We start from the raw sequence: 70,517 nt of genomic DNA on the forward strand, positions 1-70,517 counted from the left end.
CCCATACGACACGTTGCAGAAACAAATGTCTGAATTCCAAAATCTGACCGGACCTCTCACTCTCCCTCTTCCTTTCCTTACAATATTGGCTTGCTTGTCCACGTGTCTTTCATTTCTTTATATATATATATATATATGGAGAAAACTATACACTCACTTGCCAGCTAAACCAAAATCATGGAAACTCATTGTCACGGGATGCGGTAAAAGTTGATTTTTCACTTGCTCTATGTTGTCTGCTTCTTCACAGCTCCAGCTCGTTTTACAGATTATATCTATCTAATAAGATAGATATCACTTTTAGTAATTTCAGAATCGTGAGGGTAATATCTGAAATTTGAACTGGAAGAGTTGACTCAGTCAAATTTTAGGGGTCCAAAATTTGAAACAGATGGTACATTACCCCAATTACCAATACATGCAAATGATCAAAAGTTGCCAATTCACCACGCGGTGCCAAGCGTGCGGATAACCCTCTGATTTCGTCGTCTCTCATCAGACGAAGATTTGATCATGCGGCAATGGGGCCCACGGTTTCATCCCCTTTGATCTTTCTGGTTTTTTTAATTGTTTGCGCTCGGACTGTAAACAGTCCTGCTAATTCCACGAATTAGCTGAAATAAAAGACGACACTCAAGAGTTTTTTATTTGACAGTCTGATTGGATAAGGGTATCTTAAAAATTATAGTATTCAATTGTTTGACGAATAATAGAAGTTAGTGTTGTAACAATTAATTTAATTTAATCAATTATTTAAATAAAAAAATTATTATTTTTTTAAAATTATTATTTAAAATTTATATTTAATACACACAATTAAATTTTATTTTATAATTATAATTTTTTTCATCACAATTATAATTTATATGTTACACCACTTTTATATCATCATAATGAATAAGAACATAATAAAAAGTTCAATTATAGTCTCACATATGATACGGGTTACAATTTAGGTCATCACACTTCAATATTTATCATGTTAATTAATTTGATCACGTCTCTTATTAATACGTATTGGATGGCTCCAAAGTTTAACTGAATGATTAATTAATAATTTTTGATAATTTTTAAGTGAATTAATCCCACCATTTAATTAAATAGTGGCCAATGGGAATGAAATTTTAGAAGGTGCTCTCCGAATTGCCAGTTTGGACCCCTCGCTACAAAGGTACTTTCGTTTGGGAGGTTTTATTTTCCGTATTTGCCGCAAATGTAATAAAAATATTTTCTATTCTTTCCAAGAACTTAACAACTTAAAATTACCCTGGGAAGTGAAACTCAATGAGTCGGTGAGCGGGTGAGTTAACAGAAAGAGAGAAGAAAAAAAATCGGTTACATATGGAAGCAACAACGCGTTGGAGAGCTAAACCACGGTTTTCTCGGGCCAGGTGGGTTTGACTGAAAATAGCCGAAAACCAAAGCCTTGAAAAAACCGAACACCTCTCATTGTAACGGCTGCTCTCAAGTCTTAACACACTTAACAACTACACTTGTACTATTGATGCTCGCTCACAATCTCACATAGTCACATTCACATCATAAAAACTAAAACCAAAGCAAACCAACAAAGACCAAAAGCTTGAAGCTTTTGGCCTTTGTGTTGACCTTGGTTGGTGGCTTTTGATGGCTGATAATGGAGGATTTGATGGCGAACAAGGGAGTACTACAAGTTTCTCCCAGTTGTTGTTCTCTGATGATGTTGTTTTGGGTCTTGATTTTAACAACTACGCTTGTTCTTCTGTTTTTTCTGCTAATGAAAAGCCTCCCAAAATGCTTTGCTTTGGTGACTATAATAAGCAAAATGATGGTGATATTGTTGTGTATGGTGAAACAACGGCTACTGCTGCTGCTACTCCAAAATCTGGCATAACTTGTAGTGATTCTTCTTCAGCTTCTTCTGGTAACAACAGCAGTGCAAATACTCCCTCCAAATCTACCGTAAGTGTTTGGTATTTTCGTAAAGTTTTCATCTTTGGGGTTTCTTAATAAAATTTTAAAAAAAGGGGAAGAAAAAGAAAAGAAAAACAGTTCATCCCTTCATCTTCTTGTAGAAAAAGAGAAATGGGTCAGGCCAAGAATCTGTTCCGCACTCAAATTTAGCTACCACAACAGCTGCAGTGGTAAGCCAGAGAACCAGCAAAAAGACAAAAGCTGCTGATAATCCATCATCTACAGCCCATGCAAAGGCCAAGAAAGAGAAGCTAGGTGACCGAATCACGGCATTGCAGCAACTTGTGTCACCCTTTGGCAAGGTGCAAAAATTTGTTAATTAGAAGGCAATTAATTAAGTTAAAAAGTTTTTTATTTAGTTAATTAACTATTGATAAAATTTGAGTGGTGTTTGTTGGTTATGGGGAATTGAAATGAAAATAATCATATGCAGACAGATACAGCATCAGTGCTGCATGAAGCGATGGGATATATCAGGTTCCTGCACGATCAGGTTCAGGTTCTGTGCTCGCCGTACCTGCAACACCACCAACATGTACGCACTACTGCTCATGCAACCAAAATTTGGAAACATTTTTCCTTTATTTTTGCTTCCACTGCTTCCATTTTCATGCAATTAATTATAAATTTCACCTGATGCATAGTAAAATGTGGACCATTTGTTATGGGTCCCACTTATCATTTCCCAGTGAGTTTTTCACTTCACTCACTTACAGTGATGGTGACTTGATTTGGTCAAATTGTCAACTGTTCATATTGTTAATTTTATTGCCCTTTTTTTTCTTTTTAATTTTACTGAAATTTTGATTAACAGGAGGGCGGAGAAAACGGAGGAGAAGAATCAAGAAAGGATTTGAAGAGCAAGGGACTGTGTCTGGTCCCCGTGGCGTGCACCGTACACGTGGCGAACAGCAACGGTGCTGATTTCTGGGCACCTGCCATGGGTAGCAACGTTTCATCACCAGCAAGAGCACCAGCGGTAACAATTACAAAGCAGCAGCAGTTGAAGTGAATCTGTTTCTTTTTCCATAGTGTCAAAAGTTAATGTACATGGTTTTTGCCTCGTTTCTGCCTTATTAAGCTAAACAGATTTGACAACTCATGTTATTTTGAAAAAACCAAAAAAAAAGGGAGCTTTTATGGTGCAGTGTGAAAAAGTCAGAGAAGGGAGGCTGGGGAAAGTTCACACCTGCTTTTTCAAGTAAAAAGTTACTGTAATCTAAGCTGGTTTTTTTTGGTGTAGACTGTAGAGTGTTACTATTAATGAGAAGAAGCAGAAGAAAATGACCTTTTTTTGGCATATGCATGCGTGTGAATACAAGTGGGGATTCTGGTCTTGTCGTCTCTTGAATGGATTAAGCGTGGCATCGCTCACCGCTTACACTTGAAAATGTCATAAATTTGGCAATTACCCATGTAATTTTTTAGAAGAGGCCTTGCTGCTTGTTTCTTTTCTTGAAAAGATTTTTTTTTTTTTTAATTTAAAAGAAAAGAAGTTCAAATTTCGTTCTAGACTCTCTTAGCGCTGGCTTTTCAGTGGCTAAAATTGTAAACTTGATTTTAGGGGAAAGATTAAATGGTATATGTATGTGTGTGAATACAAGTTGGGTTATAGTCTTATAGATCATCCCAATTCATAACTCAAATACAAATTCATTTCGTCTTGCAACCTCGCTGTCTTAGATGAAAATCGGTAAAAAAGAAAAACAAATTCCCTCAAATGGGGATGGGCTGAATCTTGCATAATGTTTTAGGCTCAGCGCAAAGATGTACTGGGGATAATGTATGGGCCTAACCAGAACTACCGTTTAGGAAAAGAATAGATCGTCTAGTGCTTCTCCCCCCTCCTCCCTCTCTCTTATTAAGGTAATTTTTAAAAAATGTATATATTATTAAGATAATTCTATTTATTAAGGAAATTATGTTAGGTTTTCAATGATAAAATTCATTAGAAATTTTATTTAATAATGCTACATTTCCTACCATCATTCTACCGGCTATCCTCTCAACTTAAGTGACATTCATACTTTGAATGGTAAAATGAACTAATAAATACTTTTATTAGTTGAAATTTATCACTAACGAGTGAATACCACTTAGTAATTGGATGAAAAAAGTTAGAATGATAGTTAAGAAACTTTGTAATTTTATTTTACCAACGGCAAATTATAGTATAATTATCAAGGAAGACACTAATGTTTATAAACAAATAAAATGTTAAGTTCAATTATATAATGTAAATGATAAATAAGAATTGAATTGCACTTAGAACTACCATCGGGTGGTCACATCACTAGTAATTAAAAGTCTCAAGAGAATTGTAGATGAATTCATAGAAATAGAAATAAACGATAGTGATAAATGATAATGACCAGTAAAACCTTTCGAGGGTGCACAAAAGGGCAAGGTTTCCCCCCCCCCCCCCCCCCCCTTTTTTTTCTTTTTTTAAATGTTAATGTGAATAACATACACAAATTTGCCATGACATACTTTAATACTGTTTGAAATTTTGCTCTAATGAAGTTGATATATATTCTCATGTTAATAGAAATGAACCCTCACATATATACATATAGAGATCTTAACCCTCAATCTCAATAATGAGAATAAGAGATGGCTGCTGAAAATTAGCTCCACTTTAATAATTAAACATTAGAACTATATTGATGGTTGTACCAAAAGTCTGACATTAGAACTATTTCAACGAAGTAGTCTCCTCTTTTTCAATTGTGAAAAAATAAACTCTTGTTAAAGTAATTGGTATTTTTAATTTTAGCATCTTTTAAACGTTTCTTAATTTGATAAAAGAAAATGAGGATTTAATAAGGGTAAATACTTATTCAATCTTTATATTTTCAATTAAGTCCTCATTTAATCTTTATATTAAAAAAATACCTTAAAACATCCCTACAATTAAAATATATTACACTTCTACCATTAACGATATTCTTGAGGATATTAATGAAAAAAATGATAATTTATCAGATTAACCTTAAAAGTAACATCAATAATTATACAAATATTTTTATTATTATTTTATTCTTAAGATTAATGTGGTAAATTATTTTTTGGTAAAATAATTATTAGTAAGATTGTTGCAAGGACAATAAACAGTGCTTTAATTTGGCAAATATAGATTTATTTATAAATAATTGTTAGCAAGATCATTGTATGGTACAAAAAATATTAATTATTTAATATTGGTATTTATTAGTTAACTAGGAAATAAAACCGTGTGAAGAATTTATTAGTTAACACCATGGAAATAAAAGTGCTATAGATGCACCTTGTCTAAGCCAAAACCTTAGAAATTTGAGACTAATATATCACCGCGAGGCCATCTGGAGAAGGAGCAAAAGATGTATCATAGTAGCCTCTCAATATGTTTCCTTCTTCGGCAATGAATATGAGAGAGGTGAGCATTGCAGGCCCGCATTTATGGGTGATGATATTAATAGCGCGGCAACAGTTAGGGCTAATATCAGCCTGACTATTAAGGAAGAATATAACAATCTCATTTGAGCATGATTTCAGCTCCATTAATGCGTTCCAGCACTCCGTTAGGCCTTCACTATCTTTAAGTCTTGTTGCAAGATCGTAGCTTGGTTTTCATATTATTGTTGAGGTGATCATTCCTACTGGTTGCATTTGCAATATTTGCCATGATTAGGCAAGTGTGGGCCAAAATAAAAAACACATGTTTTAAAGCCATTGTTATTTTTTGTTATTTTATGTTGTGTTTATGTTTACGTGGGATATTATATTTTTTGTTGCTATTTATAAATTAAGGTGAGGCAGAGGAGAAGAGTGATTAAAAATGTTTATAAATTATTGCTTAATTTATGATCAAGAATGTTTCAATTAGAGAAGATAATGGGTTTTTTGATGAATTGCTACATATTGATTGTGTAATAACAGTCAAATTAATTATGAGAAGATGAAAAATCAAATCAGAAAGAAAATTTCTCTATTTATTAGATAATAAAGAATATACAGAGTTGAGAAATGATGATGCCACATCATCTCTTGTAGTCTCAGCTTTATATATATATAGATAGATTAGTTAATTCATTTTTTATAGATAAATTAATTAATATAAAGAAATTTTTTGTAAAGATATTATTATAAAAAATATTTCGAGGTATTTTTTAAATTATAGAGACTAAGGGGATATTTATTTTTTTTATTTAATGATTTAATTGACTTAATTTTAATCAGTTAAGTTATTAAGTCTGTTTTTTTCAAGTTAATAAGAATTTTCAGTCATTAAATCATTAAGTTATTAAGCTATTTTTTTAGCTTTTTTTTAGTCTAAAAAGTCTAAATGATATCAATAAAATATATTCTCCAAAATATCCCTATCTAGTTAATTAATTTTCATCATTACCTAAATAAAATTTAATAATTAGCATTATTACCCATCTCTATATAACTTATGATAATATATAGTGGTAGACTATTATTATTTTTAACCTTTTATTTTCTTCAAATTAAAATTATTTATCTTCATAATTTTTATAAATTTTTTTATATGAAAAGATCATTAAACTATGATAAAATTGATTAACATATATAATATAGAGTATTGGAGAGTTGTATTCAATTGAATGTGATTTATATTATGATAATTTATTGTCTTATTTATATTCATCTATAATTTATTATTTGTTTAACATCTATAATTTATAAGGGCATAAATATAAAAATATTAGTTTTAAGATTTGTTTTAAGTTAAAAAAATAACTTAATATTTATTTTTAACGATTAAGATAAAAAAATAAATATATCATTCAGATTCAGACATTCAGTTCTACTGAGAATTCAGAATAATTTAAGTTTATTTAGATTTCAAACAAAAAAAAACGTCACCTAAATAAATATTTAAATCAAGCTAGAGAGATCAAATGAATGTTTATCCATTTAATAATTTAAGAATTATAAATAATTTGTAATAATTAAAACTATTAAGGTCCGATCCTATTATTAAAATTGTCTACGGACCAACCCGAAACGACACCGACTCGTTAGCTCAATTACTAACGAAGTACCGAAAAACGAAAAGAAAAGAATTTGTGTTATATCGTCAGCTTACTTGCTTCATATTTCGCCGCCATCACCTGCACTAGCACGAACAGAATGGTGGAGCAGAAGAGAAAAGCTGCTGAGTCAGCAGACTCAACGAAACACAAAATGAAACACAGCAAGAAACCGAAAATGCAAAGCAAAAAGCTCGACGGCGGCGGCGAGAAGAAGAAGAGGAAAGGACCGCGCTTGCCTAATTCGCTGCGAAAAGAAATCGACCGCTTAAACACAAATTCTTTGAACGGAAGCGACGAAGATATTGGTTCTGACGAGGCGCGTGATTTTTATGAGTACGAGGAACCGTTGCCTCAGGAAGAGTCGAGGAAGAACCGCCGGTTTGATCCGGTCGAAAATTACGAGTACGAGCTTCCGGAGAAGTTTGAGGTTTGTGATAATGCGATTCATTTGCATGAATTATTTTTAATTTTAGCTATGTTTTTTGGGTGCTTCTTGTTGTATTATTGTGGTTGATGAACTTTGATTTGGCCAGTTTTTGTTGAACTTTTGAATTAGATAACAAATTTCTTTGTGGAAAAACTTAGTTTTGAAGTTAGAGTTTGATGGAAGCTTGTTGAAATATTACTCTAATTGGTTATTTAGGTGAACGGTATGATTTAAGGAGTATGTGATCTGAACATTATCAGGTCTAAATAACGGCATTTGTTTAAAATTTTGAGCCATGAACTATATGAACACTGAATTCGAGTGCATTGACATGAAATTCTTTACACCAAGGGTTGGAAATTTTTTATCATTTATTGACTCATGGTGCCCGGCATTGCTAGTCTAAATACAGACGTCTGGGAAGATAAGGACTTGTATATGAATATTTACTATCTACATTAATCGGACAAGTAATGTTTGACCTTGAACTCTGCAGCTAGGAAAATATGGATTTGGTTAGGTTCTGTGAATGAAAGTGTGAGCTGATAATGGATGTTATTGGTTGAAGTTGGAACTACAAGTTTCTTAAGGAGGGTTGGTCATGCTAAAAGCTTGTGTAGGCTATAGGTGTTAAGGAAAAAAAGAAAAAAATCACATAGAAAAAATTTCAGCAGAAAGTCCACACTTTCTCGACCAGTTTGCTGTAATAAATCAATAATAGTGGTGACTCAAAACTATACATTCCTCCTGCTTTATCAGTTTTACATTTTGGAGGTAGCTGTCTTACATTTCTCAGTGGGCCACACTTTCACCTCATGGTTTTTTTCCTCTATTGCAGATTAACGCTTGGCTATTTTGGTTCATGTTTCCAAAATTAGGAATCTGATTTTGTTTGCATTTGTAGGATGAGAATGTGCTGTCAGATGATGAGGATGACGATAATGATATTGAAAATAATTGTGGGAGAAGGGGAATTTCAAAGCAGGTTGGTGATGAGTTTCAAGATGGTGACAACAATGAAAGGCACTTGAGGATGTTGCAAGGGGTTACTGGAATGCCAAGCGAATTTTTTGAAGGTATCACTAGTAGAACTGTCTTCAGTAGATAAGTTTAGTGTTCAAATCTTTGAAATTCAAATAGTTAAGAATTCAGTTGCGTGGATTTTGATTCAGTAATTTAATCAATAAATTATCAAGCTTCTTTGTGATATAAAAGTGGACAATATCCATAAAAAAGAACCCTCTGGATTCCTCAGGTTTGTGTAGTCGTGGTAACCACTTCAAAACCTATAGATGTGCAACATAGCAATTCTTTGGGCAATCTCTCTCCATGTTTTGTTTTCAATTTTAGATGGAAATTGTATATATGTGTAGGCAATGTTTGTACTCCTGAATCAGACAGAACCAAATTTTGGGGAAGTCACTGTAAATACATCATTTAGTCAGAAATATTGCTGACATAGTTATTCCAGAGGAAATCTGCCCATCTAGGCCGTGATTTTTTTGAGCTGATTAGAAGCTATTTAGCCACTTCTTGTTGTAGTATGACTCACCTCAAATTTATATCCATTTCAGGCAAGAAGAAAAAGAAGAATGTAGTTATATCCGAGGCATACCCAGAGTCTGAATTTAATCCTACTCAGGATGTTTTGGATGGCAATGGTCAGATTTCCATTGATGATCTTTTGGAACCTCTTCAAGGAAAATCTGGATACAGTAAACTTAGAAAGAGGATGCATCAGATGCGTAAAAAGTCGACATCTGTCCTAGCTCCGCTTCCAAAACCAGAACAAGAAAAATTGGAGCGGAAGGTAGTGTATGAACAATCAAAGAAAGATATTACCAAGTGGGAGCCTTTAGTCAAGATGAACAGGGAGGCACCTTCTATTTATTTCGATGAAGATACAAACTTGGGATTTTCAACCGTAGGGGCCATTGCTGCTGGATTTGAACCTAGAACTGAGTTTGAGAAGAAAATGGCGTCATTAGTCAATGACGACAAGGTTAAGGAAGCTCATAAGCAAGATGGTTCAAAGCTTCTTGAATTAAACAAGGTGAGGAGATTCTATGCATTGTTTGTTCATTGAATTCGGGTTTGATTCACAACTCAATTTAAAGGTAATAGCTAATATTTTATGTCATTAACCAACTATTATCCTACAAAAGGTTAGCTATGTCAGAGAGTATTTTTCTCATGATAAAGTTAATATTCAGAAAGTCACTGTACGATGATATGATCAAAACCAACTTCTCTTAAGCAGTAGAAAATTTGATGTCAGCTAGGTTCCTATGCAGTTGTGCTTTTTTATTTTATTTTACATGTGCATATTCTGGAGTTGCTATGTGACACAGTAGACATCAGCTTGATCTTTCAAATTCTTATGCTGTGGCTCTTTTTAGATGAATTTATAGGTTTGTGGTGTATTCTATTGGGAAAAAAATATATGTGCTGTTGCATTAAATCTTTAGGCTTAATTTCTTTAGTTATACTGGTTTGTTGAGTGTCTCTTGTTCTTATCTATGCTCGGCAGATTTCTGTTGAAGATTATTTGGAAGAGCGGAATCATGTAGCTAAAATGCGCAGCCTTCTTTTTCGTCATGAGATGAAGAGAAAACGCATCAAGAAGATCAAATCAAAAACATATCATCGTCTGCTGAAGAAAGATAGGCTGAAAGCAGCATCTGTGGAAATGTTGATGGATCCTGAAGCAGCAAAAGAAGACGCGAGGAAGCAAGAATTTAAACGAGCAGAGGTGATTGGAAGTCTCCATTGATTATTACAAGCATCCCCTGTCCTAAGAAGTATTGTCTTTCAGATTTTAAAAGTAATTTTTTTTTTGGTTCTTTTATCTATATTGATGCAGGAACGCATGACTCTAAAGCACAAAAACAGTTCAAGGTGGGCAAAGCGCATTTTAAAGCGTGGTCTGGATGCCCAAGATGAAGGTACTCGAGCAGCTATAACTGAACAACTCCAACAACATGCACTTTTGACTAGAAAAATGAAATCTATGAAGGATAGCAGCAGCAGTGATGATAGTAGTGATGAGGATGATGTTGACGAAAACTCTGTGGGTTCTGACCAGGACAGGGCATCCAAGTTGTATGCAACAGCAAAAGAGAAGACACTTAAAGTGTTAGCAGAAGATGATGAAGTGCCTGAATCTGGAGTGCTTTCTTTACCTTTTATGGTGAATCACTGTTATATTTTACTTATGACTGCAGATTCATGAACCTATTAATTTTCTTTATTTGTTTAATTTTAATTTTTCTTCATAATTTTTAATGTAGGTACGCGGGATGAAAAAAAGAAAAGAAGAAGCAATTCAAGAAGCTAATGCTGCTCTTCAAGAGTATGAGTCATCATTGAAAAAGTTGGAGGGTACAGGTGAGGAAGAAAATTTAAAAGAAGGCGCTGCAAGTGGTAGGAGGGTCTTTGGTCCAGTTAAAAGGGAGGTTTTGGTACCAAGTAAAAAGATTGAAACAGATAATTACTATGGTAACAGTGATAGTGAAGGTGACCTGGAAGCTGAAGCAAATATGGATGCTGGAAATGGTACTAATAATGATGTGCAGAAGAATGTTAAAACTGATTCATTCACTCTTCATGTAGATCATGAGAGTCATCCGGATTCTGTGTTTAAGGTAATGGATTTCTTGTTTCCAGCTTTCAGTGGAGTTTTTACCTCAAATGTGTTTTTTTTTTTTTAACACAAGTAATGTGTTTTGAAATTCACAGAGCTTTGAAGATGTTGTTAGGGACCCAGGTCCGAAGACATCATATGATGTTGCTATTTTTGCATCAGGCACATGGAAAAAGGTTTAATTTCCCTTCTTACTATAGCTTCTTCTATATTGGTGATCGGGCGTTCAACGCTAATTGTTACTAGGTATATAATGAGCAGATGAAAAGCGGAAATGATGTGGATGCCAACAATGAGAAGTCTATGAAGGTTGTTGAACCTGCATTGAATGATCAAGGTTTAGAGGTAGTTCCCTTCTGGTCTTTTCTTTTGCTCTACAGTTACGTGATTATTCGTGGCTTACAATTTCTTGCCTGTTAATGGTCTAGGAAACTGCAAGGGAAGTGGATGAGGAAAGTGAGACTGATAGTGAAGGACAGATGGTAGATGGGATTTTATCGTCTGCTCCTAAAGCATCATACAAACTTCCTTCCCAAGAAGAGCTTATACGCCTTGCTTTTGCCGGGGATGATGTGGAGGAAGATTTTGAGGAGGATAAGGAAAAGGTTCTGAACGAGGAGAATCCTGTACCTGAAAAACCTAATTTAATCCCTGGTTGGGGACAATGGACAGATGTGCAGCGAAAGAAAGGTGTACCTTCATGGATGCTGGATGAGCATGAAAATGCCAAGAAGATGAGGGAAGAAGCTCTTAAGAAGAGAAAGGATGCACATCTCAAACATGTCATTATTTCTGAGAAGTTGGATAAAAAGGTTTGTCCTCTTTATATGATAATTTATAACATACAAGAAACTACTCTTGTTACCCCTCCATTTGGTGTTTAGACTTCTTCTTGCAGTTAGTCATGTAAGGTAATATGATAAACAGAAGCATGGTTGACAACTGTTGGAAGAAAAAAATTTGAAGTTAAATTATGTTGCTAGACTATTTATGTTGTGGTGGCCATTACCGTGTTGTGCCCATGTCGTGCCCAAGTACGGCATGCCCCATTGGCGGAAAAACTTGGCCTGGCACGGCTGATTGATGGGCTGTGCTTTTTAATTGATGTTTATAAATAGATAAAACTTTTAAAAAAAAATTAAAGAATGATTACAAAAAAAAATGATAAATATAAAAATAACATAGTTGAAGTTCGAGTAAAAATCTGTATGTTAGATTTACTTTTGCTAGCCTTAGGAATTGTGTTGTGCACTTAAGTCACATTTGCCACATGCTTAATTATCGTCTGCTTTACTACACTTTCTTTTGGTTAACATGTCTTTGTATTTTGTTAACTTGGCAGGCTGAAAAGCTGCATACAAAAACTCTGCCTTACCCTTTCACGTCTAAGGAGGTTTTTGAGCAGAGCATTCGTGTCCCTGTTGGACCCGAATTCAATCCAGCAACAGCTGTCGGAGCTCTTACTCGGCCAGATGTGAGTGCCTTATAAAAACCACCGCATCAAGTTTTTAATTCTCTTTTGTCTTAAGAAAAGGAACATATGAACCGACTTGTGGTTCCTTGTCCCTGCAACCTTACTTTGGAAGAGGGGAATATAGTTTTATTACCGTTTAAGATGTTAATACTAGCATATATTGCTCATTTTTCATTTCTGACGTTCAATATGATCTTTGCAGGTGAAGAAGAAATCTGGTATCATTATAAAACCGATCAAATTTGAGGAAGTGAACCCTCATGAAAAAACTGAGGACCACAAAGGAAGTGGAAAGAAACACAAGAACAGTAGGAATAAAGGCAACAGTGGCAAGAGAACAGGAACAAGGCCAGTGGTGGTAAAATCATGAAGAAGAGGAAGAAGGCGGTGACCAAAACCTAACAATGCTGTTGTATGCTGAAATTTTGTTTCCTGTTTTTGAAAAAAGAGGGAACCAAAAGAAGAATGCATGTAATCGTCGCAGTCAGAAGTGAGCCTATAAAGGCATGTTTGAGCCACGTGCAGATTCTGGCAACAGGCAATATGTGGGAGGTTTCACTCCAGTTTTGTTCGGATATAAATATATTTTTTGTAATCTTTTATTCTTCTTGTTCCTTGAAGTTCCTGTCATTAGTCAAATGCAGTGCATAGAACCTGGTAGTCGATTAATTGGTTGTTTTTGAACCATTATATTGTATGGGAAAAGCATAACAATAATCCATTTATGGAATGAACGAGTGATTGAAAAGTAAGATGCTTTTATAGAGAATAATTGCAGTAAAACAATTATGCAGTTCAAATGGAAACTGGTTAAAAAGTTGGGGCTGAAAAAATGGTCAAATGCAAAAAGTACAAGGACAAGGCTAATTCTGGCTACTCGAAAGTGTAGAGGGCACCGTACAAGCTGCACAAACTGGCAAAATTAGATCAACAAAAACTTAATTTCTGCCGGGTTATAATTATACAACACATTCCTTCTGGGTTATACAAGGCTGGATACATCTTTCAAACCAGGTAATAGGTCAAAATGAACCTATCTCTGTTCTTAGATAAAATTATGCAAGCGAAAATTGAAAATACAAAAGAGAAAATAGATTATTATACTATTCCATTCTCCCCAACGCGAAATGCCTGTGATAGGCGAACATTAGTCCCAGGTCCAGCCATAAACCCTGATAAAAGGACTCAATTCTTTAGAAATATTGACATATGGTCACCTTAACAGAACAAGTGGTAATAGATAAAAAGAGCAATGACATAGATAATTGGCTTGCTCAATGCTACTGATATTTTTAAGTATTTACCAACTATAATAATGCATTGTCCTCTTAAACAGATTGCATAGCAGAGGCAATTTTTACAATATAGATATATAGTATTATGTCAAAACAGGGGATTTAAGAAAAAGGGCAATAACTCAAAAATAAAAGAAGGATAAGTGAAGATCAAGTTGTCTTGCCTGCTCTTCCTCTTCTTCTTCAATGATTTCTTTACCCTTTTCAGTCATCTTCACTCCACTAGTTCCAGCGCCAAGAGCCTGTTCGTAAGAACTGGTCCCAAAACCAAGTGCCTGTTTGTAAGAACTGGTCCCAAAACCAGGCGCCCATTCGTAAGAACTAGTCCTAACACCAAGTGTCGGTCTAGAAGTAGTTGCACCAGAATAAGTAGACATTGTCGGAACCCCATTAACTTTCTTATATATAATAAGACACTCCATGAAGGCATCCATGTAAAAAGACCATGGTTCCCCACGAACATTCATATTCCTGCTTCTTCGACCACCCTTAGGATTAATTGCAGACAACTTGCCCTTCTCAACTGTCCCTACTAGAACTTCTCCATTTCTCCTAAGCCCTAATATCTTCCCCAAACCTAAATGAGAATGAACATCATACAGCTTTGTCCAAGACTCTGCCACACCATGCTCATTCATCACCCAAATGCAACATCTATAAAAAAATTGCACATAAGTATTTGCATTTGTATGATAATGTATCAAAGCAAGTGATTCATTGATCAGTCCAACAGAAATCTTCTGCCTTTCTCCGACTCCTAATTCATTTGCTTCTCTCATTACATTATCCGGCAGCTTAAATTCCTTAAATACTTCATCATTCAAGTCAAACACAGCAATAATCAATTGTGAAACTAATCTTTCATCACTTCCTTCATAATATCCAATCCAATGCAATGCCCCATTCACACAGACATGCGCTGAATCCTGTTTGATAACATAAGACGGCGCAGACTCAGTAATGTTCTCCCACTCTCCTGTACCTAGAGTGAAAACATCAACAACTTCGACAACCCTTTTTGAACCTTCACAAGTATTCTCCAACCGATACACAATTCTCACAACCTTATAGTCATTACTCTTGGGATCAAACCCAAATCCGAAACAAGACAGGAAAGCTTCCTCACCATTAAACTTTATAGAAGGGCCATAGCCGCGTCTGGCATACGGCTGAAGAATTCTACCCACTGGGGGCTCAATTGGAAATGGTTTAAAAGAGTATCCAACAGAAGGGTTCCAAAAAAGTATTGACTCTGGAGATCTTCCAGCTTTGGAAATCTCAAGCAAACACACTAACCCACAACAGAAACCAATAATCATGTAATTGGAAAGTCCATGATCAAATGGCAATTCCAATTCTTCAAACTTCTGACCAAATGACTTATCATCACTGTGTAAAGTGAAAATTTCCTTGCGTTGTTTTGAATCATAGTGACTTAGAAGTAAGCGCTTGTTATTTTTGTTGTTATTGAAGGACAGCTTATTGTAATTGGAAAGGAAATTAGAGTCGCTGATTATAGAGCACCAGACTTTGCATACACACCTGCAATCTAAAACGGTTTTTGCCGGTAGCTTGAAGAAGATGTTAGCAAGAACTTCGTCCGGTAAGTAATCTGACATTTCCGTAACTATTTTCTTCTTCTGCTTCCTCTGCTTTTTCCTTTGTTTCGTATGTAAAAGACTGAGACTCCTGAAAATGCTTATGTATGCTGAACGACGTGCTTACGTATGCTGACCTTTCAAAGCTTTTACTAGATTTTACTAAATGGGTTATGAGATTACATAAATACCCCTGAAGCAGCTAAAAGAATTAACACAAATACACAATTGTTCAAAATATGGGTTATTTCCCATTATTTCTAAATTTTCTACCTTTTTCTAATGTCTTTTAGGTTATTTTTCACACTCTAGGCATTCTACACCTTTTCTAAATTGATTAACTGTAGGCATTCCACACTTTTTTCTAAATTGACTACATCTTGTATATATGGGTCAATTTCATAATCATTTAATATTTCCAGCTATTACTTTCTATCTATTCTTCTTTAATTTTGGATTTTTTTTTCTTGTAATTATTGAATCTCTAAATGATTTGATTATGTCTATTTATGTATATGTTTTGGCTTGATTTTAGTTTAGCCCAAAATACTATGATAACTTCTCAGTAGGGGGTGATTTTCTAATAAAAATGGAGACTGAACTAAAAGTAGTTTTTTTAAGACAATGACGATTGAGACGAACCTAAAATCGCCAAAAATAACTATTAGAGACTTTGCCAGTGGTGGCCGGTGATGGCACTCCGACGGTCAAGTCAGTAAAAAGTAAAAGAAGATGATGTGTTTCACAGAAACCTTAGAATAAGAGAAAGTTAAGTGAGTTTGTGAATGAATTCACTTGTCTTCTTAGTGAAACCAACCTAATCTTTTAAAATGGAGTACCTCTAAGGGCATCTTTATTTCCTTTTGGACACATGACGACCACTATTAATGATTTCCCTCTTCATGTAGGGTTCTTGAGTAATTTGGCCCCTTTTGTGGAGGCCTTTTAGCATGCTTAGGTTGGAGAGTTGTCCTTTGGGGATAATATGTGTTGGCAATGTACTTTAATTATAATTGACCCATTTTGAATGAGCCAATGGACTAAGGAGCACATGATTTCACTGAAAATGGTGCATGCAGTTTTCTTTGTGGTCCCCTTTCTTTAATTATGATTTTGGCAACTTATAGAGAGGTATTTTAGAGACAACTCAGGTGGGGACCCTACTAAAATGATGTGATTTGGTGCTATTGTCATGACTATCATTGTTCTATGGTCCTGTATAGACACATGACAACTTATATATATTTTGTAGGAGGTATTTTTCTATCACTGTTAGACAATTTGAATGGTTGATGCTAGTTCTTTGAGATCTTCTCATTTTGTCCTCTCTTCTCAATTTCTCATTCATCCTTTATCACAATCCTGAATCACATTTCCTATGTGCCATGTCCTTGATACCTGGCCTTTACTCCACCGAACTCATCCACTCAATACTCACTCAAATCAATTCCAGATTTCCACTACCCAAGTCCCATCATCAATTCATCATCATCTCCTCAAAACCAATAAACCGGCTCCTTTGGGCTTTGATGCTTGAGTAGTTTATCGAAAATGCAATTAAGTATTTAAGTTAATTGGATCCTTCACCTGCAGCATGGGTCACCTGAATTTACCCATATCAAAACGCAAAGCTCAACAATGGAAACTTCTAGACATCATCTCCGCCATAGTCTTCGGCTTACTCCTTGTCTTCTTTCTCCTAGTCTTCACTCCACTCGGCGATTCACTCGCCGCCTCTGGTCGCCAAGCCCTTCTCAACAGAGACGCAGCAACTGCAGTCGATCTACCATGGCGGAACCAGAGCAGAGACGAAGTAGTAGTACCACTACCGGCCGAGACAGAGCCAAGAGGCGGCAGCAACAACAGTTGATTTTGGTTACTGCAACGGAGAGAGAGCCGTGAATTTTTTAGATTCGGATAATGAGATGCGGCTTGGGGTTTGTTTTGTAATTTATTTTAAAATTTGTATTGGGATTCTTTGAGAACGTGTTAAACACGTTCTCACTTTTATTTTTACGTATTTACCCTTCATAATATCGTTATACGTATTTTTATATTAACGTCAGGGGAGGTCCCTGTAATTACATGAATACTTTCCATCCGACTGTTAATACACTAAACCTCAGGGGAGGTCCCTAAAAATTACCCGTGAAGAAATTGTTTGGTCTTCCGGACTCCAATATACAGGGGTAATTACGTCTTCTTGGTCGTAAAATTCGGACGGTCAGTTTGTGAGTGCTGACCGCTACTGTACTTAGGATATTTTTGTAATTTTCAAACTGTAAGGGATTTTTTTTTTAAAAAAAAAAAATAGAGTCACTTGTTTGTTTGTAAACCGATCATAATTTGCCCAAGTCTTCGTCAGTCAACTCTGTTGTCAGGTTCTGCTTTACAGGTAAGCGTCCTTATCCTTTTTTCGGGTCAAAATTAAGTATAATATACGAGTATTATTCCGCAATGATAAAACAGAAGTAGGACGGCAAACGGTGGGTAAAACGGCGCCGTTTTTTGTCCTTATTATGTTACCGTTTTATTTTGAAATCATTTTTAAAGGTTAGCATTTGCTAACTTTTCAGAAAAAAAAGGAAAGGATACTGTATATAATTGTATATTCCAACTATTTTCGTAGTTAAGGTTAAATATTTACATAGAATGGTTCCAGGAAAAAAAAATTTGAAATTGTGGGTATCAATTGATTTAGTTGATAATTTTTTTTCTTTTATAGGGAATAAAAAAGGATTGGGCTTTGAAATGGTTCATATAAGTACAAAGGAGACTAGGTTGTTATAATATCACTTACAATAAAATAAAAAAAATTATATCACTGTCAACAACGTAATAAGTCATTTTTTAAATAAGAAACATTGGTAAATATTATCTATTGTATGCAATTAGTTTCATTGTTAAATGCGAGAGAACTAACGAGGAAGTGTGAACGATTTCTTTTATAATCTTGGAAGTAATCGATGGAAAAATAGGGCATGAGTGAGATCCATTTGGTGTAAGTGAAAGGATTCGCATGCTCACTTGGATAAATGAGAAATTATTACTCAAAATATACCATAGAGTTGGAAAAAAATTGAAGAAAAATTTACTTATTCCACATGAGAAAAAAAGTTAAGCGTAAAAGGTTTATGTATAAATATTCATATGCATATAGGTAGTCAAGAGACTCTCTCCTGCTTGTGTCCATATTGGGGGATGCAAATCTTAGCCTGATTAATTTTGACTTGTGTGCATTCACATCATGCGTACATGAATGTTGGCCTAAATTGTGTCAAGCCCACCTTAGCTGTGTTTGTACAATTTTTGTTAATTTTTTGGCACTTATACTGCTTTGATTTAAAGTAAAGAAATATTTTTTTTTGGCTCTTATACTACTTTGAATTAAAAGCAAAGAAATTTCTAATAGTTTTTTTGGCTCTTATACTGCTTTGGATTAAAATCAAAGAATTGTAACAGACAAGAGTTAATTCTAATTTTAAATTTCAATATGACCTTAGAATTAATTATAACAATTACAAGCTTTTAATTATAGCATTTAAGACAGCCATTACAGCTCCTTAATGCAGTTTATTAGGACCAAAACGTCCGCTTTCTTCAAAGCCAGTTTGAGCGATTTTAAAGAGTAAAAACTTGTTTAATCCCTATATTATGAGTTTAGTGTTCGTTTAATCCTTATATTTTTTAAAAATATCTCAAAACGTCCTTACTATTAAATATTGATACTTATGCCATTATTTTTTATTCTTTTTAACATGCTTTTACAATATTACACTCTTACGGTAATGTTTCTTTTTTGGATATTAATAAAAAAATTGGATTATCAAATTAAACCCAAAAATAAAATAAAAGCAAAAAAGATATATATTAATTTTTGTGGAACCTCATGTGTGTGCAAAAAAATTAATGTTGTAAAAAATTAAATTATCAATTTTTTTTAGAAAAATTAATATTTTAACTTCTCAGCAGAGTGTTCCACAAAAATTAATATATATATATATATATATATATTAATATTAATTTTTGGTCTTAAATTGGTAATTTAATTTTTCTTTTTAATAATGTCTAAAAAAAGAACTTTATTGTAATAGGGTAATATTATAAAAATAAGTTAAAATGAACAAAAGGTAATTGTAAGGATGTCAATAATTTAATGGTAGGGATACTTTGAGGTATTTTAAAAAATGTAGGGACTAAACAGACACTAATCTAAAAATATAAGGATTAAACCAGCTTTTACCCGATTTTAAATTATGAATGGAGGTAAAAGAAAAAAGAAAAACACGAACTCTACTGTATTTTTTTTATTTTATTTTATTGAATTAGAGTTCACATTTTTTTAATCTTTCAATCATGTTTGAACAACTTTTAAAATACAGATATTTTCACGCAAGCACGAGTCACGCTACAATACTATATATCTATCTACAAATGGCCAGAGAGAGTCAATAGTCCAAGTCTAGCACAAATGTATCCTAATGAAGCATAGAAAAGGACAACAAGATCAAACAAAATTATTACACTAAGTTTTTTAAGTTGTATGCATAACTCATTAACTCTACACACAAATTAATTTAATAATGTTCTATCATTGTCACATGTCCTACATTTTCAAAATAATACAAGAACATAGAAAAATGTAGGACATAGCACGTCATCAGTTGGAAAATATCAAACGAGTACAGTACTTCACAACGATAGTATTAATTGAATATACACATAAATACCATTGATCAGAGCCAAATCTGACTACTTGAAGAGTAAACAAGGCCTCATCCAATTAGTTCAACACAAATCTATAAACAAAATATACGGATAAAAGAACAGGGAAAATAGATTATTCTAGTACTTTGCATAAATCATCACCGGTTTGTGCTTGTCATTTGCCGATCATTGATTCTAGCCACCACCCTGGGATCAAAAAAGAATCAATCCTTAAAAGATATAGACATATATTCAGGTCAATAAAACAATCAGTCGAAAACAAAAAGAGCAATGATGAAAATAATTGTATCACTCATAACTGATGTCATTTCTAACATATATGGAACCTATAACGATTCGTTCATCCTCTTAAACAAACCACATAGCGGACGCAATTATTCACTACATATATATACACTCGTTGTTTTGTCAAAACAGGGGATTTGAGAAGAATGGCAATAACTTGACAACTAAATGAAGCATAAGTGAGATCAAGTTGTCTTACCTTTCTGTACAATAAGAAATGAACCACCTTGCCTTGTCTTCTTCTTCTTTCCCCTTTCCAGTTACCCTCTGCTTGTCCCAACGCAAAGTGCCTGTGTGGAAGTAGTTGCGGCAGAATTTGTAGACATTGTTGGAACCCCATTAACTTTCTTGTATATAACTAGACACTCCATGAAAGTTTCTGTGTAAAAAGACGAATGAGCACCATGAATGTTCAGATTCTTGGTTGGACGATGGCCAATAAAGTTCAGATTCTCGGCTGGGCGACTGCCAAGATTCACGGAACACAACTCCCAGTTTTGCGCTGCCACTACAAGGATATCCCCATTTCTCCTAATCCCTAATATCTTCCCCACACCTGCAACGAAATGAATATTAAAAAGCCTTGCCCAAGACTCCATTGCACCGTACTCATTCATCACCCATACAGTACATCCATAGAAAATACTCATATCATTCCTCGAATTTGAATGATAATGCAGTAAAGCAAGTGAGTTCCTGACCACTCCAATCGAAATCTTCTGCCTGTCATCATGTCCAACTCCAATAGCTTCTTTCATCATCTCACTCGGCAATTTAATCTCCTTAAACACCTCATCATGCAAGTCAAACACCGCAATAATCAATCGCGAAACTAATCTCTCCACATGACTTGCATCATAATATCCAATCCAATGAATTGCTCCATTCACATAGGCAGTCGCAGAACTTTCTTTGATGACATAAGGCGGCGCAGAAGCAGTAATGTTGTGCCACTCCCCTGTGCTCAGAGCAAAAACATCAACAATTTCGATAACCCTTTTAGAATCTAAACAATCATACACAATTCTCACAACCTTATAGTCAAAACTCCTAGGATCAAACCCAAATGCAAAGCAAGAGACAATAGGTTTCCCCTCCGAAGACCTAACATAAGGACCGTTAGCAGAGTAAGGTCGATAAATTTTACTCACTGGGGGCTCAATTGGGAATGTTTTGAAAGAGTACCCAACAGAAGGGTTCCAAATAAGTATTGATTCCGGCAAATTTTCAGCCTTGGAACTCTCAAGAAAACACACTAACCCACAACTAAAACCAATAAGCAAATAATTGGAAAGCCCGTGATCAAATGGGAATTCAAATTCTTCAAAATGCTCAGCAAATGACTCATCATCATCGTGTAATGTCATAATTTCTTCTCTTTTACGAGTATCATCATAGCGACTTAGAATTAAGCGGGTGTTATATTTGTTATTGAAGGAGAGGCGGTTGTAATCACAAAGGAAACTAGAGTTGCTGATCACAGAGCGCCAAAATTTGCATACGCACCTGCAATCTAACACCGTTTTGGCGGGCAGTCTGAAGAAGATGTCGGCAAGAACATCCGCTGGTAAGCAATCTGACATTTTCTTTTCTTAATTCCCTTCTTCTGCTTCTGCTGCTTCTTGATTTTATTGAACACTGTGACTTTTAGTTGAAACTGAGCTACGCAAGGTGCAAAGACTTGCAATAGGTGACTTTGTCAAGCGTCGCAAGATTATGCCAAGTTTTCTTATGAGGTTACTTAAATATTCTGTACAGTCATCTACTGCTTAAATATCCTGTACAGTTATCCACTTCTTAATTTTTTTTTTCTTTTGGGTTTTTGTGACGTTTAAATCAATTTAGATGCAAATCCTAATAAACTATCAAAACACTGCTGACATATGGAAATGAAAGTAGGTGTACTCGACATGTTTTCAAAGGAGACACTCACCGGATGTGTACATAATATATTTAAATTCTATTAGAGATATTGTTATTTTAAGTTCTTCTCTATTACTAGAGTTGATTTGATTTTGTATTGATATATCTCAATAATAGCTATTAATCTGTGTACGATAATGATTTGTGTGTAACTGAAAATGAATTTAATTTTAAGGTCATGTCGACTTTAAGATATTGAGAAAATTTTGAAATTATACAAAAATGATTTAACATAATCGGAACATATTTTTTCTATTTTTTTTTTTAATTTATTGTGAGAGAACCAAAAAGCATAAATTATGGGTAGGGTAATTTTTGGATACCTCCCCTGAGGTTTACTCTTGCTACACTTAGAGAGAATGTATGCATATATTGACACATAGCACCCCTGATAGTGTATTAGTGTTAAAGTGCCGTTTGCCCTGTTGATGAAAGTACAATAATGCCCTCACTGCACAGTACAATAACTGATAATACTTGCAGCAATGCAGAGTTGCAGACTTGACAATGCTTCTTGGCTTGCATTGCAGAGTTGCAGAGCATTTGTTGTTTTTTGGCACCAAATGCATATGAGTAGTGGAATCGTTGCAATCATTGCCGATGAGAAGAAGTAGAGATGACCCCCTCAGATTTTTTTTAATTGAAAGTAGATTGGGTTTCTTTGTTCAATGATTATATAAAAAACTGAATAGTTACTTTACAAATGAAGTGAAGAGCAGTGTTTGCTTTTAAAAACCAAGATGACCTTGTCAGTTTGTTTTCTGAAATTAACATGACGCTTCCTCTTCAGATAATTGAAGCGTGGGAGAAAAAAGGCAAATGCCTACATAGATATAGATTTAACAAACATGGTGTTTCCTTGTTATTCTGACTTCAGTGCTTTTGCAACTGCAACTTGAGACAGAAAGATTTGGTGGGTATGTTGGATCTCTCTTCTATTTTCTTGTCAGTTAATGATGGTTTATGTTTTCTTTTGAAGAGTGAGGTGTTTTTATTTCATGCATGACGAGACTTGTTCAAAAGCACTTTTTTTTGTTAAAAAAGATGTGATTTTTTTTTTCAGCAAAAAAGACTCAAGATATGAATTTTTTTCAGTCTTTAATAACTATTGCAGCACTTTAACTATGAGAGAGGAATAGGGTTGTTGAGTTTGTGAGAAATTACAACTCTTCAACGCTTGAGTTGGAGTTCAAAAAACTTCATAAGGGTTTTGCTCACTAGCATAAATGCTCTTTTTTTTTTTTTTTGTCTGTATAGAATTTCTTGGGAACTGCTTTTTTTCTTTGTTGCTTGCCTTTGTTCTTCTCTATATAAACTGTAACCCAGCATGGGAGAGGGAAAAAAATATTTTGTCTGTGTGTGTGTGTGTGTTTTTTTTTTTTTTTTAATTTCTAATTATGTATGTGTTTGGAAACAAAAGATTTCTTTTCTATTCCTGCAGCAACTGATTCTAAGTTCAATATCTATTTGTAATTATTTTTCCAGATTTAGGAAACAAGTTCATACTGGCTGTCTTCTTGCAATGATTGCAGCTTTGTCTTTGTATATATCCTTTTATAGATAAGAAGAAAATGGAAATAAATAGAGAGAAAATATGACCGGCTTTACTATGCCGATGAGAAGAAGTGGAGATGACTCCCTCAGATTCAACTGTGTTCCATGTTTTGTGTAGCAGTTGGTTACTGTGCATACTGGTTAGTTTAATCAGTCAACAACTTCTTAACGATTTAAAAAATTCAAAATTTGTAATTACGTTGCCCTACCCCTAATTTACGACATCTCACTATAAATTCGGATTAATCACATAAATTTTTGTCTTTTTGGAAATAATTATGCAATTTCAAGATTTTGAGGGATAAATAATTTATTTTTTTTTTTTTCAAATCTAGATCTAGCTTCTAAGCTCTAAGCCTGTCACTTCCAATTATACGTGGAGAAACCAAATAGCTCAAGTCAACCTAGTTGTCTGTTCTGCTCTTGGTAACCAATCAGTAATGATTCTGTCTGGCGCGTCACGTGGTTAAAGACGTAACGAATGAAATTACGGTCTACGGACAGCTTTTTTCTCTCCCCATTCATACTCTCCTGCTTGCAACTTGCAGCAATTGTCAATAATTGACGTCGCGCATGTTTTCTTTCTTTCTTTATTTTAAACTATCCACGGTCAACTTATTTATTTTATTTAAAAAAATATATACAATTTTTTTTTTCAACACGTCACCTTAAATTTATTTTTATTGTATTCATCTACTTTCATTTGATCTTCGTTAATAAATTTAACAGAAGATTAATAAAATGATATTTTATCCTTTAAAATTATAATTTAACTCAAAATAAATAAAAATTAGAGATAAATTGACTGAATTTAAAAATTTTCAAGCAATCGAGTTAAACGCAAAGGCATATGCTAGAAATTAGAAAAAAAATAGTGTTTGTTGCTTGTTAAATTTAAAAAATTTGTATTAATTTTTTTGGAGAAAAATAGTGTTTGTTACTTACTAGATTTAGAAAATTTGTATTTATTTTTTCTCTTTCAATTGAGTTAAACAACATCAATTTTTTTTCTTTTTCTTTTTAATTTTCAAATCACGTTAAATGACATTGTTTTACTCTTTCTTTAAAAAAAATAATATAACATAATTTTAGGTATTAGAATGAAATATTCATTTTATCTCTCTGACGTCAGTAACTTTCTAACAACAGTTAGACGGAAGTGGGTAAGTGCAATAAAAAATAAATTTCAGGTGGCACACAAAAAAAAAATATTTATGTATTTTTAAAAAGATAAAATAAATATGTGGACGGTGAATAATTTCTCTCATTTTTTTAATCGTAGATCACAACAAAATTTTATTTTCTTTGATAACATAAGGCGGCGCAGACTCCGTAATGCTCACCCAATCTCCTTTACTTAAGAGCAAGAACATCGACAGCCCATTTAGAAAAAGTACTCTCCAATCGATACACAATTCTCACAATCTTACAGTCATTAGTATTGGCCAATCGGGGACATACCCAAATCCGAAAATGGAAACAATAACTTCCCCTTGAGAAAATTGAATAGATAATAATTGATCAACTAATATATATTCTGAGGTAATTTAAAAACAAAAAGAATATATGTATATCTATGTTCACAAAAAATTAATGTATATTCTTTTTTGTTTATATTTTATTTTTTGAGGTTATATTGATGATTTAATTTTTTATTAATGTAGAAAGAAGAAATATTATTGCAAGAGGAAAACGTTGAAAAAGTAAGTAAAAAGAATAAAAAATAACGACAAGGGTGTTAATAATTTAACGGCATAAATTTTTTGAGATATTTTAAAAACTAAAGAGACTAAACAAATATTAACATAAAAAATATAAAAATTAAATAAATTTTTACCTGTAATTAATTTATTAAATGAATCACTAGATTAATTTTTAGTTTGATGAAGATCATAATATAGAAACTAAAAAAATTAAATAGACAAAATGATAAAATCAATAAAAGTAAGCGGGCCAATGTCGAGGATCATAATGAATAAATCATCAAAATTAAATGGGTTATAGTGGGGCATAAATTTGTAAAATTTCAGTTAATTCCTTGGAGCAAATAGAAATGCATTTTCAAGATGCGAGGGAATGACGAGGAGGTGAGATTGGAATTGGGAGATCATGAGCGTCACGTGTGCATAGACAGAAGCGAGTGGGTGGCATTCTTGATTGCTAAACCATAAAAAATTCATATAGTAGAAATAGGCAATTAGGAGTGCTTTACTTCTTAAACTTGTCATCACCAGAAACTTATTCACATATACTGCAAAGCCCAAATGGATTTCATTGTAAAATATTCTTCTATAGATCATTGCTGCCATGGTATAGTCATACAAACAGAGAGAGGGGGTAAAAAAAAAAAAAAGACAACTAAAACTTGCTTATGATGATATAGAAGTATAAAACTGATATTAAGATGTCCATCACTCGCTCTCAAAAAAGGGAAAAAAGAAGAAAAACAAAAAAACATGTCCTTCACTTTCATTTTGCTTGGATCAATAAACAGAACAAAAGCTACACCTTCACTTCCAGTCACTTCTTTATAAGTTTCTTTGTAAACTTTTTCAGTCCAAAGGTTATCTGTTCAAATATGGCTTGATTGCCACAACAGATTTCAGAGTAGCCCTCTTCTTCTCTTATAATCACCAACTGTCAAGGTCAAAGCATGCCTCCTCCCATCATTCTCCGGGACTTGGCATCCAACGGTTGCTTCTATCCTCTGCTTCCTTGCCATGAATCCTGCCAGCACCCCCTGAGGTCCACCAAACTTCTTAAGTGCATTCAAGGAAATATCAAGCTCAAAATCATGCAACATATTTGATTCTGTTCCTAGATCAAGAGGAGCATTTGTGTCAACCAACTTCCCTGCACCAGCTGCAGCTTCCAAGGCCGCCTCTGTGGCTGCCATGCCAACCTCTCCTGTAGCACCCTCCTCCCCATTTGCACCTCCTGGTACACCATTCTTATCACCATTTGCCTCAGCAGTCACCTCTTCACCAGGCTTAGAGATATAGTAATTCCTTGACCTAGTCCACCTCCTTGAAAATGGATCATATCCAGCCTCCCCTGCTTTCAAGCTTGTATTTACTCGTTTCAGTTCTGAGGCATTTTTGAAGTTCTCAACTCTGTTCTTTCTGTTCATCTCAGCAAGTCTAATAGCTTTGGCATCTTTTACCTTTGAATCCCGGGATGCCTCGAGTTCCTGCAGTCTTTTCTTGATCCTCTCCATATCTACATCATCATGCCTACTTTGTGCAACTTCCAACTCCCTCCTCAGCCGGTCCTTCTCAGCAGCGACATTTAATGGCCTTGATGAGGCAGATTTTTTTTCTTGCAACATCTGCTTTACAGTGGCTGCCGAATAGACAAAAGTGTTGATTTTTTGTATCGACTCCTTTTTCTCCAACACATCCTGTTTGCTTGGCATCCGGCCACCATTTCGCTCCACCTCTCTAAGCCATTGCTTAAACTCCTCCTCAAGTGGTGGGGAGTCTGAAACCATAGCCATCTGCCACCTGGCAGCTGAGCTTTCATTGCCCCAAGTGACATTCAGATACTTACATGTTGTCCTGTTCTCTAGTTTGTATGACCGGTCTGGCTCTGTGGCATCAACATTTCGGACCATGCAAAGCCTGTAGATAGGGCCATTCTTTGACCTCCCAATTCCAACCCTCACAAAGCAACCCACAATCAACTCTTCAAAGAATGGCTCCATGAACCATTTAGCAAGTTTTGACCTCCTGATGGTAATTTCCTTTATGTCATCATAAGTTGGTCTGCCTGAGCCAGGTGCCCCGTCATCGTCACTGTCAGCCATCCCACCATCCCCAGTTGACCCTTCATCGTCACTATGAGACCTACTTTCACTCTCACTCTGACTGGAGCTACTCAGACCTGCAGGAGTAAATGCTTTTCGCTTGACTGGTGAAAGAACCCTGCTGCCAGAACCACCTCTAGATGCATCCCTCAATCTACGGTGAGCCTCCGGGTCCTGCTGTTTCAACCGTTTTGCTCTTAGCTCATTCAATGCATCATCCTTGGCAGCTGCCCTGTCAGCAGATCTAGCTGCAAGACGTGCACTACGAGATGATGGAAGAGGTGGAGTCTCTTTTGTAGATCGGGTGGACCTCTCCTCCCGCCTTGATCTAAACTTGTCCCTTAAGTTCTTATCAACTTTCTTATCATCTCGTTCGAATATCATCATCTCTCTTTCAAGTTCAGTCATCTGTCCATGGTTGTCATCATCAGACTCATTGCTGCTATCACCTTCATGTTCTGAAGCACCACCATCATAATCACCTTCTTCCTGGCTACCCTGGTCATCGTCTCTTTCAGCAGGATCCAGCCTCTTCTTCAAAGGAACTTGAGATCCAGAGGGTTTCCTGCTACCATACCCACGATTATCATCAGAATCATCATCCCTTGAGTCACTTCCAGAGTAGGAACCCTCACGTCGCCTTTTAGAGGAAGATGCAGAGTGCCGGTTTCTTCCAGCGGAATTGGTTCTTCCGGCTGCCTCCAGGAGTAGATTTTCTAAGTCTGCCATAGTCCACTTGTGCAGCCTTTGCGCTGTGGTAATATGTACTCTATCCTGAATAAAAATAACAATTAATCAACAGCTTCAATGGCCAATCCCAAATCAAAGATGAATATGCACTTGAGATCATCAAATGAAACAAAAAAACACAAAGGAGGGGAAAAAAATTAAGCTTTGTGAAAAAAATTAAGCTTTCACCAACATTATATATCTTAAAATTCAATCTATTCGTATTTTAGAAAATGAAAATCTAGGTGCATAGACGCCATGCCACTCCCTATACTTCTCAACCTACATATTCATTGTAGAATCCCAACGTACAGTACATAAAAGAGATATGATGCAAGATAAGCAAGCTAATAAATCAGCCAGGATCCCCAGAGAAAAGCAGCTACAGAGATGAGAAAGGGGAGAGGAGAAGGGAAGACGCACAAGCCAAACGAAGTATATTCCCATCAAAAACCAAAGTTGGAGGTATATATCCCAATATGGCAATCATCAAAGCCATCATTAATGCCCAAGTGGCGGTTCCCAAGTCCAATAACAACTTCCTAGAATGTCCGATTATCGGACACACATTTGTTGACACTGCCTCCTTAAGGCAGTCATCTACTACTGACAAAACACCACATTAATTCAACCAAGAGATTAAACACAAAACGACATGATGAATCCACGTGTTTACATCTCATACAATTCCTAAGTTCTAAAACGATAATATCCAACCAATTAAAGCCGAAAACAAACTTTATAATCGCATAAAACTGTACACATTAAAAGAGATGCCACATGCGTACTAGAATTAGGTCTAATGTGGGAAATAAATAAAAAATCACCATTTATTCCTCTATGATTCCAGTATCCAGACCTCTGGGGTTACAAATATGAATTAAAGATTAAATCTTCAGCTGGATAAATCAATGTTCAACTTATCAGTTTCTTATATTATCATTCACTATCATGAATAACATAAAAATTTCATTGAGATTAAAACCTAATTAAAACCTTAATAAAAATTAGATTTTTTTTACCAAAAATTAAAAATCGAATTAACAGCGAACTAAGCGGGAACAAAATTTCTAGTAATTTAGGTTATGATAACTGATAAAAATGTATGAACATTTGCAAGACTTGAAACAATCATTAAAAAAAAAACGATGGAAAATAATTAAAAATTGTTGGGTAACTAAGATGAAAGAAGAAAAATTCACCTTGAAACCCTAGATCAATTGAATAGACAATCCATCGATCTCAAATCGTGAAGCTTAACAAGGATGGAGCCTCAGAGAGCAAGGTGCTAAATGGTGGTTCAGTGGCTGGGGGACGCCGTGAGCAAAGAGAGAGCGAGAGCAGCAACGGGATTTTTCTATTTTTTTAATTGAGAATGCATGCAACCGGAATTATTTGAAATTTGGATTGGATTTAGCTTTAGTTAAAATTTTCCTTTCATATATATATATATTGTTTTGAAAATCAATATAAAAAAATTCTTAAGATAGCGACACGGGTGGTGTTCGGGGCCCAAGAACAACCCCAGATCTGGGCTTTGATTCTGACCCTAGACCCCGTCTAAACAAATTTCAAATTTTGGGCCCATGCTCAACTTGATTGGGCCAGAAATTGATGGGGATTTGCCTACCCTCGAGACTTAGGCCAGCCTGAGCGTACATGTCCACCTCTGTTCAAATCCCTACTCAACCTATTTTTTAACCGAGTTCACATTAACTATTAGTATTTCGGTAACACGAAGCAATACATATAAGTTAGATTTTGTGTACTATTTTACTCTTAAGATAGAAAATTAGGAAAATGTTGTGTCAATAGTAACAAGATAGTAAGAAGATAGAAACAACATTATTATAGTATGAACAGTGGTAGTATGGACAGTACCCATAGGGTGCGTTTGACACAATGTATTGTATTACGCTGTATTGTATTATTTTAATGCTTGTGTGTTGTATTATATTGTATTGCATTAACATTGTATTATAATAATATTATACAATATTTGGTGCTACACTGTACTGTATTAATTTTTTTGTGATTAACTTAAATTATGTATTTAGAAAATAAAATTTATTAGTACTTAGAAAAATATAAAATATAGAAGTCTTAAATTTTAGAAATTTAACATTATTTTTAGTATAAATATTAAAAAATATTTTTTTTCATAAAGATTGAAGCTTATAGCCTTATAATCAACAACATAACATTTATTTTAAATTAATATTATTTAAATTTTTTCATATATAAATATTTTTATTAGTTATATTAAATTTTTATATATTAATTACTATAATATAATTAAATAACGTAATATCAAGCTAGATTCTTATTTTTATATATTATTTAAGTACTTATTAATCAATTTGATATATTAATTATTATATAATTAAATAATACATTATTTAGTAATATTTTTAATATAATAAAAATTAAAATATGAATAATAAATTATTCATTTATATTAATAATTATGATATAAAAATAAAAGAAAATAAAAATTTATATTATATTATATTAAAAAGTTATATTATTTATTATTATTTTTTAAAAAAAGAAGAAGCAGTAAATGCAAAAGCACAAAAGCTAATGCGGCAAACTGCCGCATTAGTATACCCCTTAATCTCTTGTAAAATTTTACCAAACATGATATTGGTATTAAACTAATGTGAACAGTATTTTAATACACTATAATTTCATGCACCAAACACAGTCATATTTCAGTCTTCTTACTGTTTAAATAGTAGTGCTCAATTATAAATGAAAGTTGTGATGTTATTAATTATCATCATCGTCATCAATTCACCGTAATCTATTCAAATTCATTGTAAAACACAAGTATTATCTTTGTTTTTGTCCATATAGGAACACAATAGCTAGAGGTGATAATCCCGCTGAAGATTTGATCTGAAATAAATTGGTCGCATTTTTATCACCTTGTCAATTAGGGTGACTACGAGTTTGAGTAAGGGCGGAAGGTTACATACTTACATTTACCAGTGCAAATTTTTATTATATGTCAACTTGCTAGAAAACCCTCAAAAGATCGAGCCCAGAACAAAGCAATTTTACTTTTCTCAATTTAAATAGCGCTAGCACGATATGGCGGCTGCGTGCATGTTGATTGAGTTATTAATTGTTGGAAAAATAGCGCTCAAGTGGCTATTTTGAGCGGGATCCATTAGGTGTCAGTAAAAGAGATCAAGGTGATTCGGATACTCTTCCGTGAGTATTTCAAAATCATATATTTGTATGTTCAAAATGATGATCCAGTGAATGAGAAATTATTACTTAAAAATATACCTATAAAATTGGAAAAATTAAAAAAAAAAGTATTTGTCCTACTCGGAAAAGAGTAGTAAGGCTTGAAAGATTATATATATATTCAGAGCATAAGCACAGAGGCTATCTCATTTTTAGCTTGACTCATGTGGGTGTTATTTCCCATTATTTCTTGGGAAATAATCGTTGTTCAAAGTCTTTGTTCCTAATCAGATATTGTTTGTAATTTACAATTATATTGTACTTATAAAGTTGCATGTTTGTTTCTAACATTAATATCTTATTGATATAAGATTAAAAAAAAAAGATAAAATAAAAGAAAGTAAGCTAGGCCAAAAAAAATTCTTGGAACTGACTCAATCAAAATAAAAATCCTTCAATTCTCGCGTGAGAATTAAAGAGATCGTACTCATGCAGTATCTTAATTAAATTCTATGTAATGATGAATAAATTATGCTGTATTTTACTCCTGCATGTGTCAAAATTTTAAGACTAAAGCCATAATCTAATTTTAGGACTTGTCCAGGAATTTAGTCATGAGGGGAAGGCAAAGAAGGCAGACCTTTCCAAGAAAGGTTTATGCAACTAAGTTTTAGCTCAAACCTCAACGACATAAAAAGGAAGAACAGGTGATCGAGGATAATATAGCACAATAAAGAGAATGTAGATTGTTTAAAAGACTGCAGAAGGCGTCAAACAAGCTAGATACATCTTCCAAATTAAGTCGAACACAAATCTATTTCAGGATCATAATTATACAGTATATACACACAAAACAAAGAAGAAAATAATAGATTATTCTACCTTTCTCATTCATCAACCAAATGTTACATCCATTTTCATCATTCTGTGCTTGCACTTAGCTCATCACCGAATTCTCCAGCCACAAACCTGACACAAAAAGATTCAATCTTTTAGAGATATGACATACAATCAGATTAACAGAAGCACCTCTACAGATAATTGTCTCACTTGGTGCCAATGCTATTGCCAAAATATATTTCGAAAATTAGCGAAACATAAATGAGATCAAGTTGTCTCGCCTGGTCTTCTTATTCTTCCAAGATTTCTTTGCCCTTATCAGTTATCTTGTATGAGCTTGATTCAGTTTCAAGTTCTTGTCCGGTGGTAGTTTCATCAGAAGAAGTAGACATTGTCGAAACCCCATCAATTTTCTTACATATAACAAGACACTCCATGTAAGCATCCCCATAGTAGCACCATGGCTCACCGCGAACTGTTAGTCTCCTGGCTGTTCGATACCTGGGATGAAATGAAAGCAATGCCCAATTGTATACTGTCCCGACTAGAAGTTCCCCCTTTCTCCAATTTCCTAGTATCTTGCCTACACCTGAATGTATTGTAACATTATACAGCTTTGTCCAAGACTCAATTGAACCATACTCATTCATCAACCAAATGCTACAACTAAGAAAAGCCTCATCTCTAGCATGTGAATGATAATGCAGCAAAGCAAGCGATTGTTTGATTACCGCAACAGAGATCTTTTGCACTTCCCTTTCTCCGAATTTAACTGTATCGCTCATCACACCGTTTGGCAAATTAAATTCCTTAAATACCTCACCATACATATCAAACACGGCCACAACCAATTGAGAAACTGATCTCTCATCACTCCCTTCATAATATCCAATCCAATGCACAGCTCCATTTACAGAGGCATGCACTGAATTTCTTTTAATCAAAAAAGGCGGTGCAGCCTCAGTGATGTTCTCCCACTCTCCTGTACTTAGAGTTAAAACATCAATAATTTCTACAACCCTTTTAGAAACTACACAAGAAGTCTCCAAATGATACACAATTCTCACAACCTTATAGTCATTAGTCTTGGGGACATACCCGAATCCGAAAATGGAAACAAGAATTTTTCCTTGAGAAAATTGAATAGAAGGGCCATATTGCCCGTACCCAAAAGATTGTTGGTCAATTTTGGCCACAGGGGAATGAATTGGAAACGTTTTAAAAGAATAACCAACAGAAGGGTTCCAAATAAGTAAAGATTGCGGCAGCCTTTCAGCTTTAGAAATCTCAAGCAAACACACTAACCCACAACAAAAACCAATAATCATGTATCTGGAGAGTCCATGATCAAATGGCAATTCTAATTCCTCATGATAATGGTCACTAATCGAGTAATCGCCATGGTGTAATGTGAAAATTTCTCTCTGTTCATCCATGTCGTAGTAGCTTACAAGGAACCTAGTGACATTGTTTGTGTTCTTGAAAGAGAGCTTGTTGTATTCAGAAATAAAATTGGGGTTGGTGATTACAGAGCACCATGATTTACATACGCACCTGCAATCTAAAACTGTTTTTGCTGGCAGCCTGAAGAAGATTTCAGCCAGTACTTGGTCAGGTAAGTAATCTGACATTTTCTTCTTCTTCTCCTGGCTCTCTTGCTTCTGCTTTTGCCTTTCTTTTTTTCTTTTTCGCTTCTGCTTGTGCTTCTTGCTGTTCGCTTTATGAAACGCATTGCACACAATCTTGTAACTTCAAACTTGACAATCATATGCCAAGTAAGCAAGTGGCTTTAGTCTTCGTCTATCAATCGGTTGTCAGCTCAGCTATTAGTAATGGGACTCTGACGCCTCACGTGGATAATTCACGAATTTACGGACAACTTATTAACGTTATACAATAATGTAACGGGCCTCTGTTGCCGTGAGTCGTTCCGAAGTAACTACCGTTACATTACTGTAACGGTGAGGTCCACCACTTCTCCTACTACCAGGCTACCGGCCGACCACTACTACAAACAGGACAAAGCATGCATCCAAATCCAAAGCACATATTTGTTGCGCCTTACAGTAACGCACAAATAGAGGCTTGTAAAATGCCTTTAATTTATTCAATTATTCCCTTTCATTTCAATGCATTATCTTTTTATTTTTTTTTCCGATGTGTATTATTGTTTTTCTCTCAATTAGGCTTGGTAAAATCCTGGGTTCAGTCCAAGTTTGGTGTTGTCCGGGACCGGCATGGATGAGTGAAATGGCTGCCTGGATCGGGATTTAAGCCCGACTTTTCCACGTGTGGGCCGGGTCAAGCCTCGAGCTCGGATTTTTTATATAGGCTTCAAAGCCTGCATGTGTTCTTCTTTCATTTTTATTCTTTCATTTCTCTCACCCAAATATCTACAATTGAACACACTTATGTATCGTCAACATGCAACATGCATGCACGTTTCTTCTGTGTCATACTACAAGGTTTGATAAATCTCAAGCTTTAAAAAAGAAAATAATCAAATGCCAAACCTTTAACATACTAACAATACAAATTTTATACAAATAATAAATAAAAATTATTTCAATATCCTTTCTATTATATAAATTCATCCAATTTCTAATCTAAATTCATTCAATTTATATAAAAAAAATTAAATTCAACAACACAATAATCACCAAATACATCTAAATAACATCCAACATATCATAAGTTTATAATTACGATACCAATTACCAATACAACATATGAAAATCCTAAAATGATCAACAACTCAAAAAATAGTTCATAAAAGAGTCTCAAAATACTCTCATGTAAAATAAGTAAATAACAAGTTGATGTTTAATTAAAAAAAAGAGTTCATGTCATGCTGCTAGACGCTTGTGGCCCATCATCATCATTAGAAATTACCTCTTCCCCAATAAAAATCTCATCTTCCAGAACTCCACCTAACAATAAAAATAACACATTAAGATTCAAAGCATTTTAATCAAACAAATACTACTAAAATATAATTCAAATAACTTTATACCTTGAGAAGTAGAAGCCCAAATCCAATTCTGAGCACACATTAATGCTTCCAGAGTGGCAGGAAGAAGTTTACTACGATGCAAACTCAAACATTTGCCAATGGTACTAAAAGTTGACTAAGAGGCAACAATGGATATAAGAATGGCTAAGATATCCTTAGTTAATTCAGCCAAAATAGGATATTGGCTCGTGTGCCTCTTTCAAAAGGCTATAAAATATCAAAGTCTGGAGTGACATCCAACAATTCCTCATCTAAATACTTATCCAACTCCGACTTAGTTACCTTAGCACACTTATTTTGGCTTCGAAATGTTTCAAACTCATCTACATCCCAATATTTATTTGAATTCGAACAAGATTCAAAATGAGAAATTTCCGATCTAGAATTCTGCTCACCACTCACAACCGTTTCTTTCGATTCATATTCTTTCACTAAATCATGACAAAGCTAATGTGCACTCTCAATATGCTTATCTACTGTATCATTATATATCTTTAGGAAATAAAAATCAATTAACATCATCTTATATCTTGGGTCAAGTACAATAGATACAACTAACATTGAATTAATGTCATTCCCATATTTATTAAATTTGTTAGCCATTTTATCAGCCATAATCTTAATAGCAAGGTTTTTAGTAGTGCACCACCTATTAACTAACAATTTTATTTTACATATCAACGGAAAGAACAAATTAGTAGTTGAATATTTTGTACCCAAAAACATCTCCGTTAACATGTAAAATGATTTCAAATACTCCACTATTATGACTACCAAATCTCACTCCTCATCACTTGGCAAGCTCTTATATTGAGGCTCACGTTGTTGCAACCAAGAAAAATTACTTTTATACATCAATGCTACTTTAAGCATGGCATAAGTAGAGTTCTAACGAGTAAGACAATCTAATTTCAATTTTTTTTACAATTAATTTGTGATTGTCTAGTAGCTAGCTCAAAAGTTTCAAGAAAAAACACTTCTATACGAGTAACTCACACTCTCTCTAATCTTTCCAACCCCATTTTCTATAACTTTCAACCCATCTCGCACAACCAAGTATAATATATGAGCAGTACATCTCATATGAAAAAATTTACCACTAGAAATTAAGGTATCAATATCAAACCTTAACAACAATTTCTCCACCATCGCGTCATTAGTGGTACAATTCTCCAATATCACCGAGGATAACTTTCTATCCACATTCCAATCCAATAGACATTATACTAACTCATTAGAAAGGGCATCAACAGTATGGGGGCTTAGAACATAGATAAACCTATCAAATATTCAAGTGTTGGAATAAAATACACAAACTTAAAATGTTATAACAATTTAAACTTGAAAACAAATATAATATAAGTGATAAAAAACTTAAAAGAGAAATTAAGATAATAAAAAATTATAGACAAATTACCTTAAGATTCGACTATGCAATTTCTAGTAGTTGTCAATGAAATGGGATGTCATAACCATATATCCTTTTTTCTGATTACTAGCTGTCCATAAATATGTAGTAATGGCCACTCTATCATGATTTTTCTTCAATAAATGCAAAGTCTTAACCTTCTTGATTTGATATAACTTCAAGATCTCGCTCTTCAAAGTGTTTTTGCTCATTGGATTTACTACATGGTTAGCATGTGCCATCATTTCTCGAAAGCCTATTTATTCCACAAATCTAAGTGGAAGCTCATGCATTATAACTATTCTTGCTATCAAACTATGTAAAACGTTTTGATCAAAACTGCCATAACTAATGCCACAAGTTCCATCCTCTCTTTTAATGACTTTGAGACTTCTTTGAAGTGCTTCATCTATTTTCGGTTGACGCTTCTTAAACAAAATTCCACGTGTCTATTCGAAGTTGAAGTCCCTGATTGGTATCTTGCTTTTAAAATTGCACTACAATGCATGCACTTTGAATTTTGTTCTCCATTAACAATTATTTTTGTAAAGTGCTCCCAAAGCATTAGAGACTTTCTTCCTTTTTCCGATTTCTTGTTTTCTCTTCTTATCATTCACGATTGACACTGAAATTTCCTCAACCGCATTATCACACCACACACATAACTAAAGTCAATTATTTCATAACCATACATTTGTTTCACTAACCAAAAATAAACCTAATTTAATCCACTCAAACACACTCAACTTATTCCACTAACAATTACTACACCTAACATTAAAAAAAAAAATTACTTTTCTAACAATTTATCACACCTATCATGGTAAAAACTTATAATTTCATAACAAAGGGCGCAGATCCTCCTCGACAATGACTTAACTTTTTTGAACCTCCAAAATCCAAGCTTAACATCCGTTTATCTATTTGAAGTCTTGAATTTTGTAAAATTAATATTTTACCTAATAAATACGCAAAAATACATAAAATCAAATATTTTCATAATATTTTACATAATTACATATGTAAATTATAATATAAGTAAAAAAATAATATTTTCACCCCTTAGTAAACATATGATTTTTAACACTAATCACAATGAATTACATTTGGGTATTTACTCAAATAAAAAATTAGATCAATGAAACTTTCTAGATCACAATAAAATTCTCATAACTTTGGGTGAAAACAAATCCATCTCTCCGGACAATGCTTTTTTAAAAGAAAATTCATTCAAATTTCATATAAGCCGCACCAAAACATGTTTAATTCATATACAAATACTGGCTGAGGTAACTCAAGCCAAATCCACCATACAAGCTGAGTAATTGTCCCTTACAGAACTTGTTGTAATCCTCCATGAGTTTGATTATGATACTCCATGCACTAAAAATAACAAAACAGATAAGTCTAATGTTACATACATCTCCATAATTTTGTGCTTCCTCTTTACCAATGCTAGCCGAAAGCCTGATAATTGATATAACACTGAGGCAATTGTTCAATATTACAATACAGGTAATAATAAAGCAACATTAGGCCATTGTCACAACTCAGACGCATATAATTAATGATAAATATATCCTGCCAAGCGAGCCACAAATCAGAGTAAATTGTTCTATATTACAATATATATGTTCATTGCTGCGTCAAAATAAAGAAGATATAGGAAATAGGGATAAATTGAGCAATTAATAGAGAAGGATATATAAGTGAGATCAAAAGTCATGCCTTTCTTATGATCAGTTGTCTGAACTCCTCTTGTCTCGCCACAGTGAGCCACATCAGAACAAGTTGCAATGGAATGCCTTGGCATCCCAAAAACCCGACGTACTCTTTTCATCAAAACTAGACTCTTCATGTATGTATCCATGCAAAAGTCCAGGCATCACTGTTAATTCCAAGTCTGTGGATATTCCAATTCACAGTATCAACTGCAACCAGCTCCCCATTATGTCTTGTCACTAGGAGAACTTCTTCGTTTTTCCTAAGCCCCATCGTCTTCCCTAAGCCTAATCTTAGATCAATTTTGAATTGCTTCGTCCAGGACTCTGCTACACCATACTCATTCGTCATCTAAGTAATACAGCCATCATAGATCGGGCTATTTTGCCACTCTGTGTAATATTGCATTAAAGCAAGTGGTTGATCATGCACCCCAATACACAATTGTCGCCACCAGCCACCTTATGGTCGATACTCACAGGATCAAAACCCATTTCCGCAAAAGGGTTCTGTGTGGCTACGCAGAACGAATTCAAAAGGAATTCTATTCCAACGCGAGATTCTAAAGAAGGGTTCCATATAACTAGACTATTTGTGCCACCTATAGTACGTCCAGGCAAACACAATTAACCGCAACGCAGACCAATTATCACAAAATAGCCCTTTAAATGGACTAAACAACTGACCATTTTAGTGTAATGTGAATCTTCCTTCGTGATTTGGTGTATCATAGTGCCTTAAAATTAGCTTAGAACGGTCAGCGTTCTTGATGCTAAACAGGGTGTATTTAAGGATAGGGGAGTAACATAATCTGCAGACGAGCTTGAAGTCTATAAGCGATTTTGAGGACAGTGTTAGGAGGATCTGAACTACAACTTCCTCACATATGTAGTCTGACATGACACGTATTTGCATCCACAAGATCTTTTGCCGATCGATGCTGCTGTTTCTTGGCTTCGACAGAATCTGCGATTCAGTTCAACTTGTAAAACAAGAGATTTTTCACATGTGTCGTGCTTTTATTGAAGCATTTTGAAAACAAAGTTGCTGTGAGGTGACGTTGCGTTGCGCGCCCGCGTGAATTTCTGGCATTTGGCAAAGTCCCTTGAGATATTTCAAGGCATTTTTCAGCTGGAATCTTGGTTGTAGGGTAGGTTGATTATAGCTTTTCATTCAAAAGTAAATTTATGTCCAAGGAAAAATTAGTTATTTAGTCGTGGTTTATAACTTCATGTGATCATATTCTCTCTTAAATCTTAATAAAATATTTCCTAATTTTTTCACAATTTTATTACTGTGGCAGTCATTTTGACAACCCAAACTTTTAATCAATCTCTATCTAGTTGTAAACGTTCACCTAGAACAAAAATTATTTGATCCTACAAGAACAAATACTACTTGAATTCAACAACTGAGAGAATCAAGAACACTATACTCGCCATCTCAGAAAAATAGCAATGGCAGCAGCAAAGAGAAACGTGATCTGCTAAGATAATTACGACCACACCAGAACTCTTGAAGAAACCTTTTTTTCACTCTTTTTGGTTCCTTTTTTCAACAAAATTTCTTAAACTCTTTGCCAAAAATTTTCCATAAAATTTTATCAAATTCTTGATTTCTGATTTTATTTGGGAATTGTTCTCCGTTCCCTTCTTTATGCAGCGAGTTTAATTTAGGATTCATGAAATTCAAGAAAAACAAAAAAAAATTATTGATTATTTACAACAAGTTTGATGAAAGAATATTTTCGCTGATTGATGAAATATTCTTTTGAGTGTGACTTGAGCAGCCAAATTCTTTAGACTTACATGTTTGATTAATAAGAAATTATTTTGAAAAGGTCAATAATTTTGATTTGATTTTTAAGGAAATAAAAAAAGTCAACAAATTTTGACTATTGAAGTTTTATGGACGGACGGGGCTATTTGTGCTCTAAGAGATACTTTGAACACTTTTTTATTTTAAAATATATTTTATTATAAAATAAACTTTAATGAGATTATTAAAAAAGACGTAATTACTTTAACTTAAAAATAAAAATACTTTACACACCCGTTTATTATAAATCCTAAATTTTTATTTACTTGATCAATTCATCATCTCAGGCTCATGGAAGATACAAAACCAAAATTGTACATTCTTCATTGGTACACAGATCAACACCCCAATTTTCACCAATGAGCTTCAATTACATCTCACAAATCACATTAATAAAAAAATTATAATAGATTCTGTAACTTATAGCTTGCATTGAATGTTCTAATAGCAAGAATGATGATTCATAAAAGAAAAAAAAAAGGCATTCATGAAAGGATTAAACAATTTGCTGCAGCTCTTAATTGTTGTGAAGGAACTCAGAATTTTTCAATAAGAACAATTATCAATTAATAATACATCTACAACTACAAATTGATTCTTCAAATATTTTAATATTCTGAAAGAGTAGTGATTCCTTTCAGAATAATCTTATCGTCAAATATGTTTTAAGAAAGCAAAAACAAGAGAATACAAATAAAGAAAACGAAGAAGAAGAAGAATACAGTGGGTGTTGAGAAAAATAATTAAGGTTATTTTTGAGATTTAATAAAGTATGTATAGTAAAAGTTTAATTTTTTATTTTTACATGTACTCTTAAGTGATTAAGAATAGATTTTAGAGTAAAAATAGTCTTACCCTTTGTGTACTTTGACCCGCGTCAATCCTAAATATGTAGTGAACTCGTTTAGATCTCAAGTTCAATTACATCGTGTAGTTGGGTAGTTAAGACCTTGACAAGTTAACGCAGCGTTTTTATTATTAAGAATAAAATTAGGCTCGGATATTTTATTTCCTTTTTTAATCAGGGACATAAAAGCCTTGAGATCGAAAGGAGTTGACTATATGATTCTCTTAAATATCGAACGGCATGGATTGGTCAATTCCTTAAAAAAATATGGATGGATATTTTATGCTAGTTTTGTTTTTAATTAATGAAATATTTGCTACGAAATCTTCTCTTTCCTAGTAGAGCACAATTATACTACTTTAAATATCTCCTCTCTTAGCATTATTTTAGTTGTGATAGTTAATTAGTGGTGCCATGTCTTTTGTTTTGTCAAAGACTTCTATTGCTCTGTTGTTGGTAATGGCCATTGTTTCCAGGGTTTCTTTTGGTGCTGTTTACAAAGTCGGTGATGATGCTGGTTGGTCTATTCCAAATGCGCAGAGTGTTAATTACAATGCTTGGGCTGAGGCTATAGACTTCCATGTTGGCGACATTCTTTGTAAGCTTAAGCCATTTTAATTTCCTTTGTTTGTGAATAAACATCAAGTTCTTTAATAAATTAGGTTTAGAGTCGGTCCATATATATTGTTGCTTTTAATTACTTTTATGAACTCTAGTTGTTTTCAAACAGTTCAGTCTCAAATTCTGGAGGTTAAAAAACTGATTTCAGTTTTACTTATTTTCACTATGCATTAACATCTTTGATTATTATACGATGTTATATTTTTTCATTACAAGTGAGACCATTATAAGTATAAACCTTGGGGCTATGTCGCTGAGACTCTGTACAATTGTTAATATTAATCCAGCATTCGAGTACAACTCCTTATTTCACAGTGTGTTGGAAGTGAGCCGCGACGCTTACGAGTCCTGCAACACACAATCTCCGATGAAATCATACACAACTGGCAAGGACTCGATTACGTTAGAATCATCAGATCCTCGCTACTTCATTTGTGGAGCACCAGGGCACTGCCAAATGGGAATGAAACTTGAAATTAGAACAAATGGTGCCGGCAATTCGCCTAACGTTCCAACAAGGCCAATGCTGCAGTTGTCACCGTATTCATCTCCTGGCTGGAACCCATGGCTCGAATCTTCCGCTTGGCAGCTTCAGCTTGCGACAAAGCTTGTGATAGCTGTGGCTGCTCTTGCAATTTTTTCTATTGGTTTCATTTATTAGCTAGGGAAGATTTGTAAGTAATTTTGCTATTAATGTGGTTGTAAGGAATGAGAATGATCAGAGTTGTTGAGAGATGGTATTGTTGATGAATTTTAGTGATAATATATATGGATATAGTACTTTTTTAAAGACTTAACCACTAATAAGAAATTGTCTGCTTTGAACTTCAGACACGCATTCTTTTCATAATCTTGTTCTTGATACGATCTAAGTCCATTCAAAAGAGAAGTCATCTCGCTAGTCTACTTTGCTAATAATTAAGCAATGATCAATCAAATAATATATAACAGCAAAAAACTAAACATCTTTCATTCTGATGGATAAAAACGACAATATAAAAAGAGACCCATGTTTCAGAACTGAAAATGAAAAAAACAGATAGGTTTGATGTTTGCATACATCTCCATTATTTTGTGTTTGCTCTTTGCTCTTCACTGATCCTAGCCACCCTCAAGCTTGACAATTAAACCCCCGAGAGGTTTTGACATATTTTCTGGTTAATTGAGAGTAGAAAAGAAGCCATTGCTCAATATATCACAATATAGATATTCAGCGTTATGTCAATAAAATGAGATTGTATAAAAAGATAATTTGAGATATTATTCTTGTTTGATGTCATTACCTCTACCGGTGGTCTAAACTCCACTTGTCTCGCCACGATGTGCCTTTGAGGAAGAAGTTGCATTGAAAGGCGGCGTAGGCATCTTCAAAACCCCATTTATTCTTTGCATCAAAACTAGACTCTCCATGTAAGTATCCAAGAAAAAAGACCATGTCTCACCATAAATTCCAAGCTTCTGCATCTTCCGGTTCACAGTATTAAAAGAAACCAACTCCTCGTTATATCTTGTAACCAGTAGCATTTCTCCATTTCTTCTCAGCCCCGCCATCTTCCCTAGGCCTAACCTTAGATCAATTTTGAACTGCTTCGTCCAGGACTCTCCTAATCCATACTCCTTCATCATCCAAATGCAACAGCCGTCATAGGACGGGCTATTGTACCACTGCGTATAATAATGCATTAAAGCAAGCTTTTGATCAAGTGCCCCAATAAACAATTTTTGTTCTCTCCCATAAGCTAATTCGTCTGTCTTCAGTTCATCTGGCACGTTCAATTCCTTAAACACCTCTTCTCTCAAGTCAAACGCAAGCAAGACCAATCTGCGTTGGATTCCCTGAGCCACATGATGACTTTCTGTATCGTATCCAACCCAATGAAGCGTCCCATTCACATAAGCTTGTGGAGTTTTTACAGTGATTCTACAAAGACTCGTATCCCCCGTAGTAACGTTCCTCCAACTTCCCACCTTCAGAGCAAAAACTTGAACAACTGGCCTTGGAGCGTCCCTCACACCAATTATAAAATGGTCGCGAACCACAATCCTCACGACTTTGTAATCAACACTCTTGGGATCAAATCCGAATCCGTGGACAGATTCAAAATTAGCCGCAGTGAACTTAAACATTATTCTAACACAAGATTCTAGAGAAGGGTTCCATACAATCACGGATTTCGACAAACCTTTTTGGTGATAGTCAAGAAGACACACTAAACCATAGCATATACCAATTACATTAAAAGAGTCAGGCTTGTTTTCGAATGGTAAATCAAGTTCCTTGATCGGACTAAATGAAATACCATCATGGTGTAATGTGAATCTTTCTTGGGAGTTAACCCTATCATAGTGCCTCAAAATTACCTGAGAATTGCTGGTGATGTTCTTTATGGCGAAATGAGTATAGTTAGAAATGAACGTTGGGTCGTTGATTAGAGCGCACCATGATTTGCAGACGCATCTGAACTCTGAAACCGATTTTGCTGGCAGTCTGAAGAGGATCTGAGCAACAACTTCCTCAGGTACGTAATCTGACATTTTGCTTCCTGTTTGATACTCTTCTTCTTTTTTTTTTTGGTCTTATGATTTACGATAGACACTACTGCAAACTTATAACCAAATAGTTACTTCGAGGAGACGTTACTTTGCACCCAATAAGAGAGCTGCTGCCATTTGGCAGATCACATACAAGTAGTTTAGCTGGCACTAGTGCTGTCTTCTCAAAAAATGATAAATCTTTTGTGTACAGTCAGTTAATTGGTAATAATTTGATAAGTGAAGTTTTGTTTTTGGTAACCATCAATTTGTCAAGTAATTTTTCAATGCACATGACATGATTATTGAATCGGTCATGGACAGTTAACATGATAAAATCTTTTCCTTGTACATGTTTCAAAATTAGTTTTGGTACTGTATTTTAACTCTCTCTCTCTCTCTCTCACATGTAACCATAGCATCAACTCTTTTGTAAAAAAATCATCTATTTAAAAAATTTAAATTTTTTATATCCTAAATAGAGAGATACACAAGAATTAAATTAATTTCCATAAAACGTTGATGTGAGAGGATTCGATACCTAAATCTCTAACTTCAATTATTTAATGCAAGTGGTCAATATTTGGTGTATATTTTATTAATTGTATTTTCAAAAAATACATTTTAATTATTTTAAATTTTGGTAGTATTTTTCGAAAATTGAATTCTATATTTTCTTTAATATCTTATTTTGAAGTCTCGTTTTGGTCGCTAGCTAAACACATGAGGTGCTCGTGTCAAACCCTGAGTGGCTTCACCTGTTTTACACCTTCACAGGTATGACATCTCCTTAAAAAACTTTTTGATATGGTGTTTTCATCATCATTAAATCTTTCATAAATAAAACTTTTAACATATAACTATCTATTTTTTGGTTGACAATCATTCCTTAAAACAAAAATGGCGAAAATACCTTTAAAAAAGCGTTTTAGAAGTATATGTTACAAGAATTTTGAGAAAAAAATTAGACAAAAGATTATTTTTGACCACTTAATTAAAAATAGCTTAAAAATTGAGCTTCTTAAGTCAATTTAAAAAAATAATTCTAAACATTTTTTTTTAAAGGACAACAATATTAAATTTCTTTAAAAGCTCTATTTTATCAATCATAACCTAATATATCATCATTGTCATGAAATTTTATACGGATTATGTTTCCTTTAAAAAGTAATCTAGCTTAATATGTTAATTATTAATAATACTATTTGCCTTTTTTTTTTTTTTTGCTTGTAAGAGAAAAAAAAAGTCTATTTAATTAGGGACATGCAAATCCTCGTTAATATTGCCGTGCTTCCATGATTCTCCTAAATATCGAACGGCATGGATCGATCAATTCCTTCGAAGTATCCAAGGCCGATCGAAGATGGAATTTGATGCTAGTTTATTTTTGAATAAAGAAAATTCAATAATGTCCTAAATCAATAACAAGAAAACTAATAATTATAGAAAACTAATGATTATAGTGATGCGATATTCTAAAACTTTATAATATAGTATTCATTAAGTAGATGGTGACATAATGTAATCAAAATACACATTCACCCATAAAGGGCCCACTATAACGATAGAAATTGCGGCCTCCTGCTACTTGTTTTGTGGTTGGTGGTTTAAAAAAATAAAAACGTAGACCACAAAAATGAGAAATCCTAAAATAATCAGAGTTTTTTTTTTTTTTTGATATGAAACCGAATCTTTCATTTCTCAAAATCAGTGATTACAGACAAAATATTTTTTGGAATGTTTTCCAGTCATGAGAATACAGAATCTTGCTTTAAGGATAATTTGGCTAATGAGTGGGCTGCACTGTTACCACTTCTCAGAACATGCTGCAATTTGCTCTGCTGCATTCTCAATAAAATGGCTTGAATCTCGGAGATTAACCAAAATATCTCTTTCCGAGTGCCCTTTCTATTTAAAACCAAATCCACTACTTCCTGGGAATCTGTTTCAACAATCAAGGGCAAACAACCAGCTTGCTCTGCTATTTCTAAACCAAACTTTGTGGCTTCAGCTTCTGCGAAAGCAATGCTTCCATGGAACTTTGCTGGCTTCATAGCTGCTGCTGTACACTTTCCTTCAGAATTTCTAACCACCACCCCTAAGCCTTCTTTGTTTTGATCTTCCATTATAGCTGCGTCCACATTTACTTTAAACCAACCTGGAGGTGGAGGTCTCCATTGTTGATTCTTTGGTCCATTTCTCTCCTCTTGCATGTGTGATTGCGGCTGCTTGATTTTTCTGTAGGATTGGACTACTGCTTCTGCTCTTGCTACTGATATCTGGGGGTCTTCCTTCTTGTTTTTTAAGATTTGAAAATTCCTTGAGTGCCAAGAGACCCAACATAACGCCATTATCATCTCCATATCAGCTTTGCTCTTCTTTTTTGCCAATTCCACCATTAAACTCGGCACATCTTTGCTTTCACACTGACTGACCTCCTCTCCATATTCTGTGAGCCTCCATACTTTTTGGGCACATTTGCAATTGAAAATAGCATGATAGGGTGTCTCTTCAGTTCTTCTGCATCTCTGACACCAGGGACTTTGAATCACCTTTTTCCTCCACAAGTTAACTGCTGTTGGCATAAGATTTCTTGCTGCTCTCCACATGAAAATTTTTATCTTTGCTGGCAACTCTGAAGCCCATATGATGTTCCATGGAATTTGCTTCTTCTCTGAACTGTTTGGTTGATCAGGAAATTTCAGATTCAATGCCACTTGATACCCACTCTTGACTGAGTATTCTCCTTGCTTATCGAAATGCCATAGCAGCTTATCAGGCTTGGGGGTTCTTGGCAGGGGGATATTCAAGATCTGTTGAGCATCTTCTTTCATGAAGTTCGTCTGAATTAATATCTCTTTCCACTTATTTTCCCCATCAATTAACTCTGATACTGTGGATTCCAGAGGGAGCTTTGGAGGAGAGAATGGCTTGAATGTTGAAGGTCTTGGCAACCAGCAGCTGTGATAAATCTGGGCACTTTTTCCATCTCCTATTCTCCACCTCAGCCCTTTGTGAATGATCTGTCGTCCCCACAAAATACTTCTCCATATAAAGGATGGTTTTGATCCTAATTTCGCCTTTAAGAATTCCACATCTTTGAAGTATCTAGCTTTCAATACTCTTGCCACCAGAGAGTTGGGATTTTGAATGATTCGCCAGCTTTGCTTGCCCACCAACGCTTGGTTAAAACAGATTAGATCCCTAAAGCCCATCCCTCCTCTACATTTTGCCTGACACATATTTCTCCAGTTGGACCAGTGTATAGCTCTCTGATCTGGTTTGGAACTCCACCAAAATCTAGCCATAGCCTTCTGAATATCCTCACACAACCCTATTGGCAACTTAAACACACTCATAGCATAAGCAGGGACTGCCTGAGCTACTGCTTTAATGAGCACTTCTTTCCCCCCTCTTGAGAACATCTTCGAGTTCCAGTTGGATATCTTGCTTAGAACTCTAAGCTTGATGTCGTTAAAGAAACTCAGCTTCTTTCTCCCTACCATTGAAGGAAGCCCCAAATATTTTTCGTGCTTTGACACAACTTGAAGCTGAAAGAGGTTTTTTATTGAGGCTATCTGTGCTGGTTGGGTACTTCCGCTGAAGAGCATGGAGGATTTTTCATAATTGAAAATTTGGCCTGAAGCATCCGCGTAGCTATCAAAAATTTTCTTCAGATTTGAACAATCTTCGGTAGTGGCTCTTAAGAATATTAGACTGTCGTCTGCAAAAAGTAAGTGGTTGATTGAGAGCTCCTTACTAAAGTTCAGCCCCTTGATCAGGTTTTTCCTTTCTGCTTGGTTCAAAAGATTTGAGAAGACCTCTGCACACAGAATGAACAAATATGGGGATAGGGGGCAGCCTTGTCTTAGCCCTCTTTGGGGTTGGATTAGGCCTTTGGGGACTCCATTAATCAAAACAGAAAATGAGGGAGTGGTGATGCATCTCATAACCAAATCTACCTATTTTGTTGAGAACCCCAGCACTTCCATTGTTCGCTTCAAAAAGCTCCACTCCACCCTATCGTAAGCCTTACTGATATCTAGTTTCATAGCTACCCAGCCACCCTTCTTTTTGCTGTGCCTTATTTTATGTAAGCATTCATACCCAATGATTATGTTGTCGGTAATAAGCCTATTTGGGATGAAAGCACTTTGAGTATTGGATACAACATCATGCAAAAAGAGCTTTAACCTATTAGCAATGACCTTGGCTATTATTCTATACATGACATTACATAAACTAATAGGTCTAAAATCCACCACTTTCTTAGGTTTTGCAACTTTTGGAATTAAGGCTATGTAAGTGTGATTCAGGGGAGCAATGTTACCTCCTTTGTTTAAGATGTGCAAGCCTGTAGCTATGACTCCCTCCTTGACAGCTTGCCAATGTTTTTGAAAGAAGACTGCAGGGAGCCCGTCAGGACCAGGTGCTTTGGTTGGATACATTTGGTTCAAAGCTGTAACTATCTCCTCTTCTAAAAAGGGTTGATTCAGCTGCTCATTCATTTCTTCCGTCATTTTCTTCGGCATGCCTTCTAATGCTTTCTCCAGTTGGCTTTCTGTAGGGTGTGTTGAAGTAAAAAGGTTGGTGAAGTGTTCACAGCATAACCTTTCTATCTCCCCTGCTTCTGTTGTCCAGTTGCTGTGCTCGTTTATGAGACCCTCTATTGTGTTCTTCATCTTCCTTGTTGATGCTTTTGAATGGAAAAAAGTGGTATTTTTGTCCCCTTCTTGAAGCCAAACGGCTCTGGATCTTTGCCTCCAGTAAATCTCTTCTTCCAGAAGCATTGTGTCTATCTGCTTTTCTATTTTTTTGACTTCATTTCCATTGACATATTTTTCCTGACTTTCTTTGATGCTCTGCAGCTGATGAAGTAATTGATCTAGATTCTTTTTCCTTCCTTCAAACTCAGATTTACTCCACAACTTTAATTCAGCTAATGAGTCTTTTGCCTTTTTCTTGAATAACAGAACAGGATTCTCGCAACTCCATCTGCTACTATTCTTCCACTCTTGATTCACAATCTCTGTACACCTTTGATAATGACTCCACATATCCTCGTAATGGGTCCTAGTGAAGGTTCTTTTGCTGTACTTACATCCACCCGTTCTTTCTACTATCTCCATTAAAATTGGGTTGTGATCGGATGTCCATGTCACTAAATTAGTGGCCGGATTCTCCTTAAAAAACCTTCCCCAGTTTGTGCAGCATAGAAATCTATCCAACCTTTCCTCCACCAAATGAGGTCCAAATCTTCTATTTGACCACGTAAAGGGATACCCTTTGTAGCCTAAGTCCCTTAGCCCACACCACCTGACCGTCTCTCTAAAATCGTTTACTGCTGTGACACACCTATCATTCCCTGTCTTTTCATTTAAATGCAGAATTTCGTTAAAATCCCCGAAACAAAGCCATGGCAGGGATGAAAGCTCAGCTAGCCTTTTCAATAACTTCCATGTATGATGCTTTTGGTCAGCTTCAGGGTGTCCGTATATGCCTGTGCACCGCCAATAACAACCATTCTCACTGTGAACTACAGCATCTATATGATGCTTGCTATAGGATTTTATGTCAACAGTAATTTCCTCCTTCCACAATAAAGCTAAACCACCACCTAAACCCCATCTATCTACTGCAAAACAATTATCAAAGTGTAACTTCTTACCTCTTTCCACCATTTGCTTAGACTCCAGTTTAGTTTCACATAGAAACATCATTTGCGGCCTATGCATTCGGAGAATTCTTTGAGTTTCTCGGAACGCTCGATCATTCCCCAATCCCCGAGCGTTCCAGCTTATTATCTTCATAGCTGTCGGCGGGGCTGGTGGCCAGCCTCCGCCGTTGAATCTTTTGTAAGCATTGTTTCCAAATCATTCCCTTCTCTGCACAGCATCTCCAGCTTCAGTTTGCATTCAGCATTTGGAGAATGAAGTGTTATTTCTGAAGTTGGACTTCCCATTTTTTGCTTTTTTGTTTCTGGACTATCCCCGAAAATTTCTCCACGAGGCCTTTTCGTTGCTGTTTGTCCACTCTTATGCTTAATGGAGTGATCTACATTTCTTGCTTGTAATTTCCATTTGCATCTTTTGGACTTTTTTTTGTTGACTTCTAGGCCTTCAGCTCCTTCCGCGTTTGGACTTTTATCTGTTGGGCCACCTTTTTTTGGGCTGAAAACAATCACTTTCTTTCCCTCCATTTCTGATTTCTTCTTTTCTATTTCACTTTCATTTTCCCTCTCCTTCAGATTTTCATTTCCCGCCTCTTTTTGGCTCCTTCCCCGAGTAAATGTACCTTCTGCTGTTCCTGGCTGCTTGTCCCTGCTCTGATCTGACATCCTCGGGATTTCTACGCTTGTCGATGGATCTTGACCCGAACCCGTTTTTTCTGAACTCTTAGTTTTCCCCAACTGTGGCTCCGGGTTACCCTGTTTGTCTTGAACCACCGTCGTCTGATAATTCTGACTTTTCTTCTCTGATTCTGTTCTTCCTTTTTCTTTTCCCCTGTTCTGCTTCAGTTGTTCAATCATTAACGGGGCCTTCATCCATGGCCCGAATACCATCTCTTCTCGTAATTGATTTTTATAGTTTGCACATTCCCTGTACTGGTGACCCACATGCCCGCAAACATAGCAAAAATCCGGCAGCCTCTCATACCTTACCGGCATTGGAATTTCCTTTTCGCTATTGACACTATCTTCACCTTCCTCTTGCTCCTCTCTATCCATTGCTTCTTCATCCTCCTGTCTCAAATGCAGAACTTTTATTAATGGTTTGGTGATATCAATAGAGATGCGCAACCTTGCATATTTTCCAAAGCATGCCCCTGTGACATCTGTGGCTACCTCTTCGACTCTTCCAATGGATTCTCCCAGCTCCCTTAACATTTCCGTATTCATGCACATAATGGGGACATTTAGAATTTGGACCCAGAACGAGACATGAGTAAAGTTTTGTTTTGTTACTTCACCTAGCCCTGCTGGTTCTGTCATCACAATCAAGGCTTTATCAAAGTGCCATGGTCCCCCTGCTAACACTTTTCGCTTGTCCGCTTCGCATCCAAACTGAAAAATGAAAATATTGTCTCCTAGCTCTTCGATTTTGATTTCCTTCATGGTTTTCCACACTGGCAGTAGGGCTGCTTTAAACCCTTCCTTTTTCACTTCTCTATTCAGCAACACTTTCCCCACCAGGCATCCTGCCATTATCTTCTCCCCTTTTTCCTTCATTCTGCTTTTTAGAGTTATTTTTCCCCTTGTTTCTCCATTCAGCGAGATTGCCTTACACTTTTTAATTAGTTCCTCTGTGTCCGTTCTTTTTGAAAACTGATCTGTATGCAGTTAACTGCAAAGTTTGCGTTCCTCCCCCCTTATTTAAACTCCTCTCTCCCTTGCCCAACCTTAATGAGCTTAGATTGGTCTATGAGTAAGAAGAAATTTTTATCAACAATCTGTAAAACAACCTACAACACCCAACCTTTAGTGAGTGACGCAGAGGGTCATGACAACCCACTCCCTAGCTCCCATTCTGTTTTCAGAGAAAACACAAGGAGACGTATGGCTTCCAAATCCGGTCTATCTGTTCTCGGGAAAGTCTAAAAAGAATTGTGTTAAAATAATCAGAGTTATTACAACCAACTAATGCATATATAATATGTGTATTTTGATTTAGTATAATCACCATTTAAGTGATGTTCTTTTAAAGTAAATACATGTATGATTGACATATTAGCTCTGATATGTTTTAGAATTTCTCCATAAAAACAGCAGAAGGAAGCTGTTATTTTTATGGCTATGGGGTCTTTACAGACAAATATTAGCACTCTAATATAATTAATTTATTTGAACTTGATAAATGACACATTATTTAAAATGAAATTTATGAGAAAATTTTGGATGCTAATCATTATTCCGGTAGAGTAATTTATTAATTAGTAAATTAGCTTTACCATTACACACTACTATAAATACCATTATACAAGGCAAAGCACGCAAGGGCAGTGTTCATTTCGATCGCCATATAACACAGCATGGCTATTACCTTGTCAAAGGGCGCTATTGCCTTGTTCTTGGTGACGGCCGTTGTTTCCAGGGTTTCTGTTGCTACTGTTTACAAAGTCGGTGATTCGGCCGGCTGGGCCGTTCCAGCTGCTGAGCGTGATATCAATTATACCTTAAACCTTCTGTATAATGTTTACGGCACCCAATTCTGACAACTTTGTAGTCATTAGTCTTGGGATCAAACCCGAATCCATTAATTGTTTCAAGATTAACCCTTAGTGAATTTAACCATAACTAACACATGATTCTAGAGAAGGGTTCCATATAATCGCAGATTTGGACAAACCATCATGGGAATATTCAATCAGACATACTAGACCACAATGTATACCAATTATTTTATAAGCACCTATTAGTCTATTTTCAAACGGTAAATCAAATTATTTAACTATTTGACTAAACGAGTTACTATCATCACGGTGTAACGTGAATCTTTCTTGCCGGTTAAGCCTAGCATAGTGCCTTAAAATTATCTGAGATTTGTTGGCACTACTCTTGATGGCCATCTGGGTGCATTGAGAAATAAAATATGGGTTGTTGATTAGAGAGTACCATAATTTACACACGCACTTGAACTCTGAAAGCGGTTTTGCGGGCACTCGTGGGAGGATCTGAACCAGAACTTCTTCGGTTATGTAATCTGACATTTTGCTTCTTCTTGATCTTCTTCTTCTTTTTCTTCTCTTTGGTCATATGAGTGATAATAGACACACTGCAACTCAAAATATATATAACCGAATGGTTGCTTCCATGATACGTTTCTTTTCTCTTTATAAGAGAGCTGCCGCCATTTGGCAGAAACAATACAGGTAATTTAGCTGGCACCAATCTTCTCAGACAGATGACCTAGAATTCTTTTCTCCATCGGCGATTAGTCGGTAATAATTTGATAAGTAATTTTTTCTTAAAGAAAATTACTAATTTGTCTGATCAATTAAGTTTTGAAAATTAGGATCTTTCCTAATCTGAATTACGTGATTTTTTAAAATTTTGTATCACATGTCTTTTAAGATTTCATTATTTTTATTTTTTATGAGTTAATCTCTAATCACCAGGTAGATTTTGATCACGAGAAGCTCATACTATTCATAAGGGAGTTCTAAATACACATAACATGATCATTAAATTGACATGATGTAAAATTTTCTTCTTCTGAAATAATAATACATACATTTCAAAAGTTACTTTTAGAGATGTTAAATTTTAAACTATGATATATTTACTATACATGTATAAAAGATTGCTATAAAATTTCTGACAAAAATGTTACAACCTAATTTGTGGAGTATAAAAGAAGAATAATGCATTATTTTTTTTGTTAAATTTTTTTTAATATCATACATATACACATAATTTTTTTGCAATATATATACACACGCGCGCACACATAAATTAAATTAATTTTCATATAAAACTGAAGTGAGGGTTTGATACTTAAATCTCCAGCTTTAATCACTTTATCTTAGTGGTCAATTATTATTTGCTGTGTAATTCTTATTTTAAAAAAACACATTTAATAGTTTTAAATTTAATGGTAGTTTTTAAAACCTAATCATATGTTCTCTTTTTATACCGTAAGTCTTGTGTTAGTCTCCAGACCCATATACGGACACATGAGTGCTCGTATCAATTTAAGACTAGCCTCACCTATTTTGCACTTTCACATATAAGTATAAACATCTATTGTCAGTTATTTAATCATCAATCATACCTTAAAAAAAGATAATGAAATCACATTTAAAAGCAAACTTTTAGATTATTTATAATGTTGATTTTTAAAAAGAGAAATGGTCAATCTTTTAGAGATATATTACAAGATACAAGAGATAAAAATAATAATTTTTGACAATTTATTTTAAAAAAGTTGAAAGTTTTTTTAGAAGCCGAATCGTATGTTCTGTTTTACACCTTATCGTGTTAGTCACCTAATTATATATACACGGACACATGCTATACTCATGTCAATTTTAGACCAATCTCATCCATTTTACTCCTTCACATAACATCTCTTTATAAAACTTTTTTAATTAAATAATTGTCAGTCAATTAGTTGTCAATCATACTTAAAAAAATAGTAAATTACAAAAAAAAAAAATAAGGTTATATATATATATAATCATTCTCAGGTGTGGACGTCCGTATTTTTTTAATGCGGACACATTTTTAAACTATGTGATTTTAAAGAGTTAAAAACTAACTCTCTTAAATCTCACAGTTTTAAAATATATTTGTATGAAAAATAAATGAGGACGTCCGCACTAAAAAAAGATTATATATACATACACACATATATATTTTTTTACTCCCTTTAATAACAAATTTTTTTTTAAAAGTCAACGTTCTCAATAGTCAAAAACCCTCTAGTCCATGGAAGTGATGAAACCCACCCGATTAAGTCATTTACCTCCGACCCGACTAAAGAACTTCCCATATAAAAAATGAACCGACAATTTGCCGCTTCATTTAAATCATTTCTTTTGGATCTTCCTTCTTCTACACTCTTTCTCCCTCGGAAGAAATGAGTTTCAATTCTTCAAATTCAGAAGGCCAGAAATCAAAGAGAAGCTTTAATTCTAGTAATTCAAATAACAATAGCAATAACAATGATAACAAGAAGAATAAAAGCAACCAGAAAACCCTAGGCGTAGCTTGGGGCTCCAATTCTTACTCCTCTCGCTCTTCTTTTCGCAAATCTAATTTTCCCGATTTTGGCAGGTAATTTTTTTTCTAGTATTTTGATATAATTCTCATCGGTTTTGATGCATGGCCTGTAATTTAAATTTTTGAAAGAATTGATTTGTATTAAATTATTAAAAGAAATTGTTTAGGGGAGCCTATTGTTTATATGAACCATGAGGTACAGCTAGTTATTGTACTAATACAAGTGAGTTTAACTAAATTTTTCTAATCGTTCTGTTTGTTTCTATGAATTTTGATAAAGTTTTAGTTTTGTTAATTTTTACTACGTGTAACTGACATGCTTGCGTATTTTTAAGATGAATCAGAGACATTTTATTAAAAAGTTATCATTATTATAAATTTTGTTATTTTTTTCATTGGTGCTGGTTGTTTTGAATACAGTTATATGGTAGAAAAGAACCGGAAACTTCAAAGTCAGTTTGATGCAGAAGCTTCGAGCTCTTCGCATAGTGCTTCGACCTCTGGAAGGCTTATATTTCAGGGGGTTTCGATTTTTGTTGATGGTTTCACTATTCCTTCAAGTCAGGTATGTTTTCTTCATAGGATAGTTTTCTTAAGCTATGTTTGGTTGCAAGGAGACTTAAGTATCAAAATTTCGAAAAGCAAAAATTAATGCTTATGCTTTATGGTTTTAATTCATTGTGTAAAACGTTTGGATGGACCATCTTCATTTCATTTCTTTTCCTAAGTTGTCTGGCTTTTATCTTTTGTGTGGATTTTGGTAGTGAATAATTTGTTGCCTTAGGAACTGCGCGGCTATATGTTGAAATATGGTGGTCGATTTGAGAATTACTTTTCCAGGCGTCATGTCACCCATATCATCTGTACCAATCTTCCAGACAGTAAAATCAAGAATTTGAGGTTCACATTATTAACCTTGGTTTCTTGTCCAAACTAAAAAATTGTAATTTTTATTTGGATAGAATTAGTTATGATGCTGGTAATTTTAACGTAGGTCCTTCAGTCGTGGGCTCCCAGTAGTGAAACCGACATGGATTCTGGATTCTGTTGCTGCTAACAAAATTTTGAGTTGTAAGTTTGTGATTTTGCTGACTTTATCTTGATTTCCTGAATATTTCTCCAACTGGAGTGATGGATCATGCACAAGTTTCTCTTTCAAAAGGATTATGTGACTATTATTTCTGTCTTTTCTTTTATCTTTGTTTTTCTAAATTAATTTTCTTCAATGTTGCTTTGCTACCATTAGGGGTTCCTTACGAGCTTGATCAACTTGCTAATAATCAACCGAAGTTGTCTGACTTCTTTGCTTCAAAGGGCAGCCACGTCCCTGAGGATGCTCCTATCACCTCGGTTTATCAAGCAAAACTTCAAACAGAGGATGCATCTCTGAATGATGGCTGTTCAAATAATGATGGTTTGTCTGAAATGGATGTGTCTATGGAACACGAAGGGCAGATTAGTGTAGAAATTGAAAATCCTGCACTAGATAATGATAATGAAAAGATGACTGAGCAACAATTTTGTTGTGATGGAAAATCTTGTGAAGAAAACGTGGCAGAACGCAGTAGTTCTGATATAGAAAATGAAAGCAGTGTGAAAAATGGACATCAGTCTTCTACTCTTCAACCTGCTACAAGTTCAACTGTTGCCTCTTCTAGAAAATGCCATTCAACTCTTGGGGATCCCAATTTTGTGGAAAATTATTTCAAGGTAGTGAAATGGAAAGTGATTGCATGTTTTTGCTTTAGTTTCATATCGTCTTCTTCTGTGCTCCATGGGTTATTTTAAGCATTTTAAATCTACATAATTGATACCTCTCTTGATGAATCTGTATGACCAGTTGTGCACAAAAAGTTATCTGCAGGAACTTAGTCTTGGTTATATCCTAACAAGGACTCTGGTTTCTGTAGAGTTCAAGGCTTCACTTCATTGGTACTTGGAGAAATCGGTATCGTAAACGTTTCCCCAACTGCAGTGGGCTTAAGTGCATGAGTTCTAGCCCAAGAGTTTCATCAGATTCTCAGAGGACTGCCATCATTCATGTTGACATGGTAATCTCGTTATCATGGGGTTTATAACAGGATTTCTAATAGACATCTTTTCTTTTGCCTATTATTATGGTTGTGAACTTCACCAATTCTAGAGCAATGTGAAACCTGTTGAACAAAATGGATGACCTCTGGACGTCATAGATGCATGTGCTGTGTTGTCCTTATCTGGGTTTGTAAATATACCATTGATGCTGTTATTCTGCTCCAGGACTGCTTCTTTGTGTCAGTTGTCATCAGAATCGTCCTGAATTACAGGATAAGCCTGTAGCTGTATGTCATTCAGACAATCCTAAAGGAACTGCTGAAATTTCATCTGCGAATTATCCTGCTAGATCTTATGGTTGGTTCTATTCTAAGTCTTCTATATCTCAGTCCACTTACATTTTTTATGGTTTATGTATTTTCTGTATACAAGTTGATTTTAATCCTTACTTTCAGGAGTTAGGGCTGGAATGTTTGTTAGAGATGCCAAGGCTCTTTGTCCCCGCCTCGTCATTGTCCCTTACAACTTTGAAGCATATGAGGAGGTAATAAATTTGAACATCCACTTTGAGCATGTTTAAAGGATGTGGCACTTCTGCAGCCTAGTGGGTTTCCTGATCTTTTTCTTGTTTTTTTGTGAAACTATGAAGGTTGCCGATCAGTTTTATGACATCTTGCATAAGCACTGCGATAAAGTTCAGGTCTGGTCATGGTTCCTTGAATGCTAATTCTTTCCTCCTTTGAGTTCTTATCAATATAATGTTTGTTGAATACAGGCAGTTAGCTGTGACGAAGCATTTTTAGATGTCACAAACTTGGGAGGGGAGAATCATGAATTTCTAGCTTCAAAAATAAGAAAAGAGATTTTTGAAACCACAGGTTGCACAGCAAGTATTGGCATAGCTGGGAGTATGCTTGTTGCCCGCCTTGCCACTAGAACGGCTAAACCTAACGGTCAATGCTACATCCCTCCAGAGGGGGTATGTCTTGTGACTGTTGTTTTTTTATAGGAGGCATTGTCTAATAATTTGTTTATATTAGTATTTCAGTGTGGATGTTCTGATATGGTAAATGATAATTTTACCATGCCATAACTTGTTACATTCTCAAAATAATTGTTCGCTCATTTTTTTTTCCTTTGAATTTTTTTATGACTTACGAACTTAATGTAATTGTTTTCAAGTGCTTTAAGAAATAAGAAAATCCACTCTGGTTATGCGTTGTATAACTTATGAAGTTGACACTATCCCTTCTATATATCCATACAAGTTATGTAGTGTTGCATGAAGGTCACCTTCTTGACTAAAGTAGTTGAATTGTTGCAGGTGGATGAGTATCTGAATCAACTTCCAATCAAAGAACTTCCAGGAATAGGTTATGCTTTAGAGGAGAAGTTGAAGAAGCAAAACGTTTGGACTTGTGGTCAGTTGCGTACGATTTCCAAGGTCTATTATGTCGCATCTCTAATTGCGGATATTAGTTTGCAATTTTTGATATTAGACCCAGTCTTGTCATTCTACTTTAGGTTACAAATGTATAATTCCCATAGACTCTAGCAGGTTATGATTTGACCACTGGCATTCTACAGACCTTTATTTCATTAATCTTTATTTACATTGGATTACCACATTGTCTCTGCAGACAAAAAAGAAAAGTAAATGAAAGGGTAAATATTCTTTATTGACTAGAACAAAATGAATTGACTAAATTAGAACTAAATGAATGGGACTAAATTCTACAAGAAAATACTGAAATATGTTCTGAAGTGTTTCTTAATCAGAATTAATTTGTTAAAAGTCAAAAAAGCAATAGGCAAGGACGTTTCTGTGTATTCTAATGCATTTAGTTTTTTGGAATTTCAGGACTCTCTTCAAAAGGATTTTGGAACAAAAACTGGTGAGATGCTGTGGAATTATAGTAGAGGAGTAGATAACCGGGAAGTTGGGGTCATTCAGGTTTGGAAAAATATATTTGTTCTTTGTGCCAGCACTTGTATACTTTAGACTGCTATGTGCTCTTAAAGATGAACCTCGTGTTTATTATTATTATATTGTTGTTAGAAATGAGGATTATACAAAAAGAATAAGCAGTCTGTTAAAATAGGACCAGCCTGAGCTGACAAAAAGAAATATCCTGTAATTTGCTGGAAAATGCATAGTATGCTATCCTTCTGCTTATTGAGTTGATTTTTATATTTAACATACATGTTTTCTAGTATATTTGCTTCTATGTATTTTTATTTCTTATTTTTCTATTTTCTTTTCTCATGTTATTTGACATCATCTGAGGCTTGCTGACAGATGATGTGATCTGCAGGAAAGCAAGTCTATAGGTGCTGAAGTAAATTGGGGGGTCAGGTTTAAGGATTTGAATGATGTGGGTATTCTGATGCCTTGTAGAAGCTTACTCTCACTTTTTCTTTTTCTCTCTCTTTGGGAAGGTCATGAATTGATGTATTATTTATTGCAGAGTCAACATTTTCTTTTGAGCCTTTGCAAGGAGGTTTCATTGCGCTTGCAGGGGTGTGGAGTGAAAGGACGTACATTTACCCTCAAGGTATGTCTTTCTGCCATTGTGCTTTATCTTTAAATCATGCAATGCACTCAGTTGAGTGGAGCTTCCTCTTGATGTATTATGTCTCCTTAATCCCTTGAGAAGCTACGTCTTAGTTATTATAGGGATGTGATATGAACAAAATTCATTTTATTTATTTGTTTATTCCTGTATACTTCTAGATAAAAAAGAGAAAACAAGATGCTGGCGAGCCTACAAAATATATGGGCTGTGGGGTCTGTGATAATTTGAGCCACTCCACAACGGTATTAGCTATGGATGAAATGCAGCTTCAATTATTTTTTTTAATCCCTATATGTATTGGAGGTTGAAGTATTAAGATTATTAAGGTTTGCTATAGGTTCCAGTTGCTACTAATGATGTGGAAGTGCTTCAGAGGATAACCAAGCAGCTTTTTGGGTCTTTCCATTTAGGTAAGTTAGTGTAGCAAATTAGAGTATTTTTAAACTTCCATTTTGGATAAGAGTATCCATGTTGTTGGTGTGTGTAATTTAATGGTCAGCTATTTTGTATCTATAAACTTTGTAAACCTTCTTTTTGTTTCATGTTGTATTTTCTGGATAGAGATAGCATTCTGTTAATATTTTGATTGATTTTGCACAGATGTTCAGGACATTCGGGGTATTGGCTTGCAAGTTTCGAAGCTTGAAAATGCCGACACTTCTAAACAAGGTATGTGGTGCTGAAGATAGTTCATACCAATTGTATTCTGCCTAATTTCTTATACTTCATGACACTGTTTTAGCTATAACAAATACGTGCTGTTTCTAAGGCTAACTTATATATATTACAGATTTTCTCCCTCACTAGTCACTACAATGTCATTTGTTCTAATAATCAAAGTTTGTTTCTGATAAAGTTTTCCTTTTAACTCTGGTGGTATGAAGGGGTTGAAAGAAACACTTTAAAATCTTGGCTCACATCTGCATCTGCTACTACAGAAGAGCAACATGATATCAATAGAAGGACTGGAGAGAGAACTAATATAGGTATTTTAAAGTTCCATTTTGCACACTACATGTCCTTGATTACTTCTAATAGCATTTTGATTAAAATTTCTGATCTATCTGCGTCTGGTTTCTGAGGTGAACACTGAAATTATAAAAATTGGATGATTACTGGCACAGAGGAGGACTCAGTTATATATGGAATATAATAGAGTTTTAGCAGAATTTTCTGTTTGCTTCTGCTGCTTGAAACTCTAAATGCTCGTATATGAGATTATCAAAATTGTTTATTTGAGATGTACATTTACTGATTAGGATGACAACGAAAGATCTTATTAGCATTCATGATATTACTGAGTCGATCAGGAAAAGGAGTTAGAAACAATCATGTTTCTGGTAATACATGAAGTTTAGTTGTCTTAACATTAGGGATTAGGGTGAGAGTATCACACGATGTTAAGTTTTTATTGGTATCTTGTATAAAGATATGTTGATAACCTGATATTGGGATGTCCTATCTATTGGTATAGTATTGTAGAACTTACTACGCCGACTCTTGACTCTGAATTAGGTTCTAAGATAAGTCACTATGAAAGCTATTATAATTTCTAAGATGGCAACATTTGGAAATTACTCCAACTTCAGGCAAAAGAAGGCAGGATGTTTTATATAAAAATTTTAATTTTTCAATTATGTTTATTTGAACATTTGCTTTTATTGTTGATTTGGTTAAAGATGAAATAAAATGACTGCTCGTCCATTAATGGTTTTCTTGATAGATTGTGTGAGACATAGTGATGGAAGTCTGGGTCAACTGTGCGCTGATGCAGGTGAGCGTTCTGTTCAAATGGACAATAATCTGTCCAGTTGTCAAGCTTCTTCGAACCAAACTCTGCCACCTTTGTGCCATCTTGATATGGGAGTTGTAGAGAATCTTCCTCCAGAACTGTTTTCAGAACTGAATGAAACCTATGGTGGGAAGTTAGTTGATTTTATTGCTAAGAACAAATGTAGAAGTGAAAATACCAGCAGTTCTTTATGTAACTCTCCTTACAAAACTGAAGGTGATCTTTTCTTACCTGGATTTTAAAGGAATAATATGGTAATATTCATTAGTTTCTACCAGTTCCTTATGGATGTGTTGGTTTTGTTGATTAAGGTGCTGTAAACAAGGGAAAGCAACCTCTCTTTTCTGAGGTCACCCTGAAAGGAGGGCCTGTGGAAGTAAAGGTAACTTCTTATCATTATCATTCTGGCTTTGTTTCTCAGTCACTAGTTGATGAAATATTTGCACATTTTGTTAGGCTGAACAGTATACAGTTGAGGAAATGCAGGCAGTATCTGTTTTGAGAGCAGGATCCTGCAGTGGGGCCAGTACCACTTTGGGTCTTAATAAAATTGATTTAATGCCTTCATCTCTTAGTCAGGTAGATATCTCAGTGTTACAACAGTTACCTGAAGAAGTGAGAGTTGATATACTTGAGCAGCTTCCTGCACACAGAGAGCAGGATTTCACTTGTAGTGCTGCCTTGGTTCTTCCAGAAAATGCACAGGAATTATTAGGTTTCAAGACCACTGAGAATCTTTCTGGATTAAATGAATCTGTGGTTAACAATAATCTTTGGGCTGGAAATCCTCCACTGTGGGTTGATAAGTTTAAAGCCAGCAACTTCTTGATGCTGAACATTCTGGCAGACATGTACTACAAGTCTGGATCAACTGAGAATTTATCTCCAACATTGCAACATACTGTATCCATACCTCTACATCCTCTGGATGCAAGTTCTGATGGATGGGATGAAGCCATTCATTACATGTGTGAGCTTCTCAGGCAATATATTGAACTGAGGCTAGAAGTAGATATCGAAGAAATCTACATTTGTTTTCGGCTTCTGAAAAGGTATTTGTGCAAAGCTGGCTGACTAATTTTGAGTTCTGTTGAACTTCTTTTCAGGGATAGAGCCTTATTTGATTGATATTGTTTGAAGTCTTATCAACATTGTTTTCCCTATAAAAAATATACCTTACTGAATATGTGGAAATGAAATTCCCAATTGTGTTTGTCCTAAACTTCTATTCTTTGATAACTTTGAAGAATATCTTGATTGGAGGTTTTATTCTTTCAGGATTATGGTGAAGTCAGAATTTTTTTCACAAGTTTATGGCATCGTCTTACCTTACCTTCAGGTTAGTATGTCTACTTTTCTTATTTTGAAATTTCTTGGACAGAAGAGCGTCTTATGGTAACAATTAACATTTATCTTTAGAAATCCTGCTTTTTGTTACTCTGTGCTTCTATTACTAGACTACCAATATGTACTATAAGGTATTTGAAACATACTTGATGGGATTTCTCCACAAAGTTGTATTACAATGGGATATTAAGACAGAAGTCCACATGTTTATGCTAATTACAGAGTCTACATATTAGAGTTTATAAACTGTAATCTATGAACTGATGGGTTAGGGATAGTAAATTTCATCCTTATGTTTTAGTTTCTTAACGAACAGTTAGGACTTCTCTACTCTGTTGTGCATGTTTAGAATTGCCGGTGGCATTGGTGTTCCCTTGACATTGTGTTCTAATCAGTATGTTAGGTAGTTCACTCAAAATCACCGGTGTAAGATTTTCTTTGTAATGGTTTGCATTCAACTCCATGTTGGAACTGCTACTTGAACTCCCACTAATTTTTATGCTTTTAAAAACATTCTTGATTACCATGAAAGGAGATATGATGAGATGACTTTCTTTTTCAAGGTTTTGCATCTGATATCTGATTCAGTTCCGCTTGTATTTAAATCTTGCTTTACAGGCATCTGTAGGTCATATCTATGGAGGAAACATGCATTTATAATGTAGTTCCTCTTACCATGGAGCTTCTCACATTTGCTCTGAGGTATTTTGAATGCCCGCTGCACCCCCTGCAATTCACGACGAAGATCTGAAGGTTTACTTCTAAATGTTTGCTGTCCCTAATTTGGGTTCTACCTGTGTTTCTTTAATTCTAACCGTTTTTGTAAGATTTAAGTCTATTATATTTATATCTCTGGGCTTCAGATTCAATAATCTTTCCCCAAATTCAAAATAAAGTACATAGACTATATCTTCTTAATTCTGCCCTTTATTCGAGTAGTTTTTTATTTGCCAAATTACCGAGATCTAAGCTTCTTTGAATCTAATTGCTTATTTTCTAAAATGATTCAAATCTCATATGCAGACTTACTATTTAATGATGCTTTCGGGGTTAAACTTTTCCAAGCACCTTGCATCTGAGCTTGCTGTTCTATGTCGCGATTCAAGTGAATATGCTGTTTTTAAGTTCAATTTAATCCACTTCAGTTCCAAAACATTTGTTGTTGGCTTGAGGATTCTTGCAAAATACTTGGGTAATATCTCACATTTTCTAATTATAGCTGAATTCTTTATAGATATCATCTTCAACTGTTTTTGCCATACACTGCGCAACAAAGGTCTCTGATTAAATGCAGCACACTTAGAAGAGCATTCAGTTATTCTGTTTTGGCTTCTGAGAAACAACTGGCATAATACTGTCTAATTTTCATGAAGAGATGGTTTAGTTGCTTGGCGACTTCGCATTCAAGTTTCTATATCATTCCTAGGATGTGTTACTGATCTTATGTATAATCATCTGATTAAATACATTTCAGAGATGATTTGATACCTAGATATGAGTTATTTGGGTTCTTTTCCTCTTTATGGTTTTCAAAGATTTATGTTGATTGCTGTAAGAGATGTTGACTTTTAATCTTGTTCTTGATGCTTGCACATTGGATGTTATTTGGAATGCCCTTCACTGAAGCCACTCTTTTCATTTTGATTTGTTTAGGGCTGTTATCACCTCCCTGCCTCAACCTGAATCCCCCATCTTGTACTGGAGATTTGTGATATTATATTTGACTTGGCGCTATGGAATAAATTGGAAAGTATCTTGAATTCATGAATTGGGTCTAAGGCATTGCATACAAGATCAACTTGTTGGTACTTCCTCTGCTCCTAGTTTAATTAACACATTAATTGGGTTATTGTTTTCTAATGTGCTCTCACTATGTTTTTTTTCTAGAGACTGAAGTGGCCACCCTCGAGTTTTATTAGCAATATGTGAAATGATTGGTCTTTGGTGAATCTCATTGTTTTGCTGCTGGTTCAGTCATTTGTCGACCAATGACTGCAGAAAAAGCCACTCGATAGTTGGCCTTTATCTTCTTAAAAGTATCATTGCAAATACAATGGTGGTTAGTGAAGAAACTGTTTGCACTTCAGTTTCTTTCTTTCATCCCCCCTCCACCAACCCCCTCCCCCCAACCCCCCCGGCGTTAATAATATTATCTTGGAATTTTCGAAGGGGGGCCGTGCAGTATTCTTTTGTTTGCTCGTGGTAGGTTTTCTCATGTAAGTCCGGGGACGGTGGTGGTGGATTGATTCGAATGCGTCTGCCATTTGGATAGGGTGGTCCGTGCCATCTTCAAACCAACCTTTTTTTTTAAGGTTCCAAATCCTTGATGGCATTCTCATTACTTTGACAATCTTGATGTTTGTACAATGCTCCTTCATGGTTCATCAAAGTTTCTGTTATTGAATTGTCCAAGGGGTGAAATTTTGGGTCAGGATTCATTAATTTTATTCGATTCGAGTCAAATTAAATAGGTTTGAGTTTGAAAAAAAAAAATTTGTTTAATAAATCAGCAAATTTGATTCAATTCGTTAAATAAATGAATTGAATTTAGGTTTAAGGTTGCCTATTCGTTTATTCGTTTAGAATTTATTTATTAAGCGGGTTTTAAATGAACAAAATAATAGACAATCTTTTTAATAAAATTACTTATTTACCATTAAAATTTAAAAAAAAATTGTTTAAACATTTTCAAGGTATAAGGTTAGTTTTGTTATTAGGAAATGATAATAAGCCAAAAAAGAAAATGAAAGTAAAAGCATCATCACTCATCAGTTGATCTTAGGGTTTAGTCATGTTGAAATTGTTTAGAGGTAGAACACATTTTCATAATTACACAATTAAAGTTATAATGAATGTTTTATTATTTATCACTTTGTGTGAATAGTTGTAATTCATGCTCTACTTTAGAGCAGTTCCAAGATAGTCATAACCATTTAAAAAACATGCGTCTTCGTTTCCCAAACAAAAGCCAAACTAAACACTCCCAAAAATTAGATCAAAGCTCTCACTTAAAATGTTCAGGCAAGCTTCACTACTGTTGGCTGCTGCAATGACAAGTTCTCGAATAGCTACACTTACCAATGATCTAACCGTCAATTTCATTCTTTCTTGCGCGTTTAAGTTTCTTCAGCTTCTTGTTTTTTTAATTGTACTTGTGTTTAGCTTGGAATTTGGATCTAGTTGTAATGAATCGATTTTGTTGGTTAGATTGTAAACGAACTTAGCTGAAGTTATTCGATTCTTTATTTATCGTTTTAATTTATTATTTAATTTAATTTTGTATAGTAAATGAATTGCAATGAACCCGAATCCATTGAATTTTGATTTGATTCATTTAGAATTCGACATAGATTCGATTCACCAATTTGTTTTGCCACCATTAAGTTGTCCTAGTCGTCATTTTGACATTCAATTCTGCTTGTCAAAAGAGAAATTTATGACGTAGCTGATATTTGAATTGACAAAGTCGTTGCTATCAAATCTTTTTACTTTAGTATCGGTACGTTCCACTTTCAGGAAAACGATGTGCTTGGTTAATATGGAAGAAATTTAACCCAGAACACTAAAATAAAACCGGAGAACAAGTACAGTATAATATTTATACTCAGTAAGTTATGATTCGGTGATTCCTGCTTATGATTATGTTTGTTGCCCATTGCCATCATCAAGGTTGGTGTTTTAATTAAAAAAAAAAGTAGTCTATAATACTGTGGAAGACCCCGTCTCGTTATTGATGCGAGTTGCTTTCGTATTATAGGCGTCATGAAAATGAAACGTAAAGAAATAAAGAAATAGAATTATTTGTTATATATTTGCTTTCCTTATAATTTGCAGGTGTGGACCGCAGACTTGGCGGTCGCTTATTTACATGGAGACGCTGCCTGTTAGTCTCTGAATTGGCTGCAGAGATTGAATAAGAAGAAAGCAGCATTTGGCTTTGGCTTTGACAAATGACCACTTACGACATTTGAGGGTACACGGAATCGCCACACAAACGGCTATGCAAACATTTGCATAAATATCTGCCAGCTTATATGCTTTCGGTTGGATGAAAATATATTTTATCAAAATAATATTGTGGAATTTCTCTTGACTCTATTAGGTTATTAAAATAATAATAATAAACTTTTTTTATTTAAATATGATTCATTTGTGAGATAAAGATTAAGGATCAGAATATTTGACTCTCAACTTGAATTTCAATACAATGTGTCACTCATTTATTAGATGGTGGATTTTATAACTAATAAAATTATTTAACTATTATCCAATGAATGCCATATTAATTAGAACTCAAATTAAAATTTAGATTTTTGGATAACTAGCATTCCTCTCTCGTTTATTACTTGCTCTTATCTAACACACTAACACTAACGTATGGGATTTAATTAAAAAAAAAAGAAAAAGCTTCATGGATTCTTGACTCGTGTGTTTGATCGCTATCACGTGGCGGGAATTGATTATTATTATGTTTTGAAATTGATTATCTTGATAGCTAACTTGTGATGCTCGTATACTTTTTAATTACTATTTCTAGTCCGTGGTCAACTTTTTGAATTTTTAATTCTTATTTTATTTTGCTTAAGTTGACCGTCACTCATGCCATGCGAGATTTCAGTAAGTTTTGATTATTTTATTGCTTGGATCTTCACTTCAAATCTTCGACATTATTACGACGATACTAATCAAACACAATTCAAGCCATAGAATTTGGTCGTACTCATTGAATCAATTTAATCTCTGTTCACATCATTTATATCTTCCGTGCTTAAGGGTTTCTAAGGTGGTAACCGTCAAAAGGGAGTATAGCAAATATTTAATGAAAAATGAATCGGCATGCTACAATATTTTAGTAAGAGAGAGATATGTCTGACCAATTCAGGATCTAGCAATGAGAACAGAATGAAGGGACAGTTTTGGAGTAGTTTTGGTCGGGAGAAAGAAACGAACTTCTGTATTTTGAAATTATCATGTCAATAAAGCAGCAGCGGCAACAACAACAACCAAAAGGGAAGAGTTCAAACAAGTTATTAGATAAATACGTTAAAAAAAAAAAAAAAAATAAACTAAAATTTTGCATCCCACCAAACGGCATGCCGAAATATATTTTTAGCCCGACTTGTTGACATTGAGCTACAAATCTCTATCTCATTTACAAAAAAAAAAAAAAACATACCAATAGTCAAACTTGCCTTCACGATTTCACTGGCAAGTGTTATTTTTTAACTTGATGTTTATTTAATTTCTTGGCTACGGTTTCAAACGCGCCAGGTTTCAAAACTGTACAACGCATAATTTTTCCTCAACGAGTAGGTGCCGAAGTTAATATCAGTCAAAGAACATACGCTTATTTATTTCCCAAGTAATAACTTTATATCACATTATATATATGACCAGAATCTGCTACATTTCGGTCCAAAACAGCTATATCCCAAGCTAGCAAATAACAACAGGAGGAAACAAGGACAGAAAAATGAGGGTTTCTTCGCTTATATTGGCCTTCAATGCCATTTCCATCATCATCCTCTTCCTCTTGCTTTCTTACTCCATGCATGTTGAAGGTTCGAGGCTGCTGCATGACCATCAACCTTCCCTTCCTTCGGTAAAGGGTGTCAAAACCATGGCTTACTCCGGGCCAAGCCATCGCGGTCGCGGTCACTAACGTCATGGGAACTGTGTATTTTTTTTTTTTTTTTGGGTGCTTAACACATTCTTTAGTCCTCCAAAAGTTTTGTTTCTGTATACTTGATTTCACTAGATTTTGATTTTTACTCTAAGAATCCGGCAGAGCAGAAGTAGGAGCAAGGGCTTCTGTGACTGTATCTCCCAACGACCAAGGAGATATCATTAGAATAACAAGAGGTGCATATGTATACCTACACATGTAACATAAAACATGTTACATGCATGCAGTATCTTATTTAATCTCCTTTTTTTTTTTAATTTACTGATCTAGCTTATTGCTAATCATTCCGGTGAACATGCAATAGGAAAATTATACGCAGTTCATTTCATCATGTAAATGGTTCTTCAAATACAACAACCAAACAATGAAAGTATGAAAGGTTCTTCTTGATTTTGTGATTCCGCTTGATGTGTTCTTTCTTTTTCTTTTATATTACGATGGCTGGGGGAACCTATGTCGTAGCCTGGCCATCCAGTCCGAAAAAAATTATGGAAGATAAAGGTTCTAATTGAAATTTAGCCATTTTCTTTGAAAAATCTACGTTTTGGTCCACCTTGTTTAAGTTATATTAATTGAATATAACTTCCTTAAGTTTGTAATTTATTTATTTTGGCCGTCACTAATTGACCAAAACCTTAGTTCCGCTCATGGTGTACTCTCTTATAATTATTTTTTGCCTGATGGTTTATTAGAAAAAACAAAAAAAGATGTATATGGATTTTAATCTGGAGAGTATAATCTAATAATGGTCACAAAACATAATTTTATCTGAGCTCAATAAGTAGAGTTCAGATCATTAAGGAAAAGAAAAAAACAAGAGAGGGAAACAAAATCATTCACAAATTGTCCCTCTTTTCTTTTTGAAATCATGATAATTAAATTCTATTTAAAATTTAAAATTATTTTTTTTAAGATTACTATCACAACATAGGAAGAATCGAACTCTTCATCTTATAAATAAGAGGAAAAAATACTAATTAACTCAAATTAGGAGTTGTTACTTTACTTTCTCATAAATATTTGACTGTTCGAATAATGTTTTTATTTAAAAAATGGTGAAATTCATTAATTATTTTCCTCTAGGAAGTCAATTTGATTATTTAGTATATATACTGTTTATTGCTTATTTGCTTTATTGAATAAGGGTCGGGTATGGATAAAAGTTTGTCCAGGATTTAATTATCAAGTACCTGTTTCGTTTCCTAGAGAATAAAAAAGAAATACAGTTTCCGAATTTAATAGGCTTTGAGAAATGTTGATGATTAAACAAGTACAGTAGAATTGGACTCGAACTTACGAGAAACAATCAAACACACAAAATAAGATAATGATTTCCATCTATTTTCTGAAATGAATTGGTGCAGCCCACCGCAATGGACAAGACAAGTAAGAAAATAATTAATACATGAGGACTGACCAGCACATCGGCTTGTACCTTCCGATTTCAGACATTATTATTATTATATTGGTTCCGTTGAATATAGGGCGATTATATTCTGATCAATTTTTTGTATATATTATATATATAATCAACAACCAACATACACAATTTCAGTACAGCCTTAGATTTTGTCATGAATGAAACGTATGTATATTTTATTATATGATAATCTTTATTTCAAATTTAACGTTTTGTTACGTCAAAATGATTCAGTCTGTGTCGATTTAGAATTAAAAAGTCTATAACTTACTAATATTACCTAACAATTACCATGTTTCTATTAATTAAATCAGAGCAGATGTTTATTTACTCGCAATAAGCTGGAGTCAACTACCCACTTACAATATGAAGAGAATTTCTCCTTCTTGTAAGAAGTTATCATTTGCTTTTTCGTTACTGTCAGCACCTTAGATTGGTTATATAATATAGCAAATTTGTGAACGATGTTAAAAATTAAGTGATTTAATAA

At 34.6% G+C, this 70,517-nt stretch overlaps 10 protein-coding genes across 11 annotated transcripts; 4 read left to right on the forward strand and 6 right to left on the reverse strand.

Annotated features, from left to right (window-relative positions):
* The first annotated feature begins 1,517 nt into the window (after positions 1–1,517).
* On the forward strand, positions 1,518–3,324 carry LOC18034281 (transcription factor bHLH113). The gene is made up of 4 exons (XM_024179307.1): positions 1,518–1,941; positions 2,055–2,255; positions 2,387–2,488; positions 2,768–3,324. The coding sequence occupies exons 1-4, from the start codon at positions 1,627–1,629 to the stop codon at positions 2,963–2,965; spliced, it is 816 nt and encodes a 271-aa protein (XP_024035075.1). The 5' UTR covers positions 1,518–1,626; the 3' UTR covers positions 2,966–3,324.
* A 3,649-nt stretch (positions 3,325–6,973) lies between these two features.
* Positions 6,974–13,310, forward strand: LOC18035099 (U3 small nucleolar RNA-associated protein 14 homolog A). The gene is made up of 11 exons (XM_006422835.2): positions 6,974–7,419; positions 8,324–8,495; positions 8,994–9,472; positions 9,950–10,171; positions 10,283–10,609; positions 10,710–11,063; positions 11,158–11,238; positions 11,324–11,407; positions 11,491–11,874; positions 12,405–12,536; positions 12,739–13,310. The coding sequence occupies exons 1-11, from the start codon at positions 7,090–7,092 to the stop codon at positions 12,904–12,906; spliced, it is 2,733 nt and encodes a 910-aa protein (XP_006422898.1). The 5' UTR covers positions 6,974–7,089; the 3' UTR covers positions 12,907–13,310.
* Positions 13,311–13,348: 38 nt separating this feature from the next.
* Positions 13,349–15,495, reverse strand: LOC18034970 (F-box protein At3g07870). Its single transcript, XM_006422837.2, has 2 exons — positions 13,996–15,495; positions 13,349–13,708 (listed from the first exon to the last, which is right to left on the reverse strand). The coding sequence occupies exons 1-2, from the start codon at positions 15,448–15,450 to the stop codon at positions 13,640–13,642; spliced, it is 1,524 nt and encodes a 507-aa protein (XP_006422900.1). The 5' UTR covers positions 15,451–15,495; the 3' UTR covers positions 13,349–13,639.
* Positions 15,496–20,001: 4,506 nt separating this feature from the next.
* LOC18035517 (F-box/kelch-repeat protein At3g23880) lies at positions 20,002–22,190 on the reverse strand. The gene is made up of 2 exons (XM_006422838.2): positions 20,642–22,190; positions 20,002–20,343 (listed from the first exon to the last, which is right to left on the reverse strand). Exon 1 carries the CDS (start codon positions 22,023–22,025, stop codon positions 20,703–20,705), a length of 1,323 nt encoding a protein of 440 aa, XP_006422901.1. The 5' UTR covers positions 22,026–22,190; the 3' UTR covers positions 20,002–20,343; positions 20,642–20,702.
* A 3,976-nt stretch (positions 22,191–26,166) lies between these two features.
* Positions 26,167–29,853, reverse strand: LOC18034987 (protein RTF1 homolog). 2 transcript variants are annotated; one of them, XM_024179106.1, is made up of 2 exons: positions 29,656–29,853; positions 26,167–28,493 (listed from the first exon to the last, which is right to left on the reverse strand). In XM_024179106.1, the coding sequence occupies exon 2, from the start codon at positions 28,451–28,453 to the stop codon at positions 26,522–26,524; it is 1,932 nt and encodes a 643-aa protein (XP_024034874.1). In that variant the 5' UTR covers positions 28,454–28,493; positions 29,656–29,853; the 3' UTR covers positions 26,167–26,521. The 2 variants fall into 2 exon arrangements, with proteins under 2 accessions (XP_024034874.1, XP_006422902.1); XM_006422839.2 differs by having other exon boundaries at positions 26,168–28,498.
* A 2,815-nt stretch (positions 29,854–32,668) lies between these two features.
* On the reverse strand, positions 32,669–34,243 carry LOC18035592 (F-box/kelch-repeat protein At3g06240). The gene has a single exon (XM_024179277.1). The coding sequence runs from the start codon at positions 34,120–34,122 to the stop codon at positions 32,782–32,784; it is 1,341 nt and encodes a 446-aa protein (XP_024035045.1). The 5' UTR covers positions 34,123–34,243; the 3' UTR covers positions 32,669–32,781.
* Positions 34,244–41,758: 7,515 nt separating this feature from the next.
* LOC18035339 (mavicyanin) lies at positions 41,759–42,581 on the forward strand. Its single transcript, XM_006422841.1, has 2 exons — positions 41,759–41,897; positions 42,208–42,581. The coding sequence occupies exons 1-2, from the start codon at positions 41,759–41,761 to the stop codon at positions 42,579–42,581; spliced, it is 513 nt and encodes a 170-aa protein (XP_006422904.1).
* Positions 42,582–43,216: 635 nt separating this feature from the next.
* LOC18035649 (F-box/kelch-repeat protein At3g06240) lies at positions 43,217–44,455 on the reverse strand. The gene has a single exon (XM_006422842.1). It carries the CDS (start codon positions 44,453–44,455, stop codon positions 43,217–43,219), a length of 1,239 nt encoding a protein of 412 aa, XP_006422905.1.
* A 5,803-nt stretch (positions 44,456–50,258) lies between these two features.
* Positions 50,259–51,656, reverse strand: LOC112096140. The gene has a single exon (XM_024179064.1). The coding sequence runs from the start codon at positions 51,654–51,656 to the stop codon at positions 50,259–50,261; it is 1,398 nt and encodes a 465-aa protein (XP_024034832.1).
* A 3,344-nt stretch (positions 51,657–55,000) lies between these two features.
* Positions 55,001–65,368, forward strand: LOC18035461 (DNA repair protein REV1). The gene is given in 27 exon segments (XM_024178871.1): positions 55,001–55,226; positions 55,593–55,737; positions 55,957–56,072; positions 56,167–56,243; positions 56,419–56,882; positions 57,083–57,223; positions 57,432–57,456; positions 57,459–57,563; positions 57,662–57,750; positions 57,856–57,906; positions 57,982–58,185; positions 58,531–58,650; positions 59,068–59,160; positions 59,522–59,581; positions 59,675–59,761; positions 59,941–60,024; positions 60,120–60,192; positions 60,383–60,451; positions 60,667–60,768; positions 61,557–61,790; positions 61,886–61,956; positions 62,031–62,626; positions 62,853–62,913; positions 63,540–63,674; positions 63,945–64,113; positions 64,575–64,726; positions 64,809–65,368. Coding segments are annotated over 24 exon segments (3,306 nt in total). The 5' UTR covers positions 55,001–55,029; the 3' UTR covers positions 63,582–63,674; positions 63,945–64,113; positions 64,575–64,726; positions 64,809–65,368.
* Positions 65,369–70,517: the final 5,149 nt, after the last annotated feature.

This window comes from Citrus clementina, unplaced genomic scaffold, assembly GCF_000493195.1.
Source record: "Citrus clementina cultivar Clemenules unplaced genomic scaffold, Citrus_clementina_v1.0 scaffold_8, whole genome shotgun sequence".
Taxonomy (NCBI): Eukaryota; Viridiplantae; Streptophyta; class Magnoliopsida; order Sapindales; family Rutaceae; genus Citrus; species Citrus x clementina.

Bases quoted from the DNA above. Each gene is read 5' to 3' on its own strand.
- LOC18034281 (XM_024179307.1), top strand. From the start codon at position 1,627: ATGGCTGATAATGGAGGATTTGATGGCGAACAAGGGAGTACTACAAGT. The intron at 2,256-2,386 runs GTGCAAAAATTT...AATCATATGCAG, and splicing joins TTGTGTCACCCTTTGGCAAG to ACAGATACAGCATCAGTGCT. The intron at 2,489-2,767 runs GTACGCACTACT...TTTGATTAACAG, and splicing joins ACCTGCAACACCACCAACAT to GAGGGCGGAGAAAACGGAGG.
- LOC18035099 (XM_006422835.2), top strand. From the start codon at position 7,090: ATGGTGGAGCAGAAGAGAAAAGCTGCTGAGTCAGCAGACTCAACGAAA. The intron at 8,496-8,993 runs GTATCACTAGTA...TATCCATTTCAG, and splicing joins GCCAAGCGAATTTTTTGAAG to GCAAGAAGAAAAAGAAGAAT. The intron at 9,473-9,949 runs GTGAGGAGATTC...TATGCTCGGCAG, and splicing joins AGCTTCTTGAATTAAACAAG to ATTTCTGTTGAAGATTATTT.
- LOC18034970 (XM_006422837.2), bottom strand. From the start codon at position 15,450: ATGTCAGATTACTTACCGGACGAAGTTCTTGCTAACATCTTCTTCAAG. The intron at 13,709-13,995 runs GCAAGACAACTT...TCCTTTTATCAG, and splicing joins AAGAAGAAGAGGAAGAGCAG to GGTTTATGGCTGGACCTGGG.
- LOC18035517 (XM_006422838.2), bottom strand. From the start codon at position 22,025: ATGTCAGATTGCTTACCAGCGGATGTTCTTGCCGACATCTTCTTCAGA.
- LOC18034987 (XM_024179106.1), bottom strand. From the start codon at position 28,453: ATGGCAGACTTAGAAAATCTACTCCTGGAGGCAGCCGGAAGAACCAAT.
- LOC18035592 (XM_024179277.1), bottom strand. From the start codon at position 34,122: ATGTCAGATTACTTACCTGACCAAGTACTGGCTGAAATCTTCTTCAGG.
- LOC18035339 (XM_006422841.1), top strand. From the start codon at position 41,759: ATGGCCATTGTTTCCAGGGTTTCTTTTGGTGCTGTTTACAAAGTCGGT. The intron at 41,898-42,207 runs GTAAGCTTAAGC...ATATTAATCCAG, and splicing joins CCATGTTGGCGACATTCTTT to CATTCGAGTACAACTCCTTA.
- LOC18035649 (XM_006422842.1), bottom strand. From the start codon at position 44,455: ATGTCAGATTACGTACCTGAGGAAGTTGTTGCTCAGATCCTCTTCAGA.
- LOC112096140 (XM_024179064.1), bottom strand. From the start codon at position 51,656: ATGGCAGGATGCCTGGTGGGGAAAGTGTTGCTGAATAGAGAAGTGAAA.